At 42.9% G+C, this 66334-nt stretch overlaps 3 protein-coding genes across 6 annotated transcripts; all 3 read right to left on the reverse strand.

The window, feature by feature from the left end:
* Positions 1 to 237: 237 nt before the first annotated feature.
* On the reverse strand, positions 238 to 4742 carry snx10b (sorting nexin 10b). 3 transcript variants are annotated; one of them, XM_020040637.3, is made up of 6 exons: positions 4641 to 4742; positions 2681 to 2794; positions 1755 to 1855; positions 1452 to 1553; positions 738 to 959; positions 238 to 507 (listed from the first exon to the last, which is right to left on the reverse strand). In XM_020040637.3, the coding sequence occupies exons 2-6, from the start codon at positions 2771 to 2773 to the stop codon at positions 477 to 479; spliced, it is 549 nt and encodes a 182-aa protein (XP_019896196.2). In that variant the 5' UTR covers positions 2774 to 2794; positions 4641 to 4742; the 3' UTR covers positions 238 to 476.
* A 3030-nt stretch (positions 4743 to 7772) lies between these two features.
* cbx3b (chromobox homolog 3b) lies at positions 7773 to 10843 on the reverse strand. The gene is made up of 5 exons (XM_034289089.1): positions 10459 to 10843; positions 9904 to 10097; positions 9425 to 9596; positions 8211 to 8374; positions 7773 to 7930 (listed from the first exon to the last, which is right to left on the reverse strand). The coding sequence occupies exons 2-5, from the start codon at positions 10089 to 10091 to the stop codon at positions 7810 to 7812; spliced, it is 645 nt and encodes a 214-aa protein (XP_034144980.1). The 5' UTR covers positions 10092 to 10097; positions 10459 to 10843; the 3' UTR covers positions 7773 to 7809.
* Positions 10844 to 40107: 29264 nt separating this feature from the next.
* pde11al (phosphodiesterase 11a, like) lies at positions 40108 to 57975 on the reverse strand. Of its 2 annotated transcripts, XM_029115893.2 has the most exons (20): positions 56986 to 57975; positions 52412 to 52570; positions 49815 to 49904; positions 49128 to 49268; positions 48616 to 48680; positions 48352 to 48472; positions 48145 to 48220; positions 47904 to 47971; positions 47696 to 47788; positions 45761 to 45811; positions 45356 to 45502; positions 45089 to 45196; positions 43919 to 44028; positions 43562 to 43652; positions 43043 to 43143; positions 42351 to 42428; positions 42167 to 42230; positions 41082 to 41156; positions 40846 to 40929; positions 40108 to 40646 (listed from the first exon to the last, which is right to left on the reverse strand). In XM_029115893.2, exons 1-20 carry the CDS (start codon positions 57763 to 57765, stop codon positions 40230 to 40232), a joined length of 2919 nt encoding a protein of 972 aa, XP_028971726.1. In that variant the 5' UTR covers positions 57766 to 57975; the 3' UTR covers positions 40108 to 40229. The 2 variants fall into 2 exon arrangements, with proteins under 2 accessions (XP_028971726.1, XP_028971727.1); XM_029115894.1 differs by lacking the exons at positions 52412 to 52570; positions 56986 to 57975 and adding an exon at positions 51137 to 51187.
* Positions 57976 to 66334: the final 8359 nt, after the last annotated feature.

The raw sequence follows: 66334 nt of genomic DNA on the forward strand, positions 1-66334 counted from the left end.
ACCACTTAAAAATGTTGAAAGCCCTTAATTGCACTGCCCATTTCAGGAATTACTTTTGGGGACTGTAGTCCTTCTTCTTTCTGGTTGAACACAACAATGCTGCTCTCTACTGGTCAGATGTTGGTACTCTGCCTTATCCAACACAGTACCTTCCACCATTTATGAGGAACAGGAATGGGGTTGTAAATAACACTGTTGCGGCGCCATTCAGGATTAATATATTAAACACATTATAATAGAAGAAATATGACTTTATTTACAGTGAATATATATACATAAAGATATATATTTTCAGGGACAAATATTTACATTACATTGATTTTTATCAAATATTACAAATAAGTACATATTTTTTAAACATATTTACTCTTAAAATTTTGTTGATACTAGCAAAACAGTTGAATGACAGATGTTACTAGTGAGAAGCAGACATTCTGAGTGGACCTTCTCCCACGTCCTCTGATGTAGTTACTTCTTTACTGCTGAGGCTCCGGTTCTACAAAAGCACTGTAAAGACACACACAATTCAAATGAACCACACTGGAAAGACAGTTCCAATTGCACGTGTACATTATGCAGTACACTATACACTATTGCTTGACTTCTGCACATCAAGCACTCTGCTATCACACTGTAAAATGTGAAAATATGTGAAAATGTTCACAAATATATTCTTGAAGACAAACGTTTCACTGACACTGTCGCTATAAGTGTGAGTGGGATTGTATGAGGCCTACCAGTCAGAGTCTGACTCAAAGGACTCCTCCGTGCGTCTTAGCCCTGACAGGTCCTCCTGGGAGTGGAAGCGCCGCAGGTTGCGGCCACAGCGCAGTATGGCCTGAGACACAGAGTAGCAGGTTCTCCCTAAGACGCAGGCCTCGATCCCGGACACGTCAAGCTCCGACTGTAGGAAGAGGTGCAGGCAGCTGTCCGACAGGAACAAATTACTCTCCAGGATCCTGAGAGGAAAGAAAAATGGGCCTGTTTGAAAGTGGAATAATTGTCTCAAATGGCCCCATTGTGAAAACAGTAGGAAATGATAGTACCCCATAGTGACAACAGTAGGGAATGATAGGGCCTCATTGTGACAACAGTATGAAATGATAGGGCCCCATAGTGACAACAGTACGAAATGATAGGGCCCCATAATGACAACAGTACGAAATGATAGGGCCCCATAGTGACAACAGTAGGGAATGATAGTGCCCCATAGTGACAATAGTACGAAATGATAGGGCCCCATAGTGACAATAGTACGAAATGATAGGGCCCCATAGTGACAACAGTAGGGAATGATAGAGCCCCATAGTGACAATAGTAGGGTATGATAGAGCCCCACAGTGACAATAGTAGGGAATGATAGGACCCCCGTATTGTCTACGGTAGGAAATATAGGGCCCCAAGGGCAAGTTGAAAGATTGTTTAGTATGTCACTTGATGAGGACACTCACAGTTCAAGGAACTTTTGCAAGCCCTTCATTCTCTCTGTGATTTGCTGGGCGTTGTTCAGGCTAAAGAAGATGTTCTTAGGGGGGAGTTCAGGTAGCTGGACCCTGGCAATGGAGAAAGCAAAATCATATCACATACTAATTTGAAACTTTGGGCACCATTTCCACATTTTACAATAAATATTTATTTGATACACACGAAAGGTGATCCAGTTTGTTCAGTATGTATAATAAGTCAGAACACAGTCATCTTCGGAAAATTACTGTACTGTACTCGAAGAATATGCCAGCTTCCAACATACGTACATGAGTAATGAGTTTTCCTGTAGTTTTTCCCGAAGCCAAACAAACTCCCTGTATCTTCTTCTCACACGTGACATCTTCTTGGTGAAACAGAGACTGTTGGTCTAATGAGAAATGACAGCAATTTAATATGGATACTCATGGATACTTCTTTAACATGGATAATTCTTTAACATGGACTCTCCTTTAAGATGGATACTCCTTTAACATGGATACTCCTTTAACATGGATACTCCTTTAACATGGATACTCTAACATGGACACTCCTTTAACATGGATACTCCTTTAACAGGGATACTCCTTTAACAGGGATACTCCTTTAACATGGATACTCCTTTAACATGGATACTCTAACATGGACACTCCTTTAACATGGACACTCCTTTAACATGGATACTCCTTTAACAGGGATACTCCTTTAACATGGATACTCCTTTAACATGGATACTCCTTTAAAACGGATACTTCTTTAAAATTGATACTCCTTTAACATGGTACTTCTTTTAAAATGGATACTTCTTTAAAATGGATACTCTTTTAACACGGGTACTTCTTTTAAAATGGACACTCCCTTAACATGGATACTCCACTAGATGACTACCTAATATCAATATTAAGGATGTATGCCTCTTTACCATGGATCTTTCATTAAACAGCATACTCCTCTTACATAGATACTACAGTCCATTAGCCCTTCACACAGACAGAGAAACACTGGATTCATGCCAGATAACACCTTATTTCCTGTGCCTCGGGACCAGAGACCTATGGAACATTGTCATAACCTGTTCAGCAAATACACTGTTCTTAAAGAACGCACCCAGGTTCAGGGAGGCATTTGGGGGAAAAGGGGGACGAAGGTCATGGGTTTGAGACCATGCCATGTCCAATGCTACAATACAGACATTTCCAAAGGATATCACACTTACGTGGATGCAGATTTCGTAGTCCATGTGGGCATGCCAGAAATCATTCTTCTGAATCCGTGGATCACGAACCCAAACACTGATGAACTGCTTCATGGGAAGGAGTGGAGAGGTCGACTGCACCACAGAAGAAAATAAAAATTTTTGTACAGTTACCATCAACTTGCAATGGAAACTTGCTCTTCTTTTTTATTCCCGAGACAGACTGAGAGATACGGAAAAATGAACTGATAGAGAAACTCAGGATAGATTAGATAGACTGAACTGGAGGCACATTTGAATGATCTGTGGATAAGATGGAATGTACAGTATATTGCAAAAAAGGAAGTTTTACAGGCTAGGGTTTTACAGGAAGTGCAATCTTTGACTCACACCAATGTATTTGGAAATCCCCATGCCTTTTACAGGTCTATCAACTGTCAAGGTTCTGCAACCAACAAAGTGAAAGAAGAAGTAGCCACCACTATCCTCAATAACACAAGACAAGGAAAGTCGATACACCCCTCTGACAGGCTTTGCATTTTGCAACCCAACTATTAGACTTTCCGGGAAACAATAACTATTGTTTTTAAACCAAATTGCTTAATCTGAGTAATCTTGGTTATAAACGCTAATGGAGATTAATATTCAAACTGTATAACCAAGGCAACTCAAAATTATTTCAATAGCCATTCTGGGATTTCCTTGGAATAAACTTTAGTGACATTTTTGTGTAGTCTTTCTGAAAAATACATATCTATCCCATGGTTGGATTTTCCTTTGATGTTTTACCTGGGCTTTGTTACTTTAATATGGGTTTTGATCCTGGGAAACCTGCCAAGCCTTATAATCTAAAATTGTCAATAAATGTAATTTTCTGTGGTACAATTACAAGACAGGTATAGGTTTCTTGAATGGCCCAATCTCATCATAATTTAAACCTGCTTAAATAGATATGAACTTGGTGGCCTGGGGTTCTGCAGGGAGGGTTTGTATGTAACCTACTGCCCTTTCAGCAAAAACCCTCTGCTATCTTTAAACAATTTCCTGTCCAATAAAGCACAACATGCCTGAGAAGATATGCATCTTTAAAAATGAGGGTTTGAACATTTGTCAATGATTGAACACTGCATTTATTGTCTGTGCGCAAAAACAATAGATAAATGTTGCCCTTAGAGTTTTGCAAAGCTGGTAGAATATAATTCCAAATGACTCACAGTTGTACTGGATGGCAGTGGTGCTCTTTCACACAATAATACAGTGGATGTAAAAAGTCTACACACCCCTGTGAAAATGCCAGGTTCTTGTGATGTAAAAGAATGAGACAAAGATAAATCATGTCAGAACTTTGAGAAACCTTTGAGTCAAAACATCCCCATTTCGCATCCGGTCATTCCAAACATTTTCTATAATCCGCCATCCACTTAGAAAGTCGGTAGGAGAAAATCACACCGTCGCTTTTTAGATTGGATTTTGATGGGACGTCAGAACGCAAAGACAGAGCAGGTGGTGTGTGGACTGTGAAGGACCGTACACTGTCCCACATCACTCTACCCGGGTCCGGTTGGGAGTTGTCTACATCACACATTAATGACAAATGTCCATGTTATTGATGAGACTTTTGGTCCTACAACTGTTCCCCTCCACCCCTGTACAGTGCTGTCTTGGTTGGTACTGGTCTCCCCTGTCTCAATGGGACAACCTGTGCAAATAAAGTTAATAAATATAACATTCAAATAAAAGGTGAGGTTTGCAGGCTTTTGTTCCATTCAAGCAGCAAAAACTATTTTTAATAAAGGCCTTGACGAAAGACTAGTGATAATTATTAAATTGGGTTACGGCTTGGCTGGAGCAAAAGCACTCACCCATTCTAACCCTTCCAGGGTAAGATTTATCACACCAGTCCCTTGATCAAACTTAGAGGTGTGTTAAAAATACTCTAAACACATTGTTTCAATGAATTCAGGAAAGACGGCAGTCCTACCTGGCACACAATGTTGTCAGTCACTTCTCTCGTTCTTCACAGATCAGTTCAAACCCACAGTCAACAGGGGAAATTATTCTTATGCTCTGAGTGGCCACTGATCCACTGTAAAAACAGGTCCAAAGGTGTCTGAATAAAGTCACAGGACACAACTTGTGCTGTAGAATTGCAGTGTCACCGTGGGTTTATGACTCTTCTGCATCACGTTTGACAATTAGGCACACCGCAGCCATGTGGTACCATCGAGAACAAATAATAACGTGTTCACCTGCATTTGCAAAGGTCACAACATTCACGGTCAAAGGTCATCATTTAAACCATGCTTTTTTTTTTTTTACCCTGTCGATTGTTTTTCTGCCCCGTACATACAACAAACCCGAAATAATACTAACAAGGATGACACAGTTTGTTTTAGCTACCTTTATTCACACATCACAGATCCAAAGTCAACAACAGTAAAAGGTACAGTAACGCAGACAGTCAGAGGCAGGTTAGAGATGGAGGGCCCAAATGGATCCCTATTCCATCTACTGTGACCAGAACACCAAGGGACCCGACTCAAGTATTATCCAAGAAGATCCAGTTAAACACATTTCCTAGGCGGCAATGATCCGAATTAATTTTGTAATTGATCAGCTAGTAACAGATCGCACCTCACAAAGTAAGCAATACCAAAACTGTTAACAGCCCTCTGGTTGGCAAGAAAACAAAATGTTGCCCTTTCATTTCCTGTAATTCCACACACTTTTGCTATGAGGCAAACACAGTTTAACTGTTCTACTGCTCTCCTCATTCCCTGTCGTTCAGTCACAGCAACATTACAACCCTGTTTCCCAAAAAGTTGGAACGCTGTGTAATATGCAAAGGAAAAATGAATGCAATATTTATATATGGTTTCTGCTTTGCTTGGTAGAGTTTTACCTTGCATTTGTGGATGCAGGACATACTGTGTTCAGAGACAGTGGTATTGGGAGTGTTCTTGAGCCCATTTCCACTACAGAATCATGTCTGTTTTTAATGCAGTGTTGCCTGAGGGCCCAAGGATCATGGGCATTGGTTTTCAGCCTTGTCCCTTACATACCGATAATTCTCTGGATTCTCTGAATCTTTTCATAATATTATGTACTGTAGATGATGAGATCCCCAAACTCTTTGCAATTTTACATTGAAAAACAATATTCTAAAAATTGTTGCACTATTTGCCCATGCAGTCTTCCACAGAGTGGTGAACCCCTCCCCATCCTCAGTTCTGACAGACCCATCCTCTGGGATGATCTTTTAATACCTAATCATGTTACTGACCTGTTGCCAATTGACCTAATTAGTGAAATTCCACCAGGTTTAGCTTTTTAGCATTACACAACTTCTACAGTCTTTTGTTACCTCTGTCCCAAGCTTTTTTGAAGCGTATTGCTGGCATCAAATTCAAAATGGGCATATATTTTTCAAGAAACCATAAAATGTCTCAGTTTCTACATTTGATATGTTGTCTTTGTACTATCTATTAAATATAGGGTTTAAATGATTTGCACATCATTGCATTCTGTTTCTCTTTACATTTTACGCAGCATATCAACTTTTCTGGAAACAGGGTTGTGAACCAACACCTTGTTTTAATAGTTGTGGGTTAGGATCTGATCTATCTGTCTGCCAGTTGGGTATAAGGGCCATGCTGAAGGGAACGGGGAGCCATTTGGGTTGAAGTCACTGTCCAATAACAACTCAGTAATTGGAAGGAGATACACAATGAATACAGTGGCAGTTATTTGGAGTTTCTTCCAGAACACACCACCCAATCAGAAAACACCTCTGGGCCGTCGTTAGAGGCCATGGCTCTATGACCTTCAGGTCACTAAGCAAACATTTTAGGCTTTAATAACATTTGAATTGCATTAAGAGATGAAGGATGTAGGATATATTTTACCCAACAAAACGGGGCGGTCAAGTGCTCATCTAAATACCAAAGAACATGAGTTTGGTACAAAAAATATATTGTGCTTTAAGGTGAAATTAGTTTGTTCTCTACATTTTCACAGCATCACTCAGTGAAAGACTATTGACAAAACAACGCCTTATCAGTGACAAATACCTACAAGCAGGGGGACAAAGCTTTGGTTAAGTGTAGCTAAATGGCATCAGATAACAATTGTTGACTTCAAATTAACAGTCAAAACAGTAATGTTTTCATATGTGATGTCAAACTTGACCATCCTGTAACTTACGAAATCTCTGTGGTCAGTTTTAGAACCCCTTGGTTCATTCATACATATAACAGCAAAACAAATGTTTATACCTGTTATATGTGCTATTAAACTACTTGTAATTGCATCATCTTTAAATGTTATACAGTACATAAAACATACAATATGAAGGATTGTAAAAAACTAAAATAATCTAAGTATCCTATTTGGTGGTCTCTATTAGTCACGCACACAGTGAATACATTCCTAGACAATATACAAATCCTATTTAGCAAAACTATAGACAGGCTCACAGTGAAGGAGAACCAGAGGAGTTGAAAATACCCCAGACAGGGTCAGAAGATTCAACAACATCAAGTGGAATGATCACATGGGGTTTGAGCACATAACAGGAAGTCAACAGTCAACAGCACAATGCCCCAATGATTCAGTCTGTTACAGTACAACAGGACACTGGGATATAAATGTTAAGGGTTAGCTTCAAAAGTCTCTGATGAAGACCTTCAAGGTGAAACGCTACATAATAAACAGTGAGGGGCAATCCTCAGTGTTTCGAGGTATCTATCTTCATTTTAGAAGGGTTTGGAAATAATCTGAGCCATAGCGCAAGAGATCTCCACGATTGGCTCTGACCTCCAGAACTCCGCCACAGCCTCTATTCCGTCCCCGAAGGCATAGCGACGTCACCCGGCACCGCAGGAAGAAGGAAGAGGCCCAGCCGACCCAGGCTTTCACACCTGTCAAGATGAGTCAGTCTACCTGACGCAGAGGGCAATCATCTCACGCCCTGGGCCTTTAATGTCAGATCAAGGAGGACGACGGCGTGGTGTTTTTGAGAAACCAAGCCTAGGAGCTGCCTACAGATGTGCGTAGCTTTACACCCCAACCCCCCCCCCCCCCCCCCCCCCCCCCCCACACACACACACACACACACACACAAACACACGCCCCCACACACACAGCAACCTTTACTGGTCCTCATCCCCAGAGTGCCAGGTGAGTTTCTCCTCGTAAAATGCCACGACTACCTGGGGACACCTGGCGCTGGCCTCCCTCGCCGACAGCAGGGCCACCTCATCTGAGTTCTTCCTGTACAGTCACACAGCAACACAATCCAGACAGGAGAGATTAGTTCACATTTTGACATGCTGAATATATATATGATCAATCACAGCAGCCAGCATCTTTCTATTACCGCAGGTAAACTGGTTGGGTGCAAAACCAGAACACTGACAGAACGTAACCCATTGAAGGCAACCCTTTGGAGGTACTTTACCATTGCTATTATGGCAGGTGAACTGGTTGGGTGCAAAAGCAGAACACTGACAGAACGTAACCCAGTGAAGGCAACCCTTTGGGGGTACTTTACCATTTGACCAGGAACATGAGCTCTCCACGTCTGTCTGTGGACCCGATGATGCGTTCAGGTTCAAGGGGGCCGATGAGGTTGAGGTCAGTAGGAGAGTCAGACTCCTGGTCACCTGGCTCCTGTAGTTCCATCTTTCTCTGCTCCTCGTACACCTGCTGGGAGGACTGCACAGCACCACACACCTGTCAGAGAGATCTCCTCTTCTGGTCATTCACTGCAGTGGTTTAACTGTCCAAGGCCAAATATTCAATTATAGCGATTATGACATGCAAAACTAATGAACAAGCTAAAATGTTTCATAAAGAGGAATTTGTGTGTGATGTTGCCAACTCATTTTTCAATTGTTCTTCACTATGCCAGTCAAATCCTACTGCCGGGAAGGGAAATATCTGACTTTGATGTAACGCAAAGTAAAGCATGTTGCTGTCTGGGCCAGAGCGCCAGGAACATGTGAATCTCATTCTGGAATAAGAATATCTACTTCCTGCTTCTATTTCTATACTATAAGTCTGCAAAGGTAACTGTGGATATGCTATCATAACTAATGTGTATTACTGGGTACTCTTCCATACCATACAAATCAATACCACATAGTTGTAGGACTACAAGACCACACTGACCCAGAGTCGTCTGTTAAAATCAATCCATTTTAAATTTGGACCTTTACGAGGTACACCACCCCACTCGTGGATCGCATTCAGACAGTGAGTCATGCAGCTGGCAGGCAAGGCAGGCCTCGGGCATTCAGTTACTGTTTGATTGAACTTTACAACTTGAATAAATGGTTGACCGAAGTGACTTATGATGGGCAGCGCCAGGTGCAACCGGGTCCAGTATCTCAGAAGCAGCTGTCCTACAGGGCATTTTAAGCAGAACATTTTCTAGGGGTTTTCTGAGAATGGCGGAACATGAATTAAAACGGCCAGCTGATGGCAAGAACTGTGCAGAGAGGGACACAAACGGGCAAATAACGGCACAGGACCAAAGAGGTTTGCCGGACTTCTGGGAACGCACCCCTCATCCGTCCTTGATACCGGATTGGTGCTAGATGGTCTGTCCTAGTGAACTAGAAACTGGGTTAAAATCATATTTGATGTAGACGCGTCCATCACCCAAGCGTCAGGTACCTCCTAAACAGCAGCCTTTTCCCTGTAGGGTGCACTACCGTTGACAAGGGCTCACGGCTGTTTTGGACAAAGCCTTAAGTCACTCACAATTTCTGTCTCCTGCTCTGTCAGTTCCTCTTTGGGGACTAGCTCCGGGTCCACAGGAAACTGGTTCTCTTCCTCATTGTGATTCTCTCCGGACAAACAGAGGTTTCTGAGGAACTCTTCTATGAGTTCTGGGCAGTCCAGGTTATCCTCCGGTTCCCAGGTGTTGTCCGCACTAGAGACACAGGCAGAAACAGGGTGGAACGTCTGCGCAATAGGGTGCTAATATTTGCAATTTAAAACACAGAGAAAAAGTGCATTGGCTCTGTTGGTTATTTATATAATTTACATTATAATCCTGTTGTAATAAATTGGCATGAATAGCGACTTTACATCCATACTTGTTCTAAATCACCCCCTGTTCCCTACATATTACACTCCATGTTTTCCAAAGTAGTGCACTGGGCTAGGGAAAAGGGTCCCACTTCGGATGGGGTGAGATGCACTCAGTGTTAATGCAACTGTCAAAATTCTCTCCTTACTCATTGAAGCCTTTCCACTTCAGAAAGTACTCGACTCTTCCATCGGAGACTCTTCGGCGGATTATCTTTTCCACCACAAACTCTTGGACGACCGGTGTCGTGTTTGTCGTTGATTCAGATGGTGTTGTTACTATTGTCGCGGTTATGGTCTCTGCTTTCCTCTGTTTTACATTCTGTTTCTTTCTCATTTTTACCTACAGGGGAAATACTGTATTTAGTCATTAACTGAATTGGCTACTGAATTCTGCGTTGTGAAAGTGCTATAAAACAACATGCTGTAACACGTTACTTTCACCCATCGTTATTACAATGTATCATGAGCACAACGTTTAACAACCTCCTAACCACATAAAGTGGTTATAGATACAGGCTCTGTCGTTAATGTAAACACCACTACTGTCGACTACAAATACTACCATTTACTTAGATAAAATTACCATGAGCAAGACAATACCTGACAGCAGTCAGTTCGTGACACTGGCTAGAAAGCGTACAGTAAATACATCATGAATGCAATTAAAGCCTACATTTTTAAGTATTTCACTAAACACGTACGTTTTAGTGCAACGTTGCCAGTGACAGAAATACACTACGCTTCTGTAGTGCTGAAACTCGTCGATAAGAAAATCAATGGAAACAATCCCCTCGTTCGTTACAAGCGTAATGCAACGATGTTGCACTGTGTTTACACACACACGCACACGCACACACACACACGCACACACACATACATAAAATCCATGAATGAGTTAAGTAAAGATGGCCGGTTTGGACGCTCGGAGGAAGTGGTTGCCAAGGAAAGAGGTCAAGTCAGGAAAACCGGGAGGAGACAACGGGACATCCGCCAATCACAGACCGACCTTCTTTTCTAGTCCGTCTACAATGGGAATTCGCTTTAGCTATTAACGAAGGCTTAGATGATGGCAGTGATGATTGCTGAACACTTGGCTCATCTAGCATATAAAAAACGTCAGATATGCACGCATGTTTTAATCTTTACCGAAGTAGCCATATGCACATAGAATTGAGCCTATTGTAAAAAATTAAATAATTTTTAATTCGTTTGTCTGCTTGAACTGATCTAAGTAAAGGAATAAATATACCCAAAGAAATTCAAAATATCATTACGAATTAAGTCAAGGAATTGTCAACTCATTCGGAAAAGCTACTAAAGTAGTATTATTAGATTTAATAGTATCATGAGTCATACAAATTCAGCAACCTATACTGTTTATATAATAATATATTTATAATAATATATTTCTGTTGTGTGAAACGAACAACATTGCAATTGGTTAGACAGTATGGAGATACGATAACAATTGACAAATGTTTCTAAAACAAGATATTCCGTTACGGAGAGAACCATACTCCAAGACATCCAAAGGGATACTGACCGCGTTCCTGGCATAGTCCGTAAAAGCTTTGATTGGCAGTTCTTCTTAGACCAATCAAAACGAAGTTGGGCGCTGATTGGTCAAATTAGGTTGAACGTCTACCACGGATTCTGTTACACTCCTTTGCTGCCCACCAGCGTTGACTCCAACTGAAGACTTTCACATCCCTACGTAATTTTACATGTCTGTTAGCCGCCACTAGGGAACGCTGTCTGTTGTGGTTTCTACCCTCTGAAGGGATGACAGAACAGATCTTTATTTTTTTCAGTTATCTGCTCACAGATGAAAACAAAAAAAAAAAGCATATACTGAAGTTGATCAAGGACAGAGAAGCTGAACATACAATATACTATGCCGTTATTGAAAAACTTGTCATATTGATCAGAACCAGTAATTTTGAGACCATGGAGACCGCCTCGACATCTTGTCTTGAAGCGTGTTGCCGTCCTCCTACTTCCTGTGTCTTCCCCACAGGGCATTGGTCAAAGTAATGCACCATAAAGGGAATAATCGGGTGCCATTTGAGGCTTTTCTGCCCTTCAGTATGAGGTCCCAGGCCTGTTTCAGAGCAGGCCGCCATACTGGACATTCTGCAAGCCTCCCCAGAGATGCGATTAAGAGAGGTTCCCGTAGAGATTGTAGGAGCCCAGTAGGGGACTGCAGAAGATGAATGAGTGTTTGTTCTCTGGTCTATCTGGCAGCTCATTGATCATACACTCTCACTGGGGACTAGGGAGAGATCAGGTTGATAATCAATACACGCCCATATGTGCACACACACTCGCACTCACATATGGCACCCCTGATCCTGACCTATTTGGGGTGCTGAAACCGGTTGTGTAGATAGTGGTCTGGTCATGGGGCGTAATAGTCATCGAAGTTGGAATGGACCCAGGATGAAAGATTGTGCTTGTGCCAAGCCAGGCATGGACACTCAGACCCATATGTAGCTTGTCTGTTTCCATGATAGTAAGACAGGGTTAGGCTTGGGGATGGCGTCATAACAAAGATAACTTTGCATACTTGTAAAAGTGATGGGTTTTTGTGCCGGGCCCCATGAGAGGGCAGAGTGTTTAGTCAAGGTCCAATGAATTGCTGTTTTGATATGTGATACTTATTTGATCCCAAATAATTATGGTGTTCTGAACAGAAAAAAAAGTTTATCCAAGTTCGGGAGTTCAAGCGTTTTGCCTCAATAGGGGAGTGCACGGTTTCAATAGGCTAGAAGTTGTCCCTGTTATTATGACTTCTAAAGGCTGTGATTCTACAGAAATGGGAGACCTTTCAGGAGGAAACTTTCAGCTGGATGCTCAAGTGTCTGGAGAGCACCTTTAGATCTGCTATGAGTGAATACGGTAACAATGCAACAGCAAAAACCAGTCAGGAGATAGCATGTAACATGTTTTCTAATGACACGCAGAACACTAAACCTCAGAGCAAAATGAGGCACAGTGCCAAAACTAAATTCAATAAACCAATAACGACCCTAAGTAAATCACACATGGCTAACGACAGACTGTCTTGATCTGGGAAATAATTAAAAACTGCTCTTGGAACAAAAAAAATCTATCTAGCTGGGACTTAATGTTCACATTCTCAAATGACTAACTATTTTGACATGCACAGCCCAGCGAGGGCCCAGGCCTGGCCGTAACTCGAGAGCAGCATGGCGTGTGTGTGTGTGTGTGTGTGTGTGTGCGTGTGCATGTGCGTGGGTGTGGGGTTGTCAGAGAAAGCCCAGGGGACCCTGGCCGTTAAAAGAGCCCAGTCAGGCTTGGTGAAGAGCAAACCACTCAGAGACCACCACTCTTCAGCTAGCCACGGAGCCACTCTCCACCCCCAATCCCTACCGATATCAACCAAGTTGCCAGGTTCCTGGAGGTTGCATCCCAAATGGTGCCCTATTCATTCTACTATTTTGTCCAGGAGCCATGGTGAAAAGGGTGCCATTTGGAACACACATTGGGTTTTGGTCGTTGTTAGGGTCCTCTGTCCGTCTGTGCAGTCAGACAGGTATTTAGGCCCACAGGACACACATTTGGCCTGAAGAACATGTTGAAGTGCTTTCCCAGAAGCGGCTGAGTAGGAGTGGACTTAGGGGAGTGCCTAGGGGAGTGCCCAGGGCAGAACCGTGCATTAATCAGTTATTAATCTGACATCTAGCTGACATTATTATGGCTCTGGTTGGTCGTTAGATCACCTCTGGTACAGCGTTATATAACTAGGCTTACGGGGTCGCTGACAGTGCCAAAATACCGTACTGTAAAAATAGATTCCTGCAGGATCATTTAGGAGTTCTTCAGACTCGGAGGAATCTGTCGAACCCTTTTACAGTGTTTAGAATTGGAATCGCTGTAATTCACTGAGTACATTCACACATACTCAGAATTTTACATCAACGAACTTCCAAGAGTAGGGTTATAGTTGCCCCTAAACGATCCTTTGGTTGTGTTTTGTTTTCAGAGCGGTTTGTTGAAGCTGTGTCTGCGCGGCCAAAGCCTAACTGCTTATCTAATCCTCTGGTGGGTAGTTAGATGTGTGTGTTGAAAGGTTAGTAGCTTTGTAAAGCATGAATATTTCCACAGAACACTGCATGGAATGCACGATTAGATCAATTTTTCAATAAATAAATAAATCTCACTTTTGATTATCTTTCTCTCAAACAGACAGTCATTACTTATCTGTATATTGTTTCATATTATCCACTTTGATTCATCAAAAAAATCATAACCCATAATATAAGGGAGAACATCTTTTATGCCCGAATACAGACAAGATGGTCAAGACAATGGTCATTAGTCAACCAGATACCCTTAGAGCCCACAGAAAAAAATAGTGTGGGTGTGTGTGTCCCTGTGTGTGTGTTTGTGTGTGTGTGTTTGTGACCAACTCCTCCCAACCCCCTCTGCGTCCTGAAACATGATTGGTGTCTAATCACCTCCTCAGTGTAACCTCCTTACTTAAAGATAAATTACTCTCTTTGGACTTCTCTATTTAGCCTCTGCGTGGTTCAGTACAGTACTGTAATGCATTGCTAAGCTCACTTTGATTACATTTCATGACTATAATATCCACTTAAGTGTGTCAGATTACATTGTCGTTGTGGAGTTGTAATTAAACTGACTTCCGACGACGGTCTAAGATTACACTGACTACAGTAACACACGTGTACACACACACCCATAGTTCTGGTACAGGTGGGGGGTTGCTGGGGGAGTTGGCGGGGGGGGGGGGGGGGGACTGGGAGGAGCCTGTTCTCCTTTGTGTCTGGGTAAATGACCACTACATTATGCATTAGGAATCCAACTGCTTGGCTTTCAGTTCACTTCAGTCTCAGGAATAGAGATGTATATTTCGTGGCTTTGAGACAACTTCCCTTTTGCCCGTCTCGTTTCGTCATGGCATTTTTTCACATCGATATGCAGCAGGTCTTGTTGTTGGGCCAGGTGGAGAAGCTATGGGGGGATTATGGGAAACAGACACTGTGCTCTACAGTGACCTACTGGGTGACCTGGGCTTGAGGGAAAGTAGATGTAACATGAATGAAAGAGCGTAAAATGAGATGGTCGAAGTCAGTAGCAAAAGGCATCCTATTCCCTTTCTATGGCACTGAGTTTCATCAGGGCCCCAGGCACAGTGTAGGGAATAGGATGCCATTTTGGACACATCCTCTGTGTGTTAGAGTCCATGTGTCAATGCGGTTATAGCTGTGTTCCCAGCACAAACAGGTGGTGATTTCATCCCATCACAGATGCCTCTAGGGCTGATGGGTAGTTTCCGCTTCGCAACATGAGGCCCATTGGATCCTGTGACAGTGTGATTGACAGGTGAATGACACCAATGAGGGCTTACCCTCTCCCCTCAGGCACAACTCAGATCCAAAGTGAGAGAAACAGGGCCTGAGGGGCGAAAAGAGTGTCTTTGAACCTGAAAAGAATATTTTCCCTCTCTCTTCTTCTCCCGACACTCTCAGAGTGCCAGTCGCCCACATGCCCTTTGCCTGTGTTTCTCCCTTTTTTCTCCCCATTCTCTGTTCTTTTCTGTGGGCTGGTGTTTTGTTCTGCCTCAGGATTTTTCAGGCTGATGGGACAGAGCTTGTTGGGCCAGGGCAGTCGTCAGGAAGTCAAGGCAGGGCAGAACGTGAGGCCTGTTAAATAAAGTCCTTTCAGAGGAGGAGGCAGGGATCTGTCAGTGTACTCACAGGGTCTGTTTTGTTTGGAGCTGTCAGAGAGAAAGGGGGGGGGGGGTGGGGGGGGGGGGGTGGGGGGGCATCGAGAGAGTGGAAAGTTGGAGGGTGAGAGGGAGACAGAGGGAGCTGAAAAACGTGGCAATGCATGGGTGTGGGGGCAAGTCAACTGGGAGGTCTGGAATCAATGCCAGATCATTTTTCATGTGCCTGCCTGGATTGAGGTCTGGAGGATCACTGGCAGAGAGGTTTGATGTTTCACCACTTGCACTCAAATTTTAAGTTAAAGAATATAAGTTGCCCTGCAAGTCATGTGCTGAAGAAACCTCTGCTCTACACCAAAGCAGCTAAAATTGAATAAGTGAACAAACGATGACCAGGTTTCCCGTGTTCACAAAAACAGTCCGATTACACGCCATGCTGCACCAGAGAACAGATCCCTGTGTACAATTTCCAACAGGATTCCTTGGGCTACATCTTGACCTCATTGACAAAATACCATTTTGAGGTCCGCCTTTGAAATAGAAGCCGGTTCTGGATCGATACTGCTCAGGCACGTACATGTGAACGCGACACAACTAGCTGTGCGCTCACCGGCATTGAGTTTCATGATGGATGGCCTCTCTGTTGCTTCCTAATATTCAGAGGAGATCCACTGCAGTCGTCCGGGAGGTTGTTTGCTTTGTGGTGGTCTGCTATTGTGGCTACATCCCCCTCCATCCTGGCTTCTTTCACTTTCAAGTGTTTTCTTTCGTAACCTTTCACAGCCTTGCCAATCAGCTACCAACGAGCAAGTGGAGTGACCACGGCCCTGACCAGGGTTTGTCTTAATAAGGACTGAAACAGACAGGCTTGACAGTGAGAAACAGAGAGCATAGAGAGGGAGAGAAAGACTAGAATGTGAAAAAGGTAGAGTAAAATGCATGTTCTATGGCAGGAGTTATATATTTGCAAAATCAGTCTAAATATTATTGTGACTGCAGAAATGTCAGGAAAGACAGAAGTCAACATTTTCGGCACTATTAAGAGAATAGTGTTCAGTTGAAGATGAACACATGGACATCGTCTTTATACAAAAGCTTAATTTTTGCTAAAGCTTAAGTCCTCAAGTAGACGTTAGTCCATCAGTCAAGCAGATAAACAGTTACTGTTGAGCACTAGTCACATTTTTGGCTGAGCTCGAATAACACAAGGCTTTGTTCAAAATCCACTCCTAAGCCGAAAACTATTATCTTGTTGCTTTTCAAATAGTGATTCATGAATTTCTTAATGTTTTATTGCATGAAATGCCAGATGGAGTTTACTTCAAAATACTATTGGACGGGAAGGGAAGACTTACATCCCCATTTCGCCAATGCAAGGCCACGTCTCAGACATTTGTGAAGCCTTAAATACATGAAGAATAAAAAGTGAGAGTTGCTAATGAGCTGGTCATTGTAGAGACAGTAGGACAGAGATGTGACATGTGGTAATTGTGTGTCTGAGAGGACCTCAGGCTCAGACCAACCCTCTGTTCTGTCTCCCTGTCATCATGCAGCTGTTGTCTGTCGGGCCCCATCAGCATTAGTACCAGAACCCTCCGAACAGTGTCTGTTGACCTTTCACTGTTAACCTTTCACTGTTGACCAGAGCAACACACACACTTTTTTCTCTCTTTCCATCCCTCTGTCGCTCACTCTCTCCTTCTCCGATTGTGCCTCTGTCTGTCAGTCTGTCTGTTTTTCTATCTGTTTTGTCAGTCATCTCTCTCTCTCTCTGTTGCTCTATCTATCTCATTCTCTTACAGAGACACAGCTGTATGCTTTGAACTTGGAATGTGTAGCATATCCAATCAGGGTTCAAATCGCTATTCCTCAGAGCCTGAGAGCTGTTCCTTCTGGAGCCAAACTCACCATGTCAATTGTTTTGTGATCGTGCGCTTCGCGGTCCCCAGGGGTCCCCAGGGGTGCTGAGCTCTGTGACTTGGGTTTAAGCTGCCTTTCATCGAGTCAAGCGTACAGTGGATGGTTAATATGCTATGTTTGAAACCACTTCTGAAAGGGATTTTTGAGTCACATAATACTCTATATGGGCTCTAAAAGGCATTGACAAGACAGCACAAACAGATCTGGGTCCAGGCTAGCCCTTCTCTACCCTGCGTCTCCACAGCCCTCTCCATGCACCAGACACCACCCTCCTCTCCCCCACCCACCCTGGCTCTGTCCTGCCTCCCTGTCGGCCATCTGGGCCCGGGCCTTGTTCTGGCTGATTGGCTGGCCCGGTAAAGACCCACAGCTGGAAGTGAAAACAAAGGCAAAGCAACATGTCCTGCTAGGCCTGGTGACCGCTGGCTAATTGATAGAGACAGCCCCACAGTGGTTCGCCGTTCACTCACTGAGTGTCCCAAATGGCCCTCTACTTCCTACATTGTGAACTATAGTAAATGTATGTAACGGAGTAGAGTGTGTAGTGAAATACATCAGGAATAGGGTGGAGCCTTAACGGTCTCATACCCTGAAAGACTTCTATCCGTGCCCGGGACGGATTCCAGGCCTGTGGCATAATTTTCCAGGTGGTAACGTCAGCATGATCCCACGTCCTGATCTCTGCTTCACCTTTCTTCCCGAGGTCATGGTGTGGTCGGGAAGGAAATTTGCCGCGGCGGAGATGCCAGATTACTTCTACGTGTCATTATTTTCTAGTTCAAGAGTTCATTGAAAATGTATCCACTGAATTTAATGGTCCACAAAGGTTTATGCTGAGGATTACCTTGCATTTGTCTGACATGTGTGACAGAAACATTGAATAAAGTGACGAGAGGTCTGGGAGACCAACCGGTGTTAAATACGTGAAGTCATGGTCCTGAATCTCTGATCCATTTTTGAAAATGATTACAACCGCTAGTCGGTAGTTCTGACATTACATCGTTACGAGTCTCTTCCTTAGACTTTCATAATAGAGAGACAGAGACTAGGTCTGCTTTCATTGGCACTGAAAACCCCCCTAACCAAATAAAAACCTGATCACTCCCTAACCCTTCATCTGAAAAGCTGCCTGGACCTGACAAAACCTTGCCTTGATTTACATTGTCCATTCTCCAAAATGTCCTTTTCAATTTGGTACCTATCAGGATGCAAACCTGGAAAGCGTTAGTCAATGAGGCCTCAAAAGAAATTGCTTGCAGCTGAGAATCCAGCAGCTTTGTCTAGTCTGGAAGTGAACGGTGGAGTCTGGGGGAACATGCTACAACACTCTCTTCCCTTCAGGCCCACAGGACTAGATTGGTAATAGCAAGACATTATGGACTCAGAGGGAAGAGAGGAGAGGAAACTAGGGGAGGAACAAGTGCAGTTGATTCCACGGCGACCGGGTGAATTCTGGGTGTGATCCCGTGTTTAGGTCTGATGGTCACAGGAAACAGGCACTCAGCTCTCTCAACCAGCCAGGAAATGAATTGGCAGACAGACACAGACCAGCTTGTGTGTCCAGCCCCCCTCCCCCCAACCCTCTTCAGTCTTCAGCTGGACCTTGTTAGCCTGGAGACACTGGGGCTCCTGCTTTTGTTCAACATTGAGTGAACCGTAAACATCACTGCAACATGTTTAAATAAAGCTAAGTGCTTGTGAGAGTCTGAGGAGTCTTGAGTTTATCTCTCTCTCTCTCTCACACACACACACACACACACACACACACACACACACACACACACACACACACACACACACACACACACACACACACACACACACACATTTGAATGTAAATGACATGGGTCCCATATAGGGAAAAGTCTGGTGTGGTGAAAGACAGAGTACAGGGCATGCTTCATATAGTTTAGTTAGCTGTAATAAATATTTACTTCTATCTTTCTGTGTTATTGTAACTTTCACTGCTCCAATGACTACAGACCGCAATGTAGTATGTGTGTTTCCTTGTTTATTGCCTTAAAGGGGCAAATGGGGGGACTTTTACTGTACAAGCATTTTTATACGTTTAAATTAATTATATAACTGTTTAAACTCCAAGTTCTGAGATAATTTTTTCATCATTTTTTTCATAGATTGTAAAACATATGATGGATTAAGGAAAACAACCTCTATCTCTGACTTCAGTCCTTTCTAAGAGGGAGTAAGATTCAGCTGGATGTTGACATTCCCCCGTTTTGTCTGGGAAGGAATCCTTCGTAAAATGTGAGTGCTCAGGGATTGCCTTGATGAATTCTACGTGTTAGCTTTGTTATGTTAGGAATGTTTCAGATTTAGATGTATCAGAGCTTGGTCTCTAACACTCCATGTCCTATGATTCATGAGGGTTTGATAAGCGATTAATCACCAGCAGCTGGAAAGAAAGTCAGAGAACCCGGTTCTTTGTAGGTCACATTGTAAGAAGATGGCACATGCAAGGCCAGAGTTGTGCGTTTAATTCCCAAAGAGGACCTGTGAGAAAGTTGCACTACATCCAAACATCTGCTAAATTACTTACATGTAAAGAGACAGGGAGTGGTTTTTCTCTTGTGCATGTTAAGAGGCAGAAGTTGCACATAAAGACAGTTACTCCCTTGTATAGTTTCTATATTTACCTTGGGTCAGACAGCAAATCATTGCTTACCTCACTTCCATGAATCAAGAATATTAAGTTAAACATTTGAATATGTGGAATACTGTATGTTCTTTAAATCTGTGGTCTCTCTCTGTGTGTGTGTGTTTGTGTGTGCGGACCAAACTTGATGGTTTGAAAGATTTGAAAGACTTGAAAAGTGTTGTTATTCACCCACATCCCTCACATAAAATCACTTATTTTTTGTGTGATAGTGTGGAAAATGCTTACATTCCAAAGCTGCCAAAACAAATTATGGAATGTGTTAGTTTCAACAAATAGTGTGTGTGTTTCATTGCAGAATTTTTGTGTTTCATTGAGGTGAAAATAACTGAAACTTTACCATTTCAAGGTGACCATTTCATAGATTATCTAAAATAGTTCCACTAGTACCCTCTCTTAGCTTATAGCGATAATTATTTTTGATGGTCTTCTTTCCAGCACTGACTTTTGGCAACAACTAATTAATTGATTAGAATTCTCACACTAAGCTGTGTAGTTGTTTCACAGAGCTCTCTAAAATGTATTCTCTTGAAAATATGAAAATATAAAAGCGTGAATAAAAAATAGAGGACTGTTGGTTTGTTTCAGTGAGGTGTGTGTGCTTGTAAGTATGAGGAACGTGTGCGTTTATGTGTTCTAATGATTCCTCTGGGACCACTGATAGGAGGGACCCACCGAGTCAAGTGGGGTCTAGACACACGCACATCATCATTATCATCATATAGAGAGCCAATAAGACTGAACTTTGATCAAAGTAGTTCCTGTAAGGAAACAGGCTTGGTTGTACTTAGCAACTTAGCAACACAACTGGACGACGGACTGTTCTTAGATTTTTCACTTAGATGCGGTATATTTACCATACAGTTAGGTCTGGAACTAACTGGATACTGACAAGTTGTGTTATTTTGTCTGTTTACTGAAATATATTCAAGTTACAGTTAAACAATGGGCTTAAAGTGCAGTCTCTCAGCTATAATTTAAGGGTATTCACATCCAAAGTGAAGGAAGGCTTTAGGAATTACAGCTCTTAAATATGTAGCCCCCTCTTTTTCAAAGGACCAAAAGTAACTGGACAATTGACTCAAAAGCTGTTTCATGGACAGGTGTGGGCTATTCCTTTGTTATTTCTTCATCAATTAAGCAGGTAAAAGGTCTGGAGTTGATTCCAGGCATTGCATTCGCATTTGGCAGCAGTTGCTGTGAAACCACAACATGCGGTCAAAGGAGCTTTCAATGCAAGTGAAACAGGCCATTCTTAGACTGCAAATAAAATTCGAAAAAATCCATCAGAGGGATAGCAGGAACATTAAAAGTGGCCAAATCAACATTTTGGTACATTCTGAGAAAAAAAGAAGACACTGGTGAGCTCTGCAACACTAAAATGCCTGGTCATCCACGGAAGACAACAGTGGTGGATGACTGTAGGATCCATTCCATGGTGAAGAAAAACACCTTCACAACATCCAGCTAAGTGGAGAAAAAACTAAAATTCTAAACAAAGCATCTAAAAAGCCAGCCTAGTTTTGCAACAGCATTCTTTGGACAGATGAAACCAAGATCAACCTGTACCAGAGTGATGGGAAGAAAAAAGTATGAAGAAGACTTGGAATGGCCCATGATCCGAAGCACACCACATCATCTGTAATACACGGTGCAGGGAGTGTGATGGCGTGGCCATGCATGGCTTCCAATGGCACTGGGTCACTAGTGTTTATTGATGATGTGACAGAAGACAGAAGCAGCCGGATGAATTCTGAAGTGTATAGGGATACATTGCCTACTCAGATTCAGCCAACTTTAGCAAAGTTGATTGGACGCCACTTCACTTTACAGATGGACAATGACCCAAAACATATTGCGAAAGCAACCCAGGGGTTTTTTATGGCAAAGAAGTGGAATATTCTGCAATGGCTGAGTCAGTCACCTGATCTCAACTCGATTGAGCATGCATTTCACTTGCTGAAGACAAAACTTAAGGCAGAAAGACCCACAAACAAACAACAACTGAAGACAGCTGCAGTAAATGCCTGGCAAAGCATCACAAAGAGGAAACACAACGTTTGGCGATGTCCGTGCGGAAAACCAGCACGGTTTAATTTCAAATCCATTGCGGTTGGGTACAGAGCTAAAGTTATGACAATTGGGTCAGTGTCCAAATATTTCCATACCTAACTTTATATACCTCCAAAGTCACTTACTGCTATGACAAATTTATTTGAAAAATAAAAAATATGTTTTTTTCATACAAAGAATTTTATAAACTGGAGGGTTTTAATCCTGAATGCTAATTGGTTGATAGCCGTGGTATATGCCGGATATTATTGATATGAAGTAATTAATGGATCCTTTCCTTTTTTATATACTTAAAAGAACCAATTACAAAATCTCACACAAACAAATCATGTGGGTTAGATTTTCCTTAATGTCATAGTCCTACAATATTCAGTAAGGAGGAAGTAATGAATGGTTGCAGGACAAAGAATTCCTTGGCCATTGCTGAGTTTTCGGGGATGTGCTGTCCAAGTCAATAAAATAGTAGAGATACTCCTTTCAGGAGTGTTTGGGGGAGCTTGTGTGGGCCAAAAAAGTGTCTGTTTGAGTCTTTGCGTGCTTATGTGTGAGTGTGTGTCTGTGTGTGTCCATCTGTGTATATGAGGGAGTGTAAAACACTTCTAGTCACAGAGAGTAAACCTACTGTTGTTGACCTACCAGAGGTAGCAATATGGTGTTCATGTCTGGAATGTGCACAGCCCCCCCCCCCCCCACACCCGCCTCTCAAGCATACAGGGATCTCAGTATGGTCTGGTTGGATGACCTGCATGGCCTCTGGCACACTGCTCCAAACGCTGTGTGTGTGTATGTTTTTGTATGGGTGTTTGTGCATGTGTGTATGTGTTGGTGTGCACGTGTGTGCATTGGATGTGTGATAGTGTGTGTGTGTGTGTGTGTCTGTTATGGTGTCAACTGGCATAATGAGTGTGCCTCAGGGCTTTCTAAGGTTACAACTAATGGCCTATAATCCACCTGGGATCAAATACTATTTGCTTTGTTTCAAATAACTTTGATAAAAGGACATGTTTAACCAGGTCAGTAGTATAATCATCCAGAGGGTCTAGTTTTAAACAGGTCTGTGGTATACTCATCCAGAAGATTTAGTTTTAACCAGGTCAGTAGTATAATCATCCAGAGGGTCTAGTTTTAACCAGGTCTGTGGTATACTCAACCAGAAGATTTAGTTTTTACCAGGTCTGTAGTAAACTCATCCAGAGGATCTATTTTTAACCAGGTCTGTAGTACACTCATCCGGAGGGTTTAGTTTTAACCAGGTCTGTTGTACACTCATCCAGAGGGTTTAGTTTTAACCAGGTCTGTAGTACACTCATCCAGAGGGTTTAGTTTTAACCAGGTCTGTAGTAAACTAATCTAAATTGAAAAACTGGGAGTTTGTAAGTGTTCCAATGAATGTGAATGATAGTGCCTGCGTCCCAAACGGCACCCTATTTAGCATTTCTGTATTGACTAGGACCCTCATTGGCCCTGACTAGGCAGCAGCTACTCTCCACAGTACACTACTGTGGAGTAGTGATCAGGATCAGAACGCAGAGTTCTGTGCTGAGAAAAGTAATCAACTTGAGTTTCAACCGAGTAAAAATGCCCGAAGTGGCAAAATGCCATGGTCGGAATTGAAGAACGTAAATGAAAAAATTTACATAAATGAATTTACCATGCCTAAAACCTTCTTGCATGAGTGAGTCAGTTCCTCTTAGAGTTCTCAAAAGTTTATTTTTGACTGTGAATCAGGCTGTGTTGGAAAAGGGCCCCTGTTCCCTAATAGTGCAGGACTGTTGACCAGAGCCCACGGTGCTGTAGTGAATAATGTACTGTACCCGACCCAGCCGCCCACTCTGAACCCTATTAAATATTGATCATGCTAGGAGAACCAAACTCTAATATATCAATTCCCAGGAATTGGTAACAAATGAGCTAAGGCATAAGTAGATTTACTTCATATTGGCAGCCTTTGGCATCATGTCATGGCTCATGTTTCTGTCCAGCATTTTAGAAACACTAAAACCTCTAGTTCTAGCAGTAGAATGAAAATATTCACAAATAAAAAGGAAAACATGCAATGCTAATTCAATTACATTATCAGACAAAACTACCTGATGGTCCCCCAAAATCCCCCCTCCTCTTTCGTCCATGATGTTATGTGCTTGATTCCATCTGTTGGAGTAGACAGAGTAGAGTTAACGTTTTGACAGGCAGAGGTCTTGCTCCTTCAGAGTTAGCACTGAGCTCGGGGGTGCTACCCGCCAGTCCATCACACAGACAGCTTTGACAGCCATTCAGCCAGACCTGAGGAGGCCCTGCCAGCAATCAAAGGCCTTTTCATTGAAGGAATCCAGCTCTGGCCTGTCATCGCGGAGGGGGTGTTCCCAGCTGTCAGACCCAAAGGAGAAAGTGGAGAACCCCACCCCCCCAACTCAGTACCCCAGCCCCCCCCCCTTTCTTCATTCTCCTCCCTCTGTCAAATTTCCAGACCACGGCATTGGGCCAGAGCAGAAGCTCCTCCCTCCCCCACCTCTCTCTCTCTTCTCTCTTATATTCTTTCACTGTCTCTGTCTCTCTGTCTCTCTCTCTCTGTCAGACAGCAGTGTTTTCACGCAGAGGTGGTCGTATATTCACTTTTCAGGTTACTAGCATTAAGCTTTTGCTTTACTCAGAGTAAGAATTTCTTAAACTGGCGTTTTTTATTTTATACTGATGGATGAGTTGGTTGCTTGTCCTGTTTGCTAACCACTGGAGGGGCCAAACCTAAAAGTAATTTAGGCAAAAACATTATACATTATTGTATACATACATTATATATATATTTATATTAGATACCCATTTTATGTATACTGGGTAATATTTATACCCAGTAAAGTCTCTAAATCACATGTTTGCATTATTAATGATAAAGTTATGAATATACAATAGATCAAATAGATAAATAGACACATAACATTGTAAAATTGGACAGAGGTAATAAACACTCCAGTGATGAGCACGGCCAGAAGACTAACAAAACAAGTAAAGGTTCAGAGCTTATGTCAGGTGAGCTAACATTCACAGCAGTCCGGAATATGTCTGGGCAACAGAACTTCTCATCCAAATGAGTGACTTTGTCCAACACGCCACCGCCTGATTTCAATGGCGGGCACCTAGTGATCACTTCATATATAAATATGTGCTGTATTTCTCAATGCGTTGTTAACCGGAAGGTTTAAGAACATTCAGGTAGGTACAACATTAAAACATTACAATACAGCCCAGTCAACCAAAGCTATCGTTTGCATTATATGAAAAATAAAAATATTAATTGAAAATTTGAAAGTGAAATTATTTCACTAACTACATGATCGTTTTAATGAGAAAGAGTCAGTTGCAGTATCTGTGAGAAAGAAATCGCATTAGAAAGATAGTGAGGCATTCAAAATAAATACCCTGTAATCAGCCTCACACATTGTCAGGTCAAACATGTGGTGACAGGACAGGTTTGCATTCATCTTCATCACTGCGATTAACACAGACATATAGTTGAAAAACATGGGAAAACCCTGTGCTCAAGGGTGCTTCTGCGTCCAGATGCTGGTTTTGGCAGGAACAATTACAGTGTGGTTTTTACACTTGTTTTCATTTAGATATATTTCACTTACCTCACAGCCTCTGCAGTCACCACACCTCCCACATAGCTGTGATTTCATTTAGCTACCACACACATTACTGTTCCCGTTAAAATGATTACTTCAGTGCTAGAAAATAAATGATTACAGTTATTTGAGTGAGTACCCCTTGTATAATAATTTAAATATTATCCCGACGGCTACTGTTGTGCTACATTTCCTTGGCACTCCAAATGATTTGGCTGGACAATGACAGCAATGGCTGGGGCACAAACCGAGCTGGAACCATGCTGAGACCTTGGGAAGATATTTCAATGGAAGTGGAATTTGTGACCACCCGCGTGACTACTTTTTTTGGGGGTCATTTGACTACACCATAATTATCTTGGAATTACGTACGTAGTGTCTCGTGATTTCTGACCGCATGCGCACCCAATCTAAACAACCAAAATAAACATTACTGGAGGTTGCCAGCCATTGGACTGAACCACAGTGTCTGAGAGGTTTCCTGTAGGTAGACATCCTTAGTAAAGCATTGAGTCGTCTTACCTGTTATACTCCGTTGCATTTTAATCACAGACGTTCAGTCATAGATTGAGTGAGTATCTTTAAACCCCTTTCTAGGTATGGCAAAAGCAGGGCCAACAAAGAGATGGCGCTTTAGATCGACGATGGAGCACCACAAATATAATTTAGCAGAAGCTTTTATGAAAACCTCCACACGTAGTGGGTGAATGCATTGTTATGTACGTCTGTACTGGCCCAGGGTGAACCCCGTGTCAGCTCCTGGCCAGCGGATGAAGATATGGTTTACAGCCTCCTTAAAAAGCCCCAAAAGCCTGATTGGCCGTGCTGTAAGGAAGGGCTCCAAAGGTGTTGCGCGCACGGTGGACGTGCACCGTCCTCATTGTTCAGAGTCAGGTTCGTGGTTTACTGAGTAGACTGGCATGGGGGGTCCACATGGGGAGGGGAGGTCTGGTACCACTGAGTGCTTTTGTAAGACTAACAGGATCGTTTTGATATCAATTGTTTGAGGGAAAGGAAGGAAGCCGGTGGTGGTTAGCGAGGAGAAGAGTGATACGGGCTTCTGAACGAGCGGTGATCTACGAACTGAGTTTGCTGGCGGGATCCCGGCCAACGCTTTCTCAGAGTCAACTTCTGGGGAAAACAGATGAATTATGGATGTGATTTTCCAAGTCAGAAAAAGGTGAGACAGGGTCTTAAGTGAGCGATGTTCTTTAGGTGAAAAAAATATGTTTTTGTACAGATATAAGTTATGTTAGACAATAAAATCCAGAGTAGGGTTGGATTTCATGACCATGATATGTTACAGTCATAAACCGCCGCATGAGATTATATAAAGGCCTAGGAAAGCCCAGACACTACATATCATAGTGTGTGAACAAACAATAATAAAGTTGGGTCTTTTCAAGCAAACAGGAAAGACCTGGTCAGTCCCTAATACTGCCTTGTTTCGAGTTTTGGAAAGTGAGGACTAACATTTCAAACGTTTATCTTAAAAAGAGATAATTGCCGTTATGATGAGGAAGCCTCTGTGGGACAACAATGGTTGTCAATGTGTGAGAGATATATGTCCTGGGGGCTTGACTTGGTGTCAGAGAAGAAGGCTGGGGTTCTGTAGGGGTGACAGAACAGGCTCTATGTGGGAGCAGCAACCTCTGGCCTCTGTTCCCTCTGTTTCTTTATTCACCCCCTCAATCTCTCTCTCTCATGCTCTTTGACTCTATTGTTACTTTCTTTCTCTCTCTGTCTCTCTAACATTTTCACTCTCTGTCTCCCTCCATCTCCCCACCAGAGCCATCTTATTCACTTCTCATGTCGACTCACACAAAATATTTACCTCATTAAGTGTTTTGTTTTTAAATGAATTGAGTATTCCCCATAGTAGACAGTTACAGCGGCTCCCAAATGTTTTCACCGACCTGAAATCCAAACTGATTTATTTAGGGGTTTTTGCCACTCATAAACACAAAAAGTCATAAATGTAAAAGTGAAAAGTAAAATCAATCAATGATTCTAAATTAATAACAACTACAAACACGATGTATTAAGGTAGAAGAGCCCATCAGGATAGGATATAAAAACATTTCCAAGGCACTGAATGCCCCTGGAGGACAGTAAAGACCATTATTAAGAAATAAATAGAATATGGCACAAAAAAAGTATCTGGGCAAAAAGGGCAGTAGTCATGGTGGCCCACTGAGATACCTAGGGAATTTACAGTTTTCCACGGCTGCGCTGTGATACACTGTGCATACTGCAAACATAGCCTGGGGGCTTTTGGCAAAAAAACTAAAACACATTTAGTCTCACCTAGAGGCTAACACAGCAAATCATCCTGAGAACACCCTCCCACTGTAAAGCATGGTGGTGGCAGCATGGGGATGCTTCTCTGTCTCTCAGACTTGGAAAGCATGACGATTCAGGGGAAAAGGGAATCTTTCTCATAAGTCACTTGAAAATATATACATTTCCAGTGAGTGCATGACCCAGGAAGTTCTCTAAAAATAATGTGAGCCCCGCCAAAGTCCAACTAGCTCCTACACCTCTGCAACTGACTCCTAAAAACTTGATTCGATTGCTGCAGATGAGACACACATCTTCAAACAGATCTTTCTCTCTACTTCACATAACAGCCCTTTGAATGCCGGCCTCTAGAGTGAAGGGAGGAGTAAAAAGAGAGAGAGACAGACATAGATATTCTCCTTCCACAACCACACAGAGAATAAATAAGTTGTACAGTACACCCTTGGGGTTGGATCTATAGATGCGAAAGAAAAGCTGTTTCAATGTTCCATCGACCAGATCCCAGACAGGACATCCTCACCACCGCCAGTGTATAACAGAATCAGGTTTGTACTCACAAAACCCAGCTTCAAACCTCTCCACTCAAACTGGTACCTTTTCCATAGCTTGGCCAAGGTGTTGCCGAGTGGACGGTCACATGAGCATGACGTTGGTCTGCCCTGGTTAATCCCAATGAGAGACAGGCTATGAGGAGGCAACGCTCATGAGCTCATTGCACTCGTATGTATCTATAATATTTAACTCTACCAATTGCTGCTAGTTTGCACTGTTATGTATGATACTGCCATACTTGCCATATCTAAATGTTCAGTGATACTACCCAGATTGCAGCTATTTTAATGCTCTCTATGCACTGCACACTCTCCCCCTAGTGTGCAGTGTATCGTGTATTGTGGCTTTATTTTATTATTATTTTCTGTCTAGATATAATTTTGCTTATATACTCTCCTTCTTAACCTCTCACTCTATCTCTACGCCAATAACGGTGGGACACATGTTGCATCAGAAAAAGAGCGTCACTCCAGGTTGTTGTGGTTTTCGGTCCTGTCGGGCTCAGTTGTCAGTATGATGGACCAATGGAGCAGCCACACATTTTCCTTCTCTCTCTTACTGTTCAACGAATGGATAGCCTGGCAAATTCAGCAGAATCTGATTTGATCTGGTGTGGGTCCCAGATAGCATTCTATTGCTACATGGTTCTATAGTGCGTCCCTCATCCGATTCATCGGAATGGTTGACATCACTGAAGATTCCAGACGTGTTTCCATTACCCTTCGACCAATAAAATGGGATGATGTCAGGCAATCCTCCGACCAGAACTTTTTGGAAAACCTACGCACTTTGAGAAAGTTATACTGGACCTTTGCAATCCTGACCACTGTACATATGATCCCAGGTGGTCAGCTGACACTGGCGGGCTCTGGTCAGTGAGTGGAGGCTAATTGTGTAACACATAGTGGCCCAGTCAGTGAATGTGCCCTACACTGTGATTGCCTGGCTGTACAGGACATGTCATATTAGCCCGCATCAATAATTCATCAGCATATTTGTTATTTTTCTCATACGGCGATAATACATTGCTATTTATACAGCTGTTAGCAAATTCAGAATAATGGAGAAAGAAATGTTGTTTCACCCTGCCTTGTTCTTCATATTGCTATCATTAAGAAACAATAACATTGTTCTGATTGCAAGTTGCAGTACAACGAAAATGAGCAACAATAGGTAAGTAAATGAAATAGTCTGTACTGATGGTTTGCATACATTAATGTAAATAGCTACTTACTGTGCTATTGGCAGAATGTTGTTTCCAAAAATTAATTTAAGTTGCTTTCTTATCCTAGATCAAATACTATGGACCTGTTTTCTCCAGTAAATACACACTGTTTTTATGATTGTTGTCATCCGAAAAACAGTCTTCATTACATATTAATTCACAATTCTAATTTTTGAAGTTGCAATTTCTTTTCTCTGATGATTTTAAAAACAAATGTGTTTATAAATGTAATTGAATATTCCATCATGTGACAAATCACATTTTCCAGATAGAGGCTTAATGCAGTCCTGTAACTAAGGATTCAGATTTTTTTTTAACCATAACAGTTAGAGAGAGAGAAGGAAAAACTAAAAAGAAATGCAGATAAAGTTAGAGAAAAAGATTGAGGGAGAACGAGCTGATAAAGATAGTGAAAGAGAGAGGAGAGAGCGGTAGATAACTAATATGGTGGGGGGGGACTTAAGGAGGGAAATAAACCATGAAAACAACACAGAGGGGTTGAGAGATCCATTCTAGGAATGAATGGTTTTGAGGCCGAAGTTCTATCAAGATCTTTTATTCTTTGTATGCATGGGAACACACAGAAAAAAAATTAGGTACAACATGCTGGTTTAATGGGCTTAAAGGATGGGCCGCTCCCCTTGAAAATAGCATTCCCTTCCTTGTATGGTAAAAACATACTAACTCTACTCACAGTCCACTCCCCCTGCTCCTATTCCTTCACATCCAAATACAAGTGAATGGTAACAATATAGAAAACAATTACAGAAAACAATCCAAAAGAAAAGCCCCACTCCCAACTGTCTACAGAGCGGTGTCAGTAACAACAAAATGTCATTCTTTGGTTCTCATAATTGAATTTCCCCCTCAGATGAAAGTCTCTAGTGTAGTCAGACCTGTATCCACGGTGTGGTTAAAGAGCCTCCCCCCGTCCTCCAGTCGTCCCTCTCCTTCCTGTTCTACCCTGCTCAAAGGACCATGAGGATGACCACGTTCAATTATAGATTACAGCCCAGCTCAGGCTGGTGCTGTAGGACGGCTGGGTTGACCGACTGCCAAGCTCCCGCCTGTCTGTGTCCGCGCCCCGTGCCTACGTGCATGTGCCGAGCCCGTACTCAGCGCCACGCTGCTGTTTCACCTCTGAACCTCGTTAAAATGCAAAATCAAACACTTTCCACAGCTCCCCACAGAGCAGGAACAGGGGTGTATATAATTAAAGACACTGTAGCCTATGAATAATTGAACATCTCTTCTCTCACATACAGAACAGTGTTCGGCTGGTGCTATTGTCGTTTGTGGTCCTACTGTGTATGTTTAACATGGAAAGCCTCCCTAGTCTGATGTTTAGAGAATTTGTGGTGTGATATTGAGGACTTGGTTCATTTAGTTCCTGTTCGTTACTCTATATCCGGTTGTCTATGCAATACTTTTTGGCAAATGCTGATCTTCTTTACAGGGGTCTCCAACAGGCCGATCACAAGCCACTGGTATTTATGAGAAGCTTGTAGAAAGATTTTCCACTTTCCAAGTGATCAACCATGAAATCGTATAAATCACACAAGTAACTGACACAGCAGACTCTCAGCCACTATTATACACAATTATACCTGCTAGGTTGCAAACTTTTAGTACCAAACACACATGGAGCAGTAGTTGGCTGGAGGTCAGTCTCTTCTCTCAAACTTTAGGACCAATACGAGTGAGTGGATGGACCCTATTAATAAAGCTGGAGTGGGGTAGAACAAGTATTTGATACAATGCCGATTTTGCAGGTTTTCCTACTTACAAAGCATGTAGACGTCTGTAATTTTTTATCATAGGTACACTTCAACTGTGAGAGACGGACTCTAAAATAATTTCCTGAAATCATAAAATCACATGATTATTAAATAATTAATTAGCATTTTATTGCATGACATAAGTAGTTGATCACCTACCAGCCAGTAAGAATTCCGGCTCTCACAGACATGTTAGTTTTTCTTTAAGAAGCCCTCCTGTTCTCCACTCATTACCTGTATTAACTGCACCTGTTTGAACTCGTTACCTGTATAAAAGACACCTGTCCACACACTCAATCAAACAGACTCCAACCTCTCCACAATGGCCAAGACAAGAGAGCTATGTAAGGACATCAGGGATAAAATTGTAGACCTGCACAAGGCTGGGATGGGCTACAGGACAATAGGCAAGCAGCTTGGTGAGAAGGCAACAACTGTTGGCGCAATTATTAGAAAATGGAAGAAGTTCAAGATGACGGTCAATCTCCCTCGGTCTGGGGCTCCATGCTAGATCTCACCTCGTGGGGCATCAATGATCATGAGGAAGGTGAGGGATCAGCCCAGAACTACACGGCAGGACCTGGTCAATGCCCTGAAGAGAGCTGGGACCACAGTCTCAAAGAAAACCATTAGTAACACACTACGCCGTCATGGATCAAAATCCTGCAGTGCACGCAATGTCCCTCTGCTCAAGCCAGCGCATGTCCAGGCCCGTCTGAAGTTTTCCAAAGACCATCTGGATGATCCCGAGGAGGAATGGGAGAAGGTCATGTGGTCTGATGAGACAAAAATAGAGGTTTTTGGTCTAAACTCCACTTGCCGTGTTTGGAGGAAGAAGAAGGATGAGTACAACCCCAAGAACACCATCCCAACCGTGAAGCATGGAGGTGGAAACATCATTCTTTTGGGATGCTTTTCGGCAAAGGGGACAGATCAACTGCATCGTATTGAGGGGAGGATGGATGGGGCCATGTATCGCGAGATCTTGGCCAACAACGTCCTTCTCTCAGTAAGAGCATTGAAGATGGGTCGTGGCTGGGTCTTCCAGCATGACAATGACCTGAAACACACAGCCAGGGCAACTAAGGAGTGGCTTTGTAACAAGCATCTCAAGGTCCTTGAGTGGCCTAGACAGTCTCCAGACCTGAACCCAATAGAAAATCTTTGGAGGGAGCTGAAAGTCTCAGCCCCGAAACCTGAAGGATCTGGAGAAGGTTTGTATGGAGGAATGGGCCAAAATCCCTGCTGCAGTGTGTGCAAACCTGGTCAAGAACTACAGGAAACATATGATCTCTGTAATCTCTGTAAAAGGTTTCTGTACCAAATATTAAGTTCTGCTATTCTGATGTATCAATTACTTATGTCATGCAATAAAATGCAAATGAATTACTTAAAACGTATATAATGTGATTTTATGGAGTTTTGTTTTAGATTCCGTCACTCACAGTTGAAGAGTACCTATGATAAAAAATTACAGACTTCTACATGCTTTGTAAGTGGGAAAACCTGCAAAATCGGCAGTGTATCAAATACTTGTTCTCCACACTGTATATGAACACTTGTTTTACTATATATATATATATATATATATATATATATATACACACACACAGAACATCTAGAGAAGTTTTCTCTTTTGTACATTAAGGACCTATGAAAAAGTGGCAGCGGTGAGGCGAAATATACCAAATTGACCACACACAAAGAAACAAAGAGTTCTCAGAAAAGTAGCTTTCATGCCCTAAAAGGTTGGAGACCCCTTTAGCAGATTGAAAGAGATTCCTTGTTGGAAGAGACCTTTTGGGGTTAAACTTTTTGCTTTCATTGAAAAATCGGGGAAATAAAAACACATAACATCCAATTACAGTGAATCATGTTTATTATAAAAGAGAACAGAGCAGAATGTATAGAGGAAGTGTAAAGGAACAAGTAACCCACTAGCCACTCAAGTCATTTCATTGTTAGGGTTGCAAAAAGGTGCATTTCCCCCCAAATCCCTTGTTGATTCAGAAATCCCGGTTGGAGGATTTGCTTATTTCCACCTGATTCCTTAAGCTTTCCGAATAGGATTACTGTTACCTGGGACAGCTGCATAATTTTGCTGACCTGTTGAGAGTCCAGGAGTAACTAAGGCCTGCTGTGTTTCACTCTGGCAGCTGACGGCTTGACAGCAGCGGGGCCAGGGTGTCCTCCGCCCCCTTCTTAATCCAGTCTTCTCCCCACTACCTGGCTCAAGGTCATACAGCATCACAGGGAGGTAGCTGGAGCCCACAGGTGCGGTGGGTGAGATGACCTGGCAGGGGCAGAATTCCCTCTCTTCCTGGTGTGTGCCTCTGGCTTCCGTGTCCAAGGGCACAATGCCTGGTTCTGTGTTCCGCCGCTGAACAGGATCTGTTTCGGTGTCCTCTGTTAATGCTGGGTTCTCGCCGTCTGGTAGCAGTCCCCTGTTTAAGAGGACAGGGTCCTCGTCTACATCACAAGAGGCACAACACAGAAAACAATACCAAAGCCAGGACTTGGTGGATTTTTTGCATGGTCCTACCATGGTCAATGAAAAGTCACAGAACTAGAAATAAAAGAATATATATATAACATGACTCTATTCAAGTTACTGAGACCATAATAGGTGCATTGGCAGTAACTGGGAGTATAACTGGGAAAAATGCAAAAAGGCAATGGCTGCTGTGATCCTAACCGATCTTTGCTGTCATTTGAGTTTTCTTTTGAAACTGCATCATCAGCATTTTTTGAATGAAAAACCAGGATTACCATGGCAATACAGTATTAGTAGACAGCACATTCCAAAGAAAAACCAGGATTACCATGGCAATACTGTATTAGTAGACAGCACATTCCAAATTGCCATAGAGATTCTACTGGTAGCTTGTCTCCAAAGCAAAGCAGTATCAGCCCTTGTCCGTCCCTGGATGAGAGACAAGATGCTGCTAGATGTGGTGTTTGAAGGCCAGTAGGAAGCACTGTTCCCTCAAAAAAACTTTTTGGGGGGATACTCAGATGTGGGGTGAGATGAGCTTTCTAACTTACTATGTAAAGCGCTTTGAGTGTGAAGAGAAGTGCTACACAGGCCCAATCAAATATAATAAATATTTTAAGTGTAGTATTGCTGTGATTAATTGATTTGTAAAAGATTATATACTTTTATATACTTATTTTAAGCACAAACCACACAAAGCAATATTGTTGCATGCTAGCACTTTAATTTACAAAACATGGAAAGGAAAACATGAAATATATTGAACATTTTTGTTGCACAATTTATCTCAATCTTTTATTAAGGTATTAATTGCAAAGTGTAGAAAGAGTGAGCAAAAATCCGAGTGTATCCATAAAACACTAGATACAAAGCCGAATGTATGAAATAACTGGTCTGAAATCTGGTCCAGATAATCTGTATGTAACACTTAAGTATACCACCCACCACCAATAGGTTACATATCCCCTACTACCACCCACCACCAGTAGGTTACATATCCCCTACAACCACCCACCACCAGTAGGTTACATATCCCCTACTACCACCCACCACCAGTAGGTTACATATCCCCTACTACCACCCACCACCAATAGGTTACATATCCCCTACTACCACCCTCCACCAGTAGGTTACATATCCCCTACTACCACCCACCACCAGTAGGTTACATATCCCCTACTACCACCCACCACCAATAGGTTACATATCTCCTACTACCACCCACCACCAGTAGGTTACATATCCCCTACTACCACCCACCACCAGTAGGTTACATATCCCTTACTACCACCCACCACCAATAGGTTACATATCCCCTACTACCACCCACCACCAATAGGTTACATATCCCCTACTACCACCCACCACCAGTTGGTTACATATCCCCTACTCCCAGCCTCAAGCAGCCTGCAGGGTTCCTAACAATCAAATGTTCTTGTTTCCAAACAAATTAAAAAGAGCTCCTATGATGCAAGGTCAGCTTTTGGACGGTAACAAGGGGACACTCCATCTTTACTCCTTTTCCTGTACTAGTTCACACAACAGATAAGTGTCTTTTCTTCCTTACTATAAAAGAGGGAAGAAAACGTTCTTAGATCATTAATTTGGAAAGAACGTTTCTTTAACCAAAGTTTCTATGTCAAGTTAACCTCAAATGGACATCATTAAATAGACACCCCAAAATACTGACCCCCACTTCATGCAATACCAAACCATGAGGCAGAAACATAAAAAATAAATAAATACCTACATTGTAAAACTGCCATTTAAAAAACATATCACCATGCTGTACAGTTTGGATCGCCAAAACCTCAGCATAATTCAGTCTACAGAGATATTAGGTTGATTAATGCATACAAGTACACCAATCCGTCATAACATTATGACCACCTGCCTAATATTGTGTAGGTCCCCCTTTTGCCCCCAGAACAGCCCTGACCTGTTGAGGCATGGAATCCACTAGACCTCTGAAGGTGTGCTGTGGTATCTGGCACCAAGAAGTTAGCAGCAGATCTTTCAAGTCCTGTAAGTTGTGAGGTGGGGCCTCCATGGATCAGACCTGTTAGTCCAGCACATCCCACAGATGCTCGATTGGATTGAGATCAGGGGAATTTGGAGGCCAAGTCAACACCCTGAACTTGTTGTTGTGTTCCTCAAACCATTCCTGAACCAGTTTTGTGGCAGTGCGCGTTATCCTGCTGAAAGAAGCCAAGGCCATCAGGGAATACCGTTGCCATGAAAGGGTGCACATGGTCTGCAACAATGCTTAGGTAGGTGGTACATGTCGAAGTAACATCCACATGAATGGCAGGATCCAAGGTTTCCCAGCAGAACATTGCCCAAAGCATCATACTGCCTCCGCCTACTTGCCTTCTTCCCATAATGCATCCTGGTGCCATGTGTTCTCCAGGTAAGTGACACAAATGCACCCGGCCTTCCACCTGATGTAAAAGAAAACGTGATTCATCAGACCAGGCCACCTTCTTCCACTGCTCGGTGGTCCAGTTGTACCCATTGTAAATGCAGTGGACAGGGGTCAGCATGGGCAGCCTGACTGGTCTGCGGTTACCCAGCCCCATACGCAACAAACTGCGATGCACTGTGTGTTCTGACACCTTTCTATCAGTACCAGCATTAACTTTTTCAGCAGTTTGCGCTACAGTAGCTCGTCTGTTGGATCGGACCACACGGGCCAGCCTTCGCTCCCAACGTGCATCATCAATGAACCTTGGCCGCCTATGACCCTGTCGCCGATTCACCGCTTTTCTTTCCTTGGACCACTTTTAACAGGTACTGACCACTGCAGACCGGGAACACCCCACAAGGGCTGCAGTATTTGGAGAAGATCTGACCCAGTCATCTAATCATCACAATTTGGCCCTTGTCAATGTCGCTCAGATCCTTACGCTTGCCCATTTTTCCTGCTTCTAACACATCAACTTTGAGGACAGAATGTTCATTTGCTTCCTAACATATCCCACCCATTCCAGGTGCCATGATAAGGAGATTATCAGTGTTATTCACTTCACCTGTCAGTGGTCATAATGTTATGGCTGATCGGTGTATACAGTATCTATAGCATGCATGCACAAACTGAACAGGGCAAAAGGCCAGCCCCTGGCTAAGTACAAACACATACAATAAACAAATGCAACAACGTTACTTGCAATAGGTTGAGTCCCAAATTCAACCCTGTTCCCTGTGAAATGCACACTATTCAATCAGACAGAGACCTCTGCAGTATTAAAGTAGTAAAATATACTCTAATACAGGGAGTAGGGTGACATTTGAGATGCAGCATAGACGTGACATTGCTCTCTGACCCCAGGGCCCTGGCCTGGTCCAATTATTTCTACAATATTCTTTCCTCCCCTCCATCCTTTCTTTAAGGTAATCAGAAATCTGTTTGGACTGGGATAGAGGAAGGCAGAGGTTCAAAACCCACCGCCCCAATTCTGGCCATGTTAGTGATAACAAAGGAGTAGAGGACGGAAACATTTTAAACACATTGGACCCTGAACCAAGCCTCAAACAAGACCACTATTTAAGCAGCAGATGAAAACATAGGACCAACATTATGGTCCGTTCGACATTCAATAAGGACCACAAGGGGCTGGAGGGTGAGATGGAGAATGAACAGGATACAGAGAGAGATCACAGTGATGCCTTCCATGTAAAGGGATAAGTCACAGGTTTCAGTGTGTATAATGTTGAAAAACAGGCCCCTTGACGCACAAGTTTCAACAAGACCGTTTAATCAGTATTAGTACATTTCAATAGCAGTCAGAGCACTTGTGAGCATGAATCAAACATGACGTTACATTTGCTCCTCAATGTTCTCATTACCAGAACATCACCAAGATCAACACGCGTCCCACTCGTGTAAAAAAAGGTCCTTTCCACGTTGCGTTATAAAATGCACCTAACAAACGTCCTGACTGCACATAAGCGTGGCGATTGCACAAAAACGTTCTGAAGCTCTTTAGCTCTGATTAATAAATTAGTCAATAGAAGCAAGCTCAACTGTTCTCAGGCATTCTTTTGCTGCTTTATTTAGTTACTTAAAACTCCAAGACAACTATAGCACAGCAACATAACAAACAACTCAAAAATCTGCTCTTGAAACGAGGAGAGGCCTTAGATGGAGCTTTGACAGGGCTAGGAGAGCTACCTCCCGCTCTGACTCCACCTCACCGTCCTCTGAGTTTACAGCCCGACCTGGCAGCGATGTCACCCCCAGAAATAGAAATGGCAAAAGAGTCACCATAACGGGGAAGGAGGGCGCTACTGCACACAATGCAAGACAAAACGACTTAGTACAGAAAACGACTGCCGGGTTTGCGGCTCCAGTCCGGTATCACAAAAGACTGAGAGGATGAACATCATCCCAAGGAGGTTGTTTCGGATCTACTGAATGAGAGACTTTGTCTCAAATAGAAGCCAGTGCTCGAAGAGGCACGCAGGGGAAAATGCCACGTCTCCTCATAACCATTCTGAGATACCGCCAGGATGCTGAAAAAACATCCTTTCAAGGACAAGCAGAAGGAGGGTTCTGCCTTGGATGTGAGCCAGTAGCTGTCTGCACAGACAGGCCCCCCTGCGGCGAACACACAGGACCATCGTGTTCAGACACACGGCTCAGTCAGGAGTCCCATAATGTAACTGAAGCTTTCTTCATTGACAAACACGGGATTATGCAAATCAACACCTTGGACCCGGTCTTCTGGGCACCAATGGGCAGCGTTTGTCCCAGCGCTCTCCAATCAGGTGTTGCAATGCTATGAAACTATTGACTTTATTTAATAAAAATATATTTAAGCAGGGTGTTCAGAAGTGCCTTTCTTGACAGGGTTGACACTTGTCAACACAAGCACAGCGTCTCTCCCCATGACATCGGCAGGCTGCGTGGGTTTTGACCAATCAGATTAACTAAAAGTTAAACAACGTGCAAACAACTAAATATTTGCCCTTTTCATTGGGAGGAAATGTGAATATAATTACATTCAGTTAATATTTAAAGTTGGGCTGCCAAGTCTCCCTAGACTTCCTCAATCCAAAATGACTGATTGAAATTGATCAGTATACAAAGTGGCCCATAGACAGATTGTTTTCCCTCATGCCATCAGTTGCATGGGGGCTGTTTCAGTACTATAGGAATCCTGTTTCAGTACTATAGGAATCCTGTTTCAGTACTATAGGAATCCTGTTTCAGTACTATAGGAATACTGTTTTTGTTTACTAAATAATAAAAGGAGTGCAAGTGTAAGATTATTGCAATACTTAGATGTTTGGGGGATTTAGATCAATTCTTACCAAAAGTCAGAAATATTAATGGTTACCATTTATTTGTCTCTGCATGCAGCTTAAATAAATATATAGGTTGAATTTGGTTATCGAAGCACAATTGCTTGAAGCCTTAGAACAAAGCAGAGAATTACCCAGGAGGACACCTTAATGACATGCAGTGTTGGCCTAAACACTGGACTTTAAGCAATGACACTGGATCATTTGTGCCTTCTGCCTTATTTTCTAACTCAAATGTTATGGAGCCATTCTATCTCTTACAAATGAGAGTTTACATGTGATTTTCACCTTGTTACATCAGTCCCAAAACCAGGACCTGCAACAATTCCAGTGGGATACAATCACGTATGCCCCTCCACCTACACATGGGAATATTTGGGACCAGCTTTGGGACCTCAGTTAAAACCCCATTGACATTGTTTCCTTGTGATGTTACAGTCTTCATGTCCAACAATGGAAATAGTACACCCCACCCCACCGGTCCCTCTGTCCCCCCCGTCTCTGCTTCCCCCTCATGCCTCTCCTCCCTCCCTCCCTCTCCTCTTTCTCTCCATCCTTCCACCCCCTGTCTCTTCAGATGTCAGCTCTCCTCCCTCTCCTCCCTCCCTCCCTCCCTCCCTCCCTCCCTCCCTCCCTCCCTCCCTCCCTCCCTCCCTCCCTCCCTCTCCTCCTTCTCTCCATCCTTCCACCCCCTTCACTCTTCAGATGTCAGCCCTCTCCTCCTTCTCTCCATCCTTCCACCCCCTGTCTCTTCAGATGTCAGCTCTCCTCCCTCTCCTCTCTCCCTCCTTCTCTCTCTCCTTTCACCCCCTCTCTCTTCAGATGTCAGCCCTCTTCCCCGGTGACAGCTGACCAGAACCTAAACACCCATCTGATGATGGCTGACCACCAGACTCTGTGTTAAGAGCTGAATTCAACACAAACTCTGGAGGCCTGCTGGACTCTATATTAAGAACTGACTTCTGATCAGATTCGGAATACAACTCAATCTCTGGACGGCTGCCGGACTCCGTAACAACAACTGACTTCTGTAGAGATCCTGAGTCTGACCCAAATCGAGGAGACGTGTTCTGACTGGAATCTGGGTTCTGCCTGGTTCCTCGGTCGGGTCTTGACTCTGTCTCGGCAGCCCTGTGTGTGTGCTGATAGGACGAGCCAAGCTCCTTCCACTTCATCCGATTGGCTTCGATCCCATCAACCATGGGCTGTAGCTTCACATTCAGCTTCACCAGAGTCTGGGGGGGGGACCATGAAGGACACAGAGATGCTCATCAATAGACATTTCAAAATGGGTAAAAAAATTAATAAATTTCAATGTACATTTCTTTGCTCTGGTTAAAACTGATAATTGCTTTTGTTGTGTTGGATTTCATCTTTCACTTGGCGTGTCAGTGACAGACAGAATAGGTGTCTTGAGATGGGTCAGACCCACACCTGATAGAGGGGCTGACAGATGCCATCAATCCACTCGAGTTGCAGGGCGGGCAGCTCGTCTTTACGATTACGGTCAAAGATGGCCTGGAAAGAGAGAGTATGAGAGGGCATTAATATCAAAGTCGATGATCTGACAATGAAGGGAGGTGTAGTTCTAAGGACAGTGTGGTTTAAAGGGAGGTGTGGTTTAAAGGGAGGTGTAAATTAAAGAGAGGTGTTACAGAATTGCTGCTTACTGCTGGAGTCAACTTCAGCTCAGACCTCTCCCTGTCACCTTGCTCGAAAAACTCACTCGTCACTAATTCCGCAACCTGCAGGGAGACATCAAGGTTAAGTCAATAAGGACTTAGCCTCTTAAACCAGGCCTGACTAGCCACTAGGCCTGTGGAATACATATAGGATTTTAGTTGTAAAGGGGTGGGAAAAAAAGGTTTTTCAGTAATATCTCAAAACATGTTAACCCAATCAAATTAATTGCTTGGGAGGGGCATATACAGGTGCTCATTAACATAATGCCTTCTATGCAACAGTACCAAACTAAGTGAAGATGGCAGCAAAACCGCCAAATAAAACACCATCAAAATCTGTGTATGCATGTTGCATTTGTGGTGAACCACATCAGTCTTTGAGAAGCAAACATAAACTTTTCCTAGATAAATCGTCGTTATTGCGACCGGATGACACGCCCGCTTTAGAAGATGTAATATAACTGATAACGCTGAATGGTGGGTTTTCGAAAGCGGTGTGTGGCTTCTGTCGCAGTCTTCTGCTAAAATATAAAACAAGTGTAGACGAGGTAGAAACAATTAGTGGTATCGTGAAGGAAAAGGTTAATTCCAAACTCTGAGCGAAAAGAGGCGGCGCGGCAGTCTCAACCCCCAGATGTACCAAAAGATTTTCACCTGACCAACGCCTGTAGGAAGGCACGCCAAAATGTATTTTCTTCTCAGAACTGCAGTTAAGTAGAGAAGTTGCAACGGCCTTATAGACTTGATGTTATGAATAGACCACGGTTCTTCCAAAACATAATTAAATTTGTCCTCCATCTTTATTTCTTTTCTGATATGTTGTAAGCTAGGTAGGAAGTAACATTTTTCAGGAAATGTGTTCCAGTCAAAGGGGTAGAGAAACCACGCTAAGCCTGCATTCAACAAGCCTGTGATTGGAATGTTTTTTTTTTAATCTAACATCTAATAGAAATCCATTTTTTCGAGTGGCCGCGCACGACTAATGAGGACTCAATGCGCCATGGTCAAATGTACACTTTAAAGGAACTGTGGTGACATTTGTGTCCCAGGCAGAAGTTTCCTGTTTCTTTCACCTGTTTGGAGATTTCCCACGGCCGGGTCACTGCACCTAAGTCACACGCAGTCATCAACATAGACCTGGTGAAGGGGTCAGAGGTTGTTTAGAACCAGAACCAGACTCTAGGTACTAGAGTTGTTCTTCATTTATGTAGGTAAGGATATTGTTAAGAGCTGAGTCAACAAGAAACACAGAGTGACCTGAGTTGCTCTCTGTGAGCCTCGTCTGTCCAGCTGAACTCTCCAGACAAAACACAGTCAAAGAATTTGCTCCTCCGTCTGTTCAGAAGCCGAGAGAGATTGATTCACAAAGGAGTTAAAGACATAGCAATGGAATCGATTCAAAGATGTAAACATCATGTAGCTTGCTTCCCAATATAATCGCCTACCATTTAGCCATCCACGGAGGGCCTAGTGTCTGATTGGTTTTTGTTCCTTCCTTTCAACTGGTGTCCAATCAAGACCCAGATTCCCAGGTAAGTGGAGCTCCTAACTAATTAGTGACCTTAATGAACCAACCAATTACAAATTAGGAGCAAAAACCAGCAGACTCTCAGCCCACCGTGGAACAGGTTTGACACCTCTGAGCTCAGCCGTTCTGCCTTTTATCAAGCTTTCGCTCAACCAGGAAGTAGGACGGAACGTCCTTTGTAGAGAGCAGTCCTCAAGCTGCATAGCACAAGTGGACTTACAGCGCCTGACCCACTACAGTCCCTAGAGCACGACCTGACACAAGGCAAAACTGTCTGTCTACATCTGTCCGTCTACAAGGCAAACCTGCCTGTACATTTGCACAAGCTGATTCGCACATGCCCACAAGCGTCTGGTAATTTTAGCATTCTGAGAAAATCTGGATATGTATCCAATTAAAATGAAGCCAAATGAAAGCCTACTGGAAGTGCAGGGTGAGGTCAGTGGAGAGGATGGCTTGTTTCAGTAACTGCATCATGTTGCTGTACTCTTCAGAACACAGGTTGGCAAAGATATTATGACCCTGTTGAAGACATGGGAGAAATACATTTAAAGCTAAGAAATGGGTGTTTAACAACAACATAGTGTAATAAACAGGTGTTTATATAAGATAATAAGATAAACCAGGATAGAGCAATAACACGGTTGTTTTTATAACAGGATTGATTAATATGTGCGTGTTTAATAAAAGGATTGCATAATAAACAGGGGTTTAATAACAGGATCGGGTCATAGATGGGGGTTTCATAACAGGATTGGGTCATAGATGGGGGTTTCATAACAGGATTGGGTCATAGATGGGGGTTTCATAACAGGATTGGGTCATAGATGGGGGTTTCATAACAGGATCAGGTCATAGATGGGGGTTTCATAACAGGATCGGGTCATAGATGGGTGTTTAATAGATCTAGGCTGAAACGAGTGATGGCAGCCGGGGTCACCTCACTCTGGAGTATCATGACAGCGTGGTTGAAGTGATGGTGTTCCAAGGTGGCTGATGTCCCGTAGAGCAGAGCCAGAGCAGAACCAGTCCTGTAGAGGGGGCCCCGGGAGAGACATTCAGTTGCTTTGACAACAGTCAGTTGATCCAACAAAAGACAGACGTAAGTACCATCAGATACAACACGACAACTACACTGTCCAGTGGCAGCGAATTTACAGCTTTTGTCAGCATGCAAAATACACCAAATCAATCCTTGCTAAGCGACAGACTGACAGACGGGCAGAACTGACTGATTGTCTGATGGACATCGGTTTCCCCGGGTTTTCGTCGGTTGGGCTCCACAGGGGTGACTCACTTGGCCTGGAAGGCATTGTTGGTGCCGCGGTGGTCCAGGTCGTGGCAGAGGCAGCCCACCATCAGTGCCAAGGTCTCTGCATCCGACAGAACGTCCTGGAAACCTGCAGTCTGGCGACAGGAGAGATGTTCGGAGGTACTGTGAGCCACTCAAATGGCACCCAGGCCCCTACATGTCCTGATCAATAGTAGCACCCTACACAGGGCATTGGGTGTGATTTACTTCCTTTCCTATTCAACGCTGTGCTTAGTAGAGGAATGTTTTGAGAAACTTTATGAAGTGAAAATGTTCTTTTCTTTGGGCGTACTCACGGTGATCATGATGAACATCGTAAACGATATGAAGTGAGAACGTTCCCTGCCTTGCGCGTACTCACAGTGATCTTGACGAACGCGCCAACGCACAATTTGAAGTGAACATTGTATTTTCCCTGGGCGTACTCACGGAGATCATGATGACCATGAGAAGTGATAATGTGGTGAAAATGTTCTTTTCTTTGGGCGTACTCACGGAGATCATGATGACCATGAGAAGCGATAATGTGGTGAAAATGTTCTTTTCTTTGGGCGTATTCACGGAGATCATGACGACCATGAGAAGCGATAATGTGGTGAAAATGTTCTTTTCTTTGGGCGTACTCACGGCGATCATGACGACCATGAGAAGCGATAATGTGGTGAAAATGTTCTTTTCTTTGGGCGTACTCACGGAGATCATGATGACCATGAGAAGCGATAATGTGGTGAAAATGTTCTTTTCTTTGGGCGTACTCACGGCGATCATGACGACCATGAGAAGCGATAATGTGGTGAAAATGTTCTTTTCTTTGGGCGTACTCACGGCGATCATGACGACCATGAGAAGCGATAATGTGGTGAAAATGTTCTTTTCTTTGGGCGTACTCACAGAGATCATGACGACCATGAGAAGCGATAATGTGGTGAAAATGTTATTTTCTTTGGGCGTACTCACGGCGATCATGACGACCATGAGAAGCGATAATGTGGTGAAAATGTTCTTTTCTTTGGGCGTACTCACGGCGATCATGACGACCATGAGAAGCGATAATGTGGTGAAAATGTTCTTTTCTTTGGGCGTACTCACAGAGATCATGACGACCATGAGAAGCGATAATGTGGTGAAAATGTTCTTTTCTTTGGGCGTACTCACGGTGATCATGACGAACATACACTGGCACACGTTGAATGCGTGCCTCCAGTTATGGTAGGCCACGGTGCGATAGTTCTTCCTCACGGTCAGCAGCCAGCGACACAGGACCTGAGGAGTCAACACCAATGTTCTCCCGTCTCACACAATGTATGCCACCAGTGAAATACGTAACGCATTTAGATATATTGAAGGAAAGGAGAGAAACTGGCTGGCGGAGTTTAGGAAACACGATGTCCTCCGTTGTCACTCGGTGTTGGCCTCACTCACGTCATAGTCAATCTTAAACTTCTGGACAGCACCAATTTCCAGAAACATCCTTAGGGAGGCGGTGATCATGGCATCATTGTCCAGCGAGAAGTCATTGAAGTGGAACTCATCAATGCCCAGTTCACTGGCCAAAGGAATCTTAGCAGCCTAACAGAGAAAAAAGCGAGGGATGAAATTGACCACGGTTATAGGGGAACTAAAGGTTACCCAGTCAAATCCCCAGGACCCAGCCCCCTCCTCCCTAAAAGACTGTAGGTCCGGTTGGAAGTGATGGGGTACATGGCTGCGGATAGCATGGGCCCCATTTCAGATTTTGTCTATATTTACTTAATGCAATTCTGTATGGAAGACCGGGCCAAAAGAACGCCACAACTAAAGCTTTTGCATTGTAGTTCTCAGACATACCTTGAGTCTGTCCACCTCTACCTTGGAGCATGTGGCATGATAGGACAGCATCTAACAGGAACAAAAACACAAAAGTTTACCTCATAGGCTCACCATAAATCTCTCATAAACCTCATCATTAACCCTGGACTCTATGTCCTCATGAACCTCTCTGGCCCCCTGCAGGTGGTTGTGGGATATACAGTTGATGAGATGGACTGAGTTCCAAATCAGGAATTCAGGCTGAGACTTCAGTTTTCAAAATAAAGTTTGCTTAAGTGGTGTTTACAAAACAAAGTAATCAGCGATTGGATTATCCCTAACTGATATTAAAGCCAATGGTGAATTTTCTAAATGGTGCTTCACTCACTGGTGCCCTGGCTCCAGTCCATTGTTTTTTTTGGGACCAGACAATAACTTATTGGTTTCTGGGACCAATAAAATGGTTCTCATGACCAAAGTCATCTGGGAGGTGTTTAGACTATGTCTCTTTTGGGTGCCAAAACGATTGTCCGTGGGAATGCCGTGACATTCAGCTGGAGCGAGGAGTTAGGGTAGGCTGGAGCAAGGAGTTAGGGTAGGCTGGAGCGAGGAGTTAGGGTAGGCAGGAGCAAGGAGTTAGGGTAGGCTGGAGCGAGGAGTTAGGGTAGGCAGGAGCAAGGAGTTAGGGTAGGCTGGAGCGAGGAGTTAGGGTAGGCTGGAGCGAGGAGTTAGGGTAGGCTGGAGCAAGGAGTTAGGGTAGGCTGGAGCGAGGAGTTAGGGTAGGCAGGCGAATTCCCTATATACTGCACAAATTACGACCCAATTATGAAAGCGGGTGACATTTGGAACGGAACCTGTTTACTTCTATGCCTTCCCTGTCAATACCTTTCAGGAACCAATGGCGAGTTCAATTTTTTAAGTCTCTCAGCTTGTCTCCACTGCCTTTCACTGGCTGTATGCTCTTCTAGCTGCATTATGAAACACTGCAGGTCATGTGGTTGAGTACGTCCTAATCCTGATGAGAGGCTATATTACAAGTATGTTTTTATTCCAGAAATGTTTTGCAGTATTCCAGCTTTTTGACAGCATCATCACTGAAATATTTATGTTGGGAGAGCAGAACTCTGCTGAATATAAATGCGAATGAACAGCTCTGGCAGTAGGGGATGGATGATACTGTAAAAATGCAGACATGAGTGTGTTGACGATAAGTCAACATGCATGTCCAGAGCCATACCTTTTATCATAATTAGGGCCCTTTGTTTTATTGGTCTCTTCTCTTCTGTAATGTACTGTGTGTGGCATTGCAGCATATAAGTCATGACATGTTAACACAGGAGGTAACGTGTTCACCATCCTCAGTCATGACATGTTAGCACAGGGGGTAATGTGTTCACCATCCTCAGTCATGACATGTTAGCACAGGGGGTAATGTGTTCACCATCCTCAGTCATGACATGTTAGCACAGGGGGTAACGTGTTCACCATCCTCAGTCATGACATGTTAGCAGAGGGGGTAATGTGTTATCCATCCTCAGTCATGACATGTTAGCACAGGGGGTAATGTGTTCACCATCCTCAGTCATGACATGTTAGCACAGGGGGTAATGTGTTCACCATCCTCAGTCATGACATGTTAGCACAGGGGGTAACGTGTTCACCATCCTCAGTCATGACATGTTAGCACAGGAGGTACTGTCTGGTTCACAATACTCAGTCATGACATGTTAGCACAGGAGGTAATGTGTTCACCATCCTCAGTCATGACATGTTAGCACAGGGGGTAATGTGTTCACCATCCTCAGTCATGACATGTTAGCACAGGAGGTACTGTCTGGTTCACAATACTCAGTCATGACATGTTAGCACAGGAGGTAATGTGTTCACCATCCTCAGTCATGACATGTTAGCACAGGAGGTAATGTCTGGTTCACAATACTCAGTCATGACGTGTTAGAATAAGATAATGCTCACATCCAAGGCTACTGACTGCTTGGCCCAGGTCTTCTTCACTTGGTTGTACATCATGGTGTTGTTGATCCCCAGTCCACAGAATATGACAAAAGCCTGTGTGCAAAAAAACAGAGAAGAACCATTATTTTAATTCCTATTAAGCAGGTTTACAATGAACATATACACTGTCATTAATACCTAGGATGTAGGATGCATCCTCAGGTCTCACCTCAAAAAGTCTTTGATCTGCATCATTGAATGTCCTTCTGTCCAGGCGGTTCAGAATCTGAGCAACCCCTTAGATAAGCAGAGATAATGTGTCTTTTCATTCATTTCCACAGGGACTGAGTAGAAAGCACAAATGCCCCCCCATTCCCTTCACAGTGCACTACCTTTAACAAGACCCCACTGGTCAAATGTGCTTGGCTACATAGGGTGCTGAGACGGGATTAGTCGTCTAGGGAACCCACCTATAATCTGATGAGTTCTATTCCAGATGGGGACACACAGAACCGATCTGATGTGGAACCCTGAGGCTTGATCTGGCTGGGAGGTAAACAGTGGAACGTTACGGTGTGGGTTCATGCGCGCTCGTGCGTGCGCTAATACTTGCGTGCGTAGGGTCAATCGCGCGCTTGCCGACGTGCGTGTGCTTTTGTGAGTGACTGGTATCACACCTCAGCGTCGAAGCGGGGGTCCTGACAGACGTCGCTGATGTTGACGGGCAGTCCTGTGGAGGCCACTAGCTCAGCAATGCTGTTATTGATCAGCCAATCGGAGCAGGACAGCTTCTCCATGCTGACTTGGTCAAAAGAAACACACAACGGAGAAAAGGCCCCTGAAGAAATGTCCAATACACTGTTTACAGTAGGACTTAATTCCTATCACTTGCTATGCGTATAAATGCCTACATATTCGGCCCCATCACCCAGAGACTTTACCCGATGTCTCGATCCATGTTGCAGAGAGGAGACATCAGCTCAAATGTCTTGGAGAACTTCACCACCTGCAGCAAAGAAACAACACAAGAGGTTTATTGAAGAGAAGGTGTGGAAGAGGAGACCACTGAGTACTGGAGAGGTACAGAGGGACCTACAGGGCCTACAGCCAAACTGCATGCTAATAATCTGTTCATGATTATCACTGTACTTTGTGTGATTTGATGTTCATTTGTTCATTTAATATATTTTTGTGCAGTTTTTATTCCTTTGTGTTTATTTCTTGCAGTATTTATGCTGTTCTGTGTGCTGTCAATGAAACGCTTTTGGCCAGGTTGAACTTGTTCTCAGTCGACTTACCAGGTTAAATCAAAGTTGAATAAGAATATGATCGAGGGAGAAAAGCCGCGAGAAGATGAGGAAAAGAGACAGAGAGAGAGATGAAGAGAGGAGAGGACGGATGAAGAGAAACGAGACGGAGAGATGAGGAGCAGTGAGTGTATGGGAGGTCTCACAGGTGAATGGATGTCCTCCAGCAGCAGCACGGAGCAGCGTTCACATTGAAGAAGGGTAAGGGCTCTCTGCATGATCTTCCTCACTATCTTCTCCAGGTCGGTCTGCTCCTCAAACAGGTCATTGACCACCTCCAGCAGAGCCTGTGCAAACAACCACAACCACACTGACCAGAGAAAGACGTCGTACAAACTAATCATGGGCCACTAAGGTCAGCTTGGGTTTGTTCTAAGCCAACGCAATTCCAACTGTTTTATTGTTTTAAATTGTATATTTAACATATACTGTACAGTGAACAACTCAATCTCCAAATTAAATGATTATATTGCTGACTCTGTAGCGACCGTATTACGGTTTGACCTAAGTTGACATTTTAACAACGCCTTGTTGTTGATCGCCTGTCAAAAGGCTAGTAAAGTACAAGCTTACTAGAAGAAAAGTACCCATTTTTCCCTAATGGGTCCAGGTCCAAACATAATCTGGTACCTGCAGAATTCTCACATCCTGACAACTTCGTTTCGTGAATTTGGCTGACAGTAAACCTTTTGCCCCTCAGGGTTTTTTTTTCATGTAAGCTCAATTAAATAAGACCTCTGAATAATGCCTTACATAATCAAAAGTATTATCCATATGAGTTTTGAAATCCAAATTCCCATGGCTTTTGGAATTGGCTATGTGGGCGCACTCACTCTGCTTCTCTCATACTCCTTCCGAGACTCTGAAAACAACTTGGCATTGGAGATCGATATTCCGCAGAATGGTAGATACATTTGCAACACCTGACAGGGAAAGACGCAGAGCAGAAAAGAAACATAAAGTTATTATAGTTCCAAGGCCATATGATCAACAGGAAAAACAACATCTATAATTCAGTATTTGGAGTCTAAACTCATCTCAAATAACCTCTTTTAAAACAGCCACCAAAACTGTCTGTACAATTTGACATAGACCTTTCTTAAAAGGAATACTTCAGGATTTTTACAATGAGGTCCTTTATACTGGAGTATTGTTGCATACTAATTTCTGATTGGCTAGATGGGTATTCTAGAATCAGAATTGAAACCTGATATACGGAACTGTGGATTGTCTCTAGGACAGATATTCAGGACACCTGATGATGAAGCAATGTAAAGCACTCCACACGCAGACTGAAGCTGTTTAGCAAAAACAAACTCAGCCAACAACCATTGTATCAACAGGTCCAAAAGGAAGAAATTAGTGAATGCATCAAGAAAACAGCCTACAACAAATGCATAGGCAGCCAGTCTGCAACGCCAGCATGGCCACGGAACATTTACAACTAATGAGCGTGTAACACCCAAATAAAACTGATGACTGGGTGGCTTCCCCGGAGACTGGAAACCAGACTTGCTTGAAAGATGAAAGTATGGATTTACCTGAATAAAGAATAAACAACATCAGCGTTTGACGCTAAAGTATGTACCTCCCTGGCTAAATGGGCATCTGGATACCATCTTATGTGCCTGTGTCTGTACCCAGTTTGCAAGAAATAAGATGGAGTTCTGCTCATAAATGCTTTCTAGTCTTAGAACAATGACTGGAACTCTGCCTAAAACAGCTAGCATGTTAGGATTTCCTAAAGGCTCACAGTCATTGTGCTGACGCTGGTGATAAGCACAGATTTATATAGCAAACAAATGTTATTCTAGAATTCATCCAAGAGTTCTTCTCACACTTTCTCTGCTGCAGGAAATAAAGGGCCTCAGACATGTAATTACAAATTTAAATACACATGTCCATGGCTGTTTCTCTGTGGTTGACAAGTTCTTCCCTTGAATGTCTGTTAACACACCTGGCTGCTGCTCTTTTCATGGAGTATGGAATTATTCAATAAAAGGAATCTAGTGTATAGTAGGTCTTCTGGATATGCTATACAACAAGCAGCCACTTGAATATGTAAGATTAAGTCCTCTTTCATTTGTTTTCTGTTTTATTACCTGTTGCTGTGTGGAGCCCTTTTTACAAAAACAGAAAACCTGTCTCAACTCACCTCTTTGGATGTGTCTTCACTGCCCAAAAAGAGTAGGCAAAAACCGATTTTCAAATGCATGCATCAAAACACCAGAACATATTTGACAAGGTTTTAACAAGGTTTTGTAAACAACTGCATGACATAAATATAGACATATGTCTGTATTAATCACTTTTTTATGTTCTAATGCTGAGGTATCCAACCCTCTACTCAGGGACCAGCTGTTCCATGTTTTCAAACCATTCCAGAGCTAGCTAACCTTATTTGGCTTGTCAGCTCATCAGCAAGCCATTCATTAGTGAATCAGATGTGCCTGTTCAAAGCTGCAACAAATTGTGGAACAAATGGGGATCCTTGAGGAGAGGTTTGAATACCTGTTCTAATGCTGAAGTGTTGAAAATAAACTGACTACTAATGGTATTGTTCAACTTCATTCTGCCACCTGGTGGTCATTAAGTAGGACTTCAAATGTACTCCCAAATTACACCATGTTACCTACATTCTCAAAGTAGTTTACTACTTCTGACATTAACAATTTCTGGTTATAAATAGAGCACCATGCGGGGAATGGAATACTATTTGGAATGGAATTCTCCCCAAAATCATGTCAACCGAAAGTGGAGAAGAGCACCAGTGTGAGAAAGAATCAAAATAGTGCACATATTTTGCCATATTTGTGTTGGGGTGATTTTATTTATTTTTTATATTCCAGTATGTGTGTTGATGCACCACTACAGCCCAGGTTCAAAAGCAGGCTCTGTCACAGACAGTGGTGAGACAGTGGAAGCTTCAATGGGCTAAGAAAGGCAGGGACTGGTGAAGTGCATTGTCTCGTGGTGCTCCAGCGACTCTCTCCGGCAGGTCGCCATGTACGCTAACTGAGGTCATTAGCAGTAGGAGTGTTCTCTACAAATGTTCCCGCTAACTTCCTGTTAGCATTGTGGGAGCTAGGCAGGTAGATTTTGGAAAGCGGCGTTTTGACACTCCCAAAACCCACTCCTAATGGAATGTCACGAAATTGGGTGAGAAAGATAACATAAGGCTAACGTAAAGATATTCTAGTATAAAAACTAGACCAGATGAACAAAAGTTTTGCTCTGAGAGCGAACGTTCTGTTCTGTCAATGTATGGAAAACTGTCAGTTTTAAGGATGATTCTATAGTTCCACGAAACCAGGCTCAATCAATCGGATCCAGTTCAAAGTACTGGTCAAAATATCCAAACATATTTCATACATAAAGGAATAGTTTGACCTGGATTCATACATGGGTTGAGGTGTCCTTGTGCACTGACCTTCTCATCATCCTCTGTGAAAGGTGTGCCGATGGGGTTCTTGTTGATGGCCTGCACCACACCGATGACTTCCCCGTCACTGTTACAGATGGTCATACAGAGAATGGACTGGGTCTTATAGCCGGTCAGCTTATCGATCTCATCACTGAACCGATGGTCCTGCAGGACGACAAATGGTGAAAAGGACTGTAAGCCTGGGCTTCCCAATCCAGGGGCCGTGACCCCACCCGGTGTCAGCTGATTTCTTATGATCAGTGATGTTCAGTGGTCTTTATACTGTATATATACTGCTGCTAGTGATGTCCAGTGGTCTATATACGGTATATATACTGCTGCTAGTGATGTCCAGTGGTCTATATACTGTATATATAATGCTGTTAGTGATGTCCAGTGGTCTATATACTGTATATATAATGCTGCTAGTGATGTCCAGTGGTCTATATACGGTATATATACTGCTGTTAGTGATGTCCAGTGGTCTATATACTGTATATATAATGCTGTTAGTGATGTCCAGTGGTCTATATACTGTATATATACTGCTGCTAGTGATGTCCAGTGGTCTATATACTGTGTATATACTGCTGCTAGTGATGTCCAGTGGTGTATATACTGTGTATATGCTGTATATATACTGCTGTTAGTGATGTTCAGTGGTGTTTATACTATATATATACTGCTGCTAGTGATGTCCAGTGGTCTATATACTGTATATATACTGCTGCTAGTGATGTCTAGTGGTCGGTATACTGTATATGCAGTGGGGAGAACAAGTATTTGATACACTGCTGATTTTGCAGGTTTTCCCACTTACAAAGCATGTAGAGGTGTGTAATTTTTATCATAGGTATACAGAATCAAAAACAAAAATCCAGAAAATCACATTGTATGATTTTTAAATAATTTATTTGCATTTTATTGCATGACATAAGTAGTTGATCACCTACCAACCAGTAAGAATTCCATCTCTCACAGAAATGTTAGTTTTTCTTTAAGAAGCCCTCCTGTTTATAATAGGTACTCTTCAACTGTGAGTGACGGAATCTAAAACAAAAATCCATAAAATCTCATTGTATGATTTTTAAGTAATTAATTTGCATTTTATTGCATGACATAAGTATTTGATACATCAGAAAAGCAGAACTTAATATTTGGTACAGAAACCTTTGTTTGCAATTACAGAGATCAAATGTTTCCTGTAGTTTGCCCACACCGCAGCAGGGATTTTGGCCCACTCCTCCATACAGACCTTCTCCAGATCCTTTAGGTTTTGGGGCTGTCACTGGGCAATACGGACTTTCAGCTCCCTCCAAAGATTTTCTAGTGGGTTCAGGTCTGGAGACTAGCTAGGCAACTCCAGGACCTTGAGATGCTTCTTACGGAGCCACTCCTTAGTTGCCCTGGCTATTTGTTTTGGGTCGTTGTCATGCTGGAAGACCCAGCCATGACCCATCTTCAATGCTCTTACTGAGGGAAGGAGGTTGTTGGCCAAGATCTCGTGATACATGGCCCCATCCATCCTCCCCTCAATACGGTGCAGTCGTCCTGTCCCCTTTGCAGAAAAGCATCCCCAAAGAATGATGTTTCCACCTCCATGCTTTACGGTTGGGATGGTGTTCTTGGGGATGTACTCGTCCTTCTTCTTCCTCCAAACACGGCGAGTGGAGTTCAGACCAAAAAACTATATTTTTGTCTCATCAGACCACATGACCTTCTCCCATTCCTCCTCTGGATCATCCAGATGGTCATTGGCAAACTTCAGACGGGCCTGGACATGCGCTGGCTTGAGCAGGGGGACCTTGCATGCGCTGCAGGATTTTGATCCATGACGGCGTAGTGTGTTACTAATGGTTTTCTTTGAGACTGCGGTCCCAGCTCTCTTCAGGTCATTGACCAGGTCCTGCCGTGTAGTTCTGGGCTGATCCCTCACCTTCCTCATGATCATTGATGCCACACGAGGTGAGATCTTGCATGGAGCCCCAGACCGAGGGAGATTGACCGTCATCTTGAACTACTTCCATTTTCAAAAAATTGCGCCAACAGTTGTTGCCTTCTCACCAAGCTGCTTGCCTATTGTCCTGTAGCCCATGCCAGCCTAGTGTAGGTCTACAATTTTATCCCTTATGTCCTTCCACAGCTCTCTGGTCTTGGCCATTGTGGAGAGGTTGGAGTCTGTTTGATTGAGTGTGTGGACAGGTGCAGTTAATACAGGTAATGAGTGGAGAACAGGAGGACTTCTTAAAGAAAAACTAACATTTCTGTGAGAGACAGAATTCTTACTGGTTGGTAGGTGATCAACTACTTATGTCATGCAATAAAATGCAAATAAATTATTTCAAAATCATACAATGTGATTTTCTGGATTTTTGTTTTAGATTCTGTATTCCTATGATATAAATTACACACCTCTACATGCTTTGTATGTAGGAAAACCTGCAATATCGGCAGTGTATCAAATACTTGTTCTATATACTGTATAGATACTGCTGCTAGTGATGTCCAGTGGTCTATATACTGTATATATACTGCTGTTTGTGATGTCCAGTGGTCTATATACTGTATATATTCTCCTGCTAGTGATATCCAGTGGTCTATATAATGTATATATACTGCTGCTAGTGATGTCCAGTGGTCTATTTACTGTATATATACTGCTGCTAGTGATGTCCAGTGGTGTATATACTGTGTATATACTGTATATATACTGCTGCTAGTGATGTCCAGTGGTCTATATACTGTATATATACTGCTACTAGTGATGTCCAGTGGTCTATATACTGTATATATACTGCTGCTAGTGATGTCCAGTGGTCTATATACTGTATATATACTGCTGCTAGTTATGTCCAGTGGTCTATATACTGTACTGTATACAGTCCATCAAAACACATTTACATGTAATATCTATCGGTCTGTATTTATGGAGGCTGCTCTCCTCCAGATAGCATGTAGACTACTTCCTGACAGTAGCCAACATCCCACCAGGAGCCTAGTTCCTGACAGTGTCAGGAATGCATGCGCACTCATTGCAGTAATAGATAGAAATAGCTAGATCTCACTGGGTCGGACCAGCATCAACATGTTGCCTTTGCCTTGTGAGGCGCCCATGGCCATGATATAATGATTTACAGTCCTGAGCAACTGGTGGACGGGAGAGGGATGGAGCTTGTGGGCAACTGAGTGGCCATTGCTTTCATATTCCGGTCTCTGGAGGAAACTGCGGTGGATGGTCAGGCAGTTATTTTGACATTATTGTAATAATTACCTAGAATATTTTTGGTCCGCTAGGTTTTGTTTAGTTGTCATGGCGATGATGTGAGGATGTAAAAAGGGAGTAAAAGAAGTAAAAGTGCCTGGAAGAATCTTCCCGGGGTTATACAAATGTCTGAAAAGGGTCTGTAAGGAATTCCTGTGTGAAGGTCAGACCCTGATAATATTGTATAGAATGGTTCTGTGCTAAAAGCATTAGAATATTGTGTCTTCATCTATCTATATTCCCCAGCACACTCTGAAATGATGTTTCCCTTCAACAAAAAAACCTCATGCCATACTTTGAGTGTACTGGATAAATTATTTTCTATAAAAATATATTGACAAAATTGTTTGGCCCTGTAGTATGTCAGTTTAACAATAATACGTTTACAACATATTTAATGATTATTTAATATTAATTTAATATTTTTAAGAGGTGATATTTAACATTAAACAAAATGTTCCTTCCTTTTTTTGTCAGAGAATTTATTAAATGCATCTGTTACCACTTGGCAAATCTGTGTGATAGTGCTAAGGCAATTTGGATAGAGGTCCATATTATTTGTAGTAATTGATTTAATAATTGATTTATTTGCCAGGTTTATTTTGTTTATTTTAGCAGCTAGCAAGTATGTTTGTTGTCTGGAAAAGGGAGCAACACTGCGATTAAAATTTATATAATAACACGGTTATCACATAACAGCACGGTCATCATACAATAACATGGTTATCATATAATAACATAATTTATGGGATAAAATACAAGAACATAAATGGTTAAAATATAGCCACATGTAGTCGAAAAATGCACGAACCTCCCCTTTAAATAGGCTTATAAATTACATATAACAAATACTGGATTACTGGAAAATACTGGATAATTATTCAAACTGAAATATTTATAAAGGGACTTCAGGAACTTATACACCTGTTAGCTGAAGCCTCCCCTCTAGAAACCTGTTGCTACATTGAACCATCCCTCCAAGAACTCCTTCACTAACCGAAGGTTCAAATATGAACCACTGACTATGAATGTTTCTTGAGAAACTGCATGGGTTGCGCACGGATCTCCAGGGTTCCTCGAGTCACCACTAATTCTGAGAGGTAAAGAGAAGGAAACGAGAGGGAATAGAGGATTGAAATCCCTTTATGTTTTCGTGGGTATTTTGTTGCCTTGTCTCAATAATCAAGAGCCCTAGTAAAACAAAAATATGAATGTCTGTTCACTCAGCACATCTGTGCATTTGGCATTCGCCCTGGATAACATGCTTGTTGACTAACATGTAATGTTTTGGCAAATCTAGTAAAAAGTTAACGTTTACCTCATATGCGTTGGGTATGTTTACAGTCTCCCCATGCTCTGCCACGTATCCTATGATGCCCTTTCCCCAAGGCACCTGCACTTCGTTAGAGTTCAAAGTGCTCGAGGAGGGCCGCACTGTAGTGCCTGAGTGCACGTCGAAGAACTTGGACACTAGCGTTTTTTTGTGAGAGGGTCCCTCAACTAGGAATAGTGAGCACCTGTCTGCGTCCACCAAGATGCACACATTGATTAATATCTTATAACTCAGGTTTGTCATGTCCAGGTCATTTGAGACATCTTTCACCAACTCAAGGAAGAACTCTCTTTCGTTGGTTTCCTTCAGTCTGTATTTATAGTCGATAGCACTGGACGCATACTGAGGCACATTGACCCTGGATTCGAGAAGGGCGCTGAGAATGTGAGCTGTGGTTGGAGGCAAGGAACTGGCTTTGCGCAGCAGTGCGCGTCGTCTCATGCTGGACTGGGAATCATCGTGTTCCCTGTGACTAGCGTGCTCGTCGTAGGTTCTATGCGTCGTCGTGGCTTTTGAACGTGCGAAGTTCCGTCGGAGCTCCATGTGAGATGAGCGCCGCCGCAGACCGTCAGGGTTGGTCGACCAAAGGGGGTCCCTGGGCAAGCCACCCCGCTTCTCGTCGGTAAGGGAGACTTTGGACGGCCGGTGCTCTTTCAACCACCGGCTCACCATTTCGCTTTTTCCTTTACGCACGACGTACTCCTCAAAGAGATCAGGGTGGCAGTCCAAAAATGCTTCCACATCGGAGAAGTCAAAAGTAGTCATCGGGAAAACAGAAAACACCCTAAGAAGAAGAGCAGAATAATATCGGGATAGCTTGATACTAAACCAAGTTTAGTAACCCTGGTGCTCCAGAGCGACTCTTCGGGTTCTGTGTGGAAAGACGGATAGAAAACCACTTCAGCAGTTCATTAACTTGCTGCCCATTTAAGTCAATCCACCGTCGTCGTTCTCTCAGTAAAACGCTGCGAGCAGAGAATGTCCGCGAGGGTATTAAATAAATTATTAATGAATCCTGTTTTTCTTCTTGAGACTAAATTGATGACACCGACTGTAGCAAAAAGAAGGGCTAGCTGTCAGCCAAGAGAGTCTGTACAGTAGCTAAGGCCCTGGGGATTGTGGAGCTGTCCTACAAATACAGCTTTAGAAAACAGCAGAGCTGTCTGCTAGCCTGAATATTTCCCTCGAAAAAGTGACTCCAGTAGTATTGGTGTGCAGCTCACTATTATAGTCTCCCTACACACCAGGGAGTCGCTCCCCCTCGTTGCAGGCTCCAATTTAAAAAGAATGAGAATTTTAAATTACATTTCCTTTGAATAGTTATGGCCAAATATATTATTTGTGTGTGTGTGTGTGTGTGTGTGTGTGTGTGTGTGTGTGTGTGCAACAGAGAGAGGGAAAAGAGAAAACTAGAAAGAGAAAATGAGGAGAGATATAGAAAATTTACTAACACCCAAATTCTCTTTTGCAGGCAGACTTGTCACCAGCCAAGCCAGGAAATCAAATCAAATGTAACAGCAGGTTTCTGGGAATAGTGAAATGTTTACTTTAAACCCTTTTCCCTAAAAACTTGAATGCAAGTAAAATAAAATGAAAGATTGGAGACAAGGAATATATAAATAGTGATACAGAAAACAAGAAAAATAAATACATGTACATGATTTAAATAACAGTAGCATGACTTCAAGGAGTATCAGTATAGTCTGCCGTTGCTCTTATAAACTGGTTATTGACACAATTAGAGCAGTAAAAAGTGATGTGATGTAATACCTCTGGAATATGGTCTCAGAATAACACGGCCATCAGCAAATCAGCATTCAACATTCAATCTGCTTCGATTGCGGAATGCTGATTGGCTGATAGCCGTGTAATATGTAAGCAATGTTCTTAGGCACAATGCATCGCAGAGTGCCTGGTCACAGCTATATAGGCAATATACCACGAATACCCAAGACCCGTTATTATTATTATAACCTGTTTACCAATGCATATGTATATCCCAGGAATGACATCACTTTTTAACGCTCTAATTGCTTTGGTAACTGGTTTGTGGTAAACAACGCATTGTGTCTAAGAATGGCTCATAGCTGTGGTATATTGGTCATGCACCGCACCCCCTTCTTTATTGATTAACTTTATGGCTTGGGTGGCTGTGGTCATTAACTATTGTTTGAACGTTCCTCTGACACGCCTGCTGCTGAGATCCAGTATCATCCGCAATCAGGCCCAGCATCTCCCAGTCATCAGCAGGCCTGAAGATGGTGTTGGAGTTATGTGCAACGAAGGAATCGTGGGTGAACCAGGAGTATTGAAGGGGACTTAGCACACACCCCTGAACACACCTTGAGAGGCCAATTACAGTTTCGCTGTGTAAGCCAGATCAATAGACCTCCCCCGGTCTATGGAACACTGACTTCTAAGTTCACACAGCACAATTAACGGTTTTACAGTGTGATTTACTGTCTTTGGACATTCTTATTGGCCTGAATTACAACGACACTAAGTTACTTCCTTCAAGTACCAGACGTTGACATATTCAGCAGCAACAGCAGAGTGGTGAGAGGATGTATGGTTACTATGGTGATGAAGCCCAAGGACAGAATCTTGCTCTGTCTTATTTTATCTTTCAACAACAACAAAAAAAATCTTTGAAAAATATTAACTGTATGAATAGAGCTAGAGTCAAGGTGAGACGGTTGTCTTTGCTTCCCTGGACGTACTGTTGAGGCAGGGCTGTGTGCATGGTTTTCCATTTCATTTTTGTGCACTTTATTTTAACAGATAAATCAGAACGGCATGCAATAAACATCACAGTTGAAACAAAGCCCTAATGGCGAAGAGAAGCACCAGCACAGTTAAACATTACATTAGAAAACGATACATACACAATATCTAAGCTGTTTCACTAATTTGCTCTCATTAAATCTGCCATATGACTTACCTCTACCCACAGAGAGTGCATGTGTGTTTATGCAATGCACATTGTGCTACCTGGGAGACCACTGGCTTTGTGCCTTTAAAGACCCCTAATAAACAGGACTGTCAGAAAGCTGCTTTCACACAACTACAGTGCTCCTTAAAACACTGTTGTATGTCTACACATTGCCATGTCTGTTTCTGCCTTTTTTCTCTCCTTTCCACATTTCCTATGTCTCTTTCACACAGACACAGACACCCACACACACACACTTTCCAATCCCCCAGTTTGCCCCAAGTTCTCAGTTTATGGCACGGGCAAAAGGAAAAAAACGTACAGAGGGGGCAGAGTATTTTCTGTGGTTGTAGCTCATGTTGTGACACATGCCAACCCTCTCCCAGGCTGGAATACCTCATAATCAAGAGTAAACCCAGTTCTGTTCTGCAGGACTTGGAGTCAGTCATCATTCCTTCTGTTGTGTATATCCCTCAGGAAGCACCGGTGGTATGGGGTGTTCAGTGTTGGTTTGAGTAATCGGAAACCAGGCTACAGAACTGGCTTTACCAGGCAGGTGGGGAAATGTTTTTGGAGACTTCCTGGGGAGAACCTCAAGTGACATCACTGACTCGGTTACTGGGTTTCGTTGAGAAATGTATTGAGTATGTGGCCCCTACAGGGACTATGAAAATATAATCCAAATTAGAAACACTGGCATAATGACAACATTCATGCAAAATGCTAACATTGCAAATAACAACCCATGAGGAGACAGAAAGTATGGCTGAGTACAAACCGGTCTGCTACGAGCAATTAAAGAGACACAAAGTACATTAGAAACACAACGCAGTAAGTCCCGCATGGAAAGGATGTGGCAGGAATTAAAAAGGCATACAAGCTGTCAATGCTTCATGCCAAAAAAGATTCCTTAAACTACAGACACGTTGGTTTAGAAGAAAACCATAAAGCTTCTGCCAAGAGTCTCCGGCTGCTGAGTTGGGCTACTGTTGTCTGGGGAATGTGAGCAGGACTGTCATGCGTTTCCCTGTTCACTCTTGACCACAAGGCCACACGAGACTCAGAAACCTGACGTCACTTAACACTCAAGGTGAAAAAGCACTTTAACTGACATTTTTTATTACTGTGCTGTATGCCTGCAAAATGAACTGAAAGGAAAGCCACCGTTCAAGAAACGTGGCATGTCCTTGAAGAACCTCACGAACTGCATCACTGCATGTTCTTTCTGTTTCGCTAAAGAAATAGTCTTAATTGGACTTTGCCATGTTGAACTGCTTGTGGTTTCTGTATTACCTCAGTGAAAGGACATAGGCTATTATAACTTATGGGGATATATATGAACTCCTAGTTCTCAAAGGGGTTCTACAGGGTTTGGTTTTCCTTTAATGTTCACTCTGTGTATAAATGGCATATGTAAATCTGAGAGACTGTAGTTTTCCTGCAGTCTGAATTCCAATGCCGGTGTGAAATTCACTTGTGGATCTTAGGTTTATGCAGAATTTAATTAAAACTAAGTATATACAATTTTATAGATCAAATCACAATTCTATAGACCCAATCTCCAATTGTATAAATATATACCAAGGGATTTGGTTCGATTCTAATCTTTCTTTTGAAACACACATTGCTGAGTTGGTGCAGAAGCTAAAAACCAGAATTTGTTTATTTTATATAAACAAGAAAACAGGCAAGCCTAGTTCAGCCGGTCCGCAATAGAAATTGTTGCTACCTCGAGATTCGAACCCGGGTCGCCCACATGAAAGGCCACCCAAGCCATAGCCTCTATCCTGAACAAATCCTCTTTTGCCACAAGCAGATTTAATAGTCAATTGGCCATTTGTGAATGACATTGATACAGTTAAACTGACTAACGTTTCTTAATATTGTAGCGACCTTGGTAGCACTGCCCTGCCAGACGCTACAATATGTATTGCGTTTGCCACTGGTCGTTTGAACAGCGTATTAGCCAGTAATAAGCTTTACCGGTATCTACTAACTCACTGGAATAATCATAAGAATTGAGCAATTGCTTGCGAGTCTGCCTAAGCTATTTCATGGCATAAGAACTTATTTTTTGCCAGACCGCGTAAGCGGAGCCGGCTAAGAAGAGCGAATGTCTCTTACTGAGTGACTGACTGACTGCCCCTTGTTAAATAGCATAGTGTTTAGAGAAATGCACTTGTGAACTATAGGTCCCAAGTTCATATTTCCTCCCAGGCGAAGTGAAGTACACATTGTGAATTATTCTGTATTGGCGAAAACTTTGCTGGCTGAAACGATATACGGTTATATTGCGACTGTTTCTGGCAATGAATAGTTCATCTTCAGTCTCGCAAAAAATAGCTCAATTCTTATGATTATTCCTAGGACGTTAGTAGATACTAGTAAGCCTATTTAACACAATCCTCAATGGAGTCTAGCGACGGCTGGAACTTGTGATGCCGTAGCGTAGTGGTTGAAGGCTGTGCCTCTCATGTGGAAGACCTACATTCGAATCTATTGAGAGCAATGATATTAATTATTTCTGGTAAATAATTCCACGATTCTCTCATATTTTCACTTGACGAAAAAGTTAGTTATCGTCGCCTTTATTGATAGTTATTTTATAAATGTCATTGACCAATGAAAAGTAGATTGTTTTTAACCACTACGCCATGACATCTACTACGTTCCTAGGAAAAATCATAAGAATTGAGCAATTTCTAGCGAGACTGAAGATGAACTATTCCAAGCCAGAAACAGTTGCCATATAACCATACGCAGCTTCAGCCAGCGAAGTTTCCGCCAATACCGAATAATTCACTTCACCTGCGAGTAGGTACGAACTCGGGACCTATAGTTCATGAGTCCGCTTTTCTAACCACTACGCTATTTAACAAGAGGGAGCCTGTCATTCGTTCTTCTCAGTCGGCTCTGCTTACGTGGTCGGGCAAAAATAATCATGCCTGTCATCTCAGCATAGAAACAACATCTTACAGGGCACTTTTATGTAAGCGCTATGAATGAATCAGCTTCCGTATTCAAACCTCTCGATGCAGACTATCATGTAGTGTTGCTTTTTATTACTGGCGTTAACTTCACTGTCTTTTATAACCTTCATTTTTCTGGGACTCCTTAATGTCCAGAAGGACCAGACATTGATTAAAATCATTTGTATTTAAGGCAGCTCTGCAGAGACCTCCCCACTAAACATACCTCATAAATAAAACGAAAAACCTGCAGTTATCCAACACACTCTCAGGACTGGCTAGTCCATGAGACACTGCCGACATATTCAGAGTTCATATTCAAATTGCCTTTGACTTCTACGCCCACCACCCATGGAACATCTTTCAGAGGAACCTTAAACATTCCGGTGCCCCATCAGGACATTCAAATGTTTGATAAATCACCCTTTCAGTGTTCTCTGGGATTGCTTTTGTTTAGACTGACACACATATTATAATTCACCACCAATCCCCTTATTAGCTAATCACACTCTGTGTCTCTATAATAACGTGGGTATTATAAAAGTTGTCAGAGCCAGGATCAAATCTCAGCAGGCACATTCATAATGCAGCACGAGGGAACGTAATCCCCGGAGCCCAGCCGGCCCTTGTGTCCAGGCAGAACCGGCTGATTGGTCACTGAACTCAGATGCTTAAGTCCCATGGCAACCTATTCCCCACAGGGTGGCGTACCTCGGACACCAGGCCCAGGTTCTCTGTGATCCCATATTGGCAGCGTTGTAGCCTAGATGCCTGTCTGGGAGTGGATGCTGCGCTCTGGGCTTCCCATCCCCAGAGTGACAGCGTTTCATTTCTCAAATAGAGTCTGCTGCATCAAGTGACGTATTTGCGGAGACTTTAGACAAAGTCTCATGGGAATCCCAATTAAAAAGCCAAATCAGTTAATGCTGAATGTGCTTCCTTCGAACAGCTGCTAAACCAGGCGAGCTTGAGCTTACTGGCAAGCACACCAAGCCTGTGTGAAAAATTAGCAAGGACTCCGCGGTTGTGTGCCAAAGTGTATCTTACTTCCTATTCAGTGTACAACTTTGAACAAGTGCATCACTAGAGTGTATAGGGAATAGGATGTATTTTTGGTGTAAAGGGAATAGGGTGTCTATTCGGGAAGCAACCATGTCACGTCAGACTATTAGCTCAACTGATTATGTAGCGTGCGGGTGATGGAACAGGGGCCAGATTTTAGAATGAGGGTTTTTTCAGCCCAGAGGTAGGTTGTGTTTTAATGTCAGTATATGTTTTTGTTTAATTGTACCCACGTGAATTGATAGTTATTGGGAATGCTTGTTTTTAACAAGGTTCGCCTGCAGGGGTTCAAATCAATAACACCCTGCTCGCATTTACAAATTAAATCAGTAAACAAAGTCCTACTTCTATCATACATTCTGTGATATCGACAAACTAAGGCCTATTGTTTCCAAAAAGCTTTATATTATGTTTTCTGGCACAAGCTGGTTGCAACATGGTCTCAGAATGATGACGTAGACTATTTTACGTACATTTTAGGCAGTAAAATAAATAGTAAAAAAAAGCAGCAAGCGCGGTTCAAACCAGCAACCTTTCACATCTTACCCAGGCACACTACCCACTGCTCTACTGGGGAACCTGTAACTGGTCCTGGCAAGTGGTGTTGTCACAACATGTGTTTGAAGTGATTTTCTTTGTAATCCTAACCCAAACCATAACCCTAACCTTAACCCCAGTGCTGTGATAGCTAACCTTAACCCAAAACTTAACCTGAACCCCAGAGCTGTGAGACGTAACCTTAAACTAACCTTTTTCGTTTCCAAACCTGAACCCATAACCTTAACCCCGGTGCCATGAGATCGAACCTTAAGCCTAACCTCAGTGCTGTGATGCCTAACGTCAATGTAACGTTGATGATAAAAGGCTTTTATAACATATACTAGCGACCTTGCTATAGCTGTTTCTCATCCTATATCCCCATGTCTAGTGTGGGTCGGAGGGTAAGGTGACTGCCTTGTAATCCAAATGTCGCCGTTTTGAATTTTGTCATATAGCATTCGTAAAATATCATACGTTTGTCTGCCGTTCGTATTCTACTTTACGTTTTAATAGCAGTTGTAACATTTGATACGCTGTAATAGCGTTGGTAAGATATGTTACGTTTCAATAATTTCGTAATGTATCATACGTTTTGGTGGCGCATTGTAATGTAACCAAACATAACGTCACATATCATACGAAATCGGGTGCCATGGATTTTCGTAAAATAGTCTACGTAGGTTCCTGAGACCAGGTTGCTTATTCTCGCAAATATTCACCACTCTAGACAGCTAATGAAGATACAGTACCTTATTCTTTTCACCCGCTGTGCAATCCAGCTTTTGCAGCTGTGATCTCATCCCGATTATGTACCACACGTCTTTGTGTTGGTCTGATGTAATCCAAGTAAACCAAGTAAAACCCAAACCAGTACAGGCCGACCATCAGTTGGGAATAAATGGTTGGTAGGATTCTTCTCTCTGATCTAGCCTGTTATATCTTTGAAACAAATTATTCCGGGTCAGTCTTTGAAGTATTGTCATGGTACTGTACTCAGTTGTGTGGAAATGTGGACGAACAGATATATAATGAATCTTATGGACACTTTTTTATCATTCTAATCTCGTATGTGCAGTGCTGGAGTGTGTGTGTGTGTGTGTGTGTAAATCAAGCATAGTGAAGGCATTGTGATGGGTCACTTGCAGACTTAATGCCATGAATTCACATGTGCGTGCATGTGAGCGTGGAGAAACATGAGTACGATACAGTAACCAGAGCCCAACATCAATGGACCTATCTGATGTCATTAGACCCATGCAGACCAACTTAGGACAAAGCTTTGTGTAACCCTGCAGACTTCTACTCCAGGGTGCTTGACCAAAACTCTGATGCTGTCATACTATCACTGATGGAGAGCGAATGACACCAGGCTGTGTACTCTCCGCACAGATTGCTCCAGCTGAAATAGAATAATTACCACACAATCATTCCCACTGACGTAACTCCTTCGTTGACAGCAGAAGGGTTATATGTTTAGCTTTGCACACTGCACACTATGGACCTCTTGGCATGAACAGGACTTCATAAGAAATCAGTGGATTAAAATAAATCTTCTTTTATTCCAGGTAGAGCTCAAGTTGGACTATTAAGTTTCTCTGTGCTGCTGGTCCTCATCAGAGACACAGACGCCAAGCATGGATAGGGTGTCACTCATTAACCCAGATCCTGTTGCGGACAGTAGTCTAGCATCGAAGCCACCGTCATCACCACAGTGACCAGCGTAGGGGATCCAGCCACGCTCTGCCAACGAGAGACAGATCGGGAGTCAGAGTCCGGTCCCTGTGCCCCGGGGCGAACTGCCCTCACCGGCTGACTCCTTCTAAAGCAGCAC

Source organism: Esox lucius, chromosome 20, assembly GCF_011004845.1.
Source record: "Esox lucius isolate fEsoLuc1 chromosome 20, fEsoLuc1.pri, whole genome shotgun sequence".
Classification (NCBI taxonomy): Eukaryota; Metazoa; Chordata; class Actinopteri; order Esociformes; family Esocidae; genus Esox; species Esox lucius.

Bases quoted from the DNA above. Each gene is read 5' to 3' on its own strand.
- pde11al (XM_029115893.2), bottom strand. From the start codon at position 57,765: ATGACTACTTTTGACTTCTCCGATGTGGAAGCATTTTTGGACTGCCAC. The intron at 48,681-49,127 runs GTGAGACCTCCC...TCTTTGCTGCAG, and splicing joins TGGAGGACATCCATTCACCT to GTGGTGAAGTTCTCCAAGAC. The intron at 43,144-43,561 runs GTGACCCCGGCT...TGTCTTCAACAG, and splicing joins TCATGATACTCCAGAGTGAG to GGTCATAATATCTTTGCCAA.
- cbx3b (XM_034289089.1), bottom strand. From the start codon at position 10,091: ATGAGAAAGAAACAGAATGTAAAACAGAGGAAAGCAGAGACCATAACC. The intron at 9,597-9,903 runs GTAAGGAGAGAA...CTGTGTCTCTAG, and splicing joins AAGTGGAAAGGCTTCAATGA to TGCGGACAACACCTGGGAAC. The intron at 7,931-8,210 runs GTAAAGTACCCC...GTGACTGTACAG, and splicing joins CTCATGTTCCTGGTCAAATG to GAAGAACTCAGATGAGGTGG.
- snx10b (XM_020040636.3), bottom strand. From the start codon at position 3,073: ATGGGGATTTCCAAATACATTGGT. The intron at 2,795-3,049 runs GTGAGTCAAAGA...TCTGTGGTGCAG, and splicing joins GGATTTCCAAATACATTGGT to TCGACCTCTCCACTCCTTCC. The intron at 1,856-2,680 runs GTAAGTGTGATA...ATTTCTCATTAG, and splicing joins ACTACGAAATCTGCATCCAC to ACCAACAGTCTCTGTTTCAC.